Source organism: Nicotiana tomentosiformis, chromosome 6 (assembly GCF_000390325.3).
Source record: "Nicotiana tomentosiformis chromosome 6, ASM39032v3, whole genome shotgun sequence".
In the NCBI taxonomy this organism is placed as follows: Eukaryota; Viridiplantae; Streptophyta; class Magnoliopsida; order Solanales; family Solanaceae; genus Nicotiana; species Nicotiana tomentosiformis.
Window position 1 is genome coordinate 110895661 of NC_090817.1, and position 72089 is coordinate 110967749.

At 37.3% G+C, this 72089-nt stretch overlaps 3 protein-coding genes across 4 annotated transcripts in view; 2 read left to right on the forward strand and 1 right to left on the reverse strand.

Annotated features, from left to right (window-relative positions):
- Positions 1 to 11378, forward strand: part of LOC104095430 (uncharacterized) — a 14034-nt gene extending 2656 nt beyond the window's left edge. For both annotated transcript variants that reach the window (XM_009601570.4, XM_018770523.3), the window contains 13 exons: positions 27 to 350; positions 620 to 702; positions 1123 to 1207; positions 1355 to 1555; positions 4424 to 4483; positions 4723 to 4802; positions 6611 to 6891; positions 6974 to 7065; positions 7137 to 7266; positions 8375 to 9564; positions 9644 to 9933; positions 10685 to 10852; positions 10961 to 11378. In XM_009601570.4, coding sequence (XP_009599865.1) covers positions 27 to 350; positions 620 to 702; positions 1123 to 1207; positions 1355 to 1555; positions 4424 to 4483; positions 4723 to 4802; positions 6611 to 6891; positions 6974 to 7065; positions 7137 to 7266; positions 8375 to 9564; positions 9644 to 9933; positions 10685 to 10852; positions 10961 to 11078 — 3102 coding nt within the window. In that variant the 3' untranslated portion in view covers positions 11079 to 11378. The remainder of the gene's footprint in view (positions 1 to 26; positions 351 to 619; positions 703 to 1122; positions 1208 to 1354; positions 1556 to 4423; positions 4484 to 4722; positions 4803 to 6610; positions 6892 to 6973; positions 7066 to 7136; positions 7267 to 8374; positions 9565 to 9643; positions 9934 to 10684; positions 10853 to 10960) is intronic.
- A 22461-nt stretch (positions 11379 to 33839) lies between these two features.
- On the forward strand, positions 33840 to 35994 carry LOC104095429 (uncharacterized). Its single transcript, XM_009601569.4, has 3 exons — positions 33840 to 34403; positions 35426 to 35547; positions 35671 to 35994. The coding sequence occupies exons 1-3, from the start codon at positions 33990 to 33992 to the stop codon at positions 35819 to 35821; spliced, it is 687 nt and encodes a 228-aa protein (XP_009599864.1). The 5' UTR covers positions 33840 to 33989; the 3' UTR covers positions 35822 to 35994.
- A 431-nt stretch (positions 35995 to 36425) lies between these two features.
- Positions 36426 to 47637, reverse strand: LOC104095428 (UDP-galactose transporter 1). The gene is made up of 5 exons (XM_009601568.4): positions 47177 to 47637; positions 39361 to 39610; positions 38884 to 39091; positions 37550 to 37781; positions 36426 to 36869 (listed from the first exon to the last, which is right to left on the reverse strand). Exons 1-5 carry the CDS (start codon positions 47285 to 47287, stop codon positions 36648 to 36650), a joined length of 1023 nt encoding a protein of 340 aa, XP_009599863.1. The 5' UTR covers positions 47288 to 47637; the 3' UTR covers positions 36426 to 36647.
- Between the last annotated feature and the right edge of the window lie 24452 nt (positions 47638 to 72089).

Below are 72089 nucleotides of genomic sequence, written 5' to 3' on the forward strand. Positions count from 1 at the left end.
TGAAATATAAGAATTCCCTTTTGCAGGAGGAGGAAACTGCCTTTGATTGGGGTCACTGGATCTTTTCTGAAGATTCTTTTCTCGATACTGATGTTGTGCTAGAATGTGGAAGCTCTTCATTCTCTGAAGGTTCCTTCACCTCTCTGCAATTTGATAACTTCTCTTGCATCTCTTATCCGAAGAAAACATTGTCACAGCAAAACAAGATTGAATTGAATCAGCTTACTATTTCACAAGATGAAGTGGTTTCTGATCATTCTTCTAGAGAAACAAAATTATATCCTGCAGCATTATCCGTAGTTGCTGAGGAACAAGTCAGCCACTGTGATCAGCTGAAGAATGCAGAAGTGGTAAGTTCTGACATAGCCTTGTTTGAATTTATTGATTATGCCCCAAAGTGTGGACAATATACTTTTTTTAGTGAGGATTATAATTTTGAGTTGGTAATTATTTTCTAACTGAGTATTTTGGTTGACTTATTGCGGCATGTACAATCCTGCTTTCAGAGATACAGAAAGAAGTAAAAGGGTTGATATTCTAGTCAATTTATGATAGTCTTTACGCTTCATATCTTTTTTGTCTGATCATCCGATAATGCTTGTGGTTTTGATAATTGTAGGCAAATGTAGTGGACACAGTTGACTCCCCCCAAAATAACCTCAGTTCAGATACCAAGAAGCAAGGTAGATTTCTTCAAGAAAGGTGAGGATGTTTATGATCTTGATGGAGCAAACAGTTCTGAAGCTTGTTAAAATTATGCTACTCTGTGCAACCAGTCCTGTTAAACCTTACCAAAAGGTCCAAAACAATGAGAATTAATAAAACGAGCTTTCTTATATTGCAAGCTGATACATGGTGTGCAATCCAGGTTGTTCCCATCACATTATGAAATTATAAATGGGTGCACATCATAGTTCATGTTCATACCTAGAATACAGGATAAAAGAAACTTTTGCTTCTTGTTGACTTGAAATATATGTTGCTCCTTACAACAACTACGTCTCACCAAGTTGGGGTCGGTTATATGAATCATCAGTTCTCCATTAAGCTCAACTCATGTATTATGGGTGCTGCCTTTTTTATGTATTGCTGATTTACTTTTAACTATTTTTTCATGTTTAGGATAGTATCTGACTACCAGAACTGTCCCACTCAGCCCAAAAGTTGTCTATGGACAAACAAATATCAGCCTGAGAGAGCTTTTCAGGTGAATATCTCATTTTTGATACCACCACTGTTAATATTTATCTGTCTATGTTGGTGAAGACAAGTCTTAAAAGATGTTTATTCACTCATATGTTGACATTTCTTCCATATGCAGTATGATAAATGTTCTCCAACATCTTGTATGCAGGTATGTGGTAATAGCGAGCCAGTAAAACTTTTAAGTGATTGGCTGCATCTTTGGCATGAAAAAGCTTCTCGCACAAGCAAACCATGCATTCTTAGTGATAGAGTTACTCAAGACTCCTTTGACAGCCCTTATGAAAGTGAAGCCGACTCTACAAACGAAGAACAACTGAAGAATGTCCTCTTGATATCTGGACCAGTTGGGGTATGTAGCTAGTTTCTGCTCTCCTATTGCAAAAAGTCTTTGCATGTTCCTGGAGTTCCCAATCTCTCTCTCCATCTGTATGATCCCATTTCTGGTTGATATCTTAATCCCATGTGTTATATCTTACCGAGAATTTATATATCTATGTGCTTATGAAACAACAACCCATGGTTGTGAAGTATATTGTGAAACAAATCCATGGGTTCTTTCATAAGCAAGTAGAAATGCAATGCACTAGCTTGGGTTTACTTTAAGGGATTATTAGTTTCCTTCTTTCTTTTTCTTTTCTAATAAATAAACTAATTGCTAAGATTTGAAATATCATCTTCATCAAAAGGATTAGAATTATCAATTTGTCCAAAATCCATCAATCAGGCCAACCATTAGTCATTTTTTTTTAAAATTTTTTTTCTGGTTAGCGGAGCAATAGTTAAGGTTTCACCTTGATTGACTTTTAGCAATGCCCACTTTTCCTTACCAAGGAAGAAAGAAATGTCTACTTTTTCTTTCCCTGTCCATTTGGCATTTCAGTAGAAGTTCAACTAAAATGTCTGATTTATGAAAGAAAGAAAGTCTGATTTACGCAGACAATTGTTTTGTCATGTTTTAGAAAGCAATAATAATACTATTTAAAATTTATGCCGTTTTTATATCTGATTTTTACATTTACGAGTTCATATTCACGGCAATACATGTGTTAAGCATTATATATGTCAAAAAGTTGTACATCTGTTCATTTGATAAACACAGTGAACTGAAATTTTTATTGCTTTTCCGGTCCATTTAGTGAAAATATTTCCAGGGTTGCACTTTGTAGTATGTACCCTAGAGCGAAGAACTTATGTTCTCAATTCTTGCTACAACAGTGTTCTTTTATGCTAGAATGAAACTTGGCCTTGAATAAATGTGCTTCATATATTACGCATAATCAGCTCATGATCACAAATTTTAAAGTCCCCCAACCTTTTGGGTGGTGGGGGTTGAAAGAAAAAAGGTATCATGTTCGTTTTTTTTTACTTCTATCTATCTTCCTTAAAATGATTGCTCTGAGAAAAACATGAAGAATTTGTTGAAATGATGATTAACAATGTTACAAAATGGGCTCATTATATAGGAGAATAGGGTCTATGGGCTACTTACAGTGTTGTTCATAGTTATTCTGTATGCCTAATAAGATAGGTTATTATTCGATAACTAATACAAAATAAGTTGTGGTATCTTATAGGTTATTTTATAATATCCTATTTACTCAAATAAAAGAATCTAAACATGTTCTGAATTTAGACATAAAACTTTATAATTCTCCTGGAATTTCAGTGCCCTCTCAAACTCAAAAGTGATGAAGATACTTGAATTTGCAAATCAAACTTCAAAATCAAGTTGAATATAAAGGACTCTTAAGCTTATTTTCATTTCAATGTTCTCTTTTTGGAGCAATATGGCAGATGCACATGATACACAGGATGTAGAGGTCATGCTCAATTTTATTTGCTCTCTTCAGTCAGTAAGGACACTTGTTTTGGTTGTAACTGTCTCTATACACCAGCAATCACTTGATGCTGGTTTTCATTCGTAAAGTACCTTACTTATAAGAAAAGGTTGAATATAAAGGAACACCTTTACTGCCATGAGACAACCAATTGGGTATGGTGCTACCATGAATCTATGAGGCAGTGAATAAGAGAAGTTGTTTTTGAAATAATTACTGGAAATTATATAATCAAAGAAGAGTTTCAATTCTTAAATTTTGGTATCATGAAGAGAGAGTGGAAGATTTTTCTACCATAAAAAAGAAGAGAAGAATCTTTCAGAATAGTGACATGAAATTTAGTGTTAGTATAGGAATGCAATTCCCAGACTTTGGTACCATGAAAAAAAATAAAAAAGATGAAGTTTTAGAAAACATTTTGCTTGAAATGTCACTAAATAAAAGGACCAAAAGAGTAGTCGAAAGAGAGTGAATGATCTTTGAAAAAGAGATGCAATACCATCAAAGCGGTTACTGGGAAAGTGAGGCGGGGCTGCCAGACAGTCATAGGTGCCATTAAATGATTGCAAACAAGGCACATTGATTCCCAATATTCGCAGAAAAGACGCATGGTGTCACCGAAATGGTCATTGAAAATTAAAATGGTGCTGCTAGAATGGTTGTTGTGAAAGGAAAAAAAAGAAGTTTAGGCAGGCAGGCGTATGAGGGCTCGCCAGTAGGCGGAAAGTACTGAAGTCTAATAAAATTTTTAAAGCTATGATACCATGTGAAAAGAGAAGAGAGAATACATCTTGTGTACAAGAGAGTATCTTATATAGGAGTCTTTACTGTATAGACTATGGTAGATAATTAGTCTCTAAGCGATAAGGTTGGGTATTATTTTATAATTGAATATATTATTCTATAATCTTCTCCTTATTGAAGTGCAATAAAACTAAACATGTGAATTTGAACACAAACCTTTTAGAGGATTATGAAGAGAGGAAATACCGTAAATATTGTGATATTATTCTATAATCTTCTCCTTATTGAAGTGCAATAAAACTAAACATGTGAATTTGAACACAAACCTTTTAGAGGATTATGAAGAGAGGAAATACCGTAAATATTGTGAAATAGATCTTTGAGAGGTGTGTGACCCAACCATGCATCCTCCCAAAATCTGATTTTTCTGCCATTGTCGAAAACCAGAATTTTCCATGAATTTACAGCCATAAGAATGTACGCGGCTAATCCTGGAAGTTACACTCAAATCACTGCTGCAGTTTCTTCTGCCATAGTTCTATTAATATTGTTATGTTAGGCTTAATCAGACTTGCTTTAGTATGTTTTGAAGTAGCTTTTATTGGTGATTTTATGTGCTAACTAATATTATGCAGAGTGGGAAGTCGGCTGCAATTTATGCATGTGCTAAAGAACAGGGATTTCAAGTTATTGAGGTAATTCTGGTGAAAATTCACTATATTATGAACCTTAAATTGCGCTTTGCACTATGTAGATGCATGTTGTTCCTAGCTAGCTCCCACCGACATGTAGCATAAGCATTATATATCAAGGAGCATTTTAAAGATTAGATTTTTAGACGTGTTCAAACCAAACTCTTAAAAATGATAAATAAAACTTCTTAAAGTTATCAAGAATCTACTTAACTAATTTTTTTGGTCTATTGTCTTGCTAGGTCAATTCATCAGATTGGCGAAACGGTGCTCTTGTAAAACAGAAATTTGGGGAGGCTGTAGAATCCCACTGGCTTCAACGGTTCGTCTATGTCCGGATGCTAGTTTTCTTTTGTTTTTGGATTTATTTGTGATAAAATTTTATTAGATATATGATTGTTCCTTTTGTTTTATTTTGGACTTATTCATAGTAAAAAAAAGGGCAAAGGGCCAAATATACCCTTCTACTTTCGAAAATGGTCTAAGAATACCCCTCGTTATACTATTGGGTTATCTATACCCCTGCAGTCATACTTTGGGTTCAAATATACCCCTCATTTAAACGGAGGTACACGTGTCATCGTCATGTTGGTCAATTCTAAATATCTCCTAATTAATTAAAAAGACACATTACCCATACCCGAAAAATATTTTTTTTTTGTTGTAAAAACTGAAATTATTTTTACTATAAACTAAAAAAAACGAAAATATTTTTTTTCCCAGTTTTTACAAAAAAACTGCTTTAGAAAAAACTGAAAAATATTTTCTAAAACAATGTTTTTGTAAAAACTGAAAACAAAGAAGCTGAAAATTAATTTTCTAAAGCAATTGTTTTTGTAAAAACTGGAAAAAACTTAATTTTGTTTTACTAAAAACTGAAAAAAACGAAAATATTTTTTTTTTTCAGTTTTTACAAAAACACTGCTTTTAAAAAAGCTGAAAAATATTTTCTAAAATAATATTTTTGTAAAAACTGAAAAACAAAACTAAAAAGCAATTTTCTAAAGCAATATTTTTGTAAAAACTGAAAAAACAAATATTTTCTTCTTTTCATTTTTTAGTTAAAAATATTTCAGTTTTTTCCAGTTTTTAGTTGCTTTAGAAAATTGCTTTTCAGTTTTCTTCTTCTTGTTTTTACAAAAATATTGTTTTAGAAAATATTTTTCTGTTTCTTTAAAGCAGTTTTTTTGTTAAAAGTGGGAAACAAATATTTTCGTTTTTTTTCAGTTTTTAGTAAAAATTCTTTTTTAGTTTTTTCCAGTTTTTACAAACAAAAAAAAAAAAATCGGGTATGGGTAATGAGTCTTCTTAATTAATTAGGAGATATTTAGAATTGACCAACAGGACGATGACATGTGTCCCTCTGTTTAAATGAGGGGTATATTTGAACCTAAAGTATGACTGCAGGGTATAGATAACCCAATAGTATAGCGAGGGGTATTCTTAGACCATTTCGAAAGTAGAGGGGTATATTTGGCCCTTTGCCGTAAAAAAAATTAAGATATAAAATGTAAATAATTGGAACACTAACTGTATCCTTTTTCCTTTTGGGGGGTACTGTACGTTGTAGTTTGGTGTACTGTTCAAGTATTTGCATTTAAAGATAAAACATTTCTCTGTGATGGTTCATGTTTATTTCTTTTGGGTACTTTATTGTTTTACAGTTCACATTTAGTTCTGGCCATCTTAAATTTGTACAAGTAAAAGCATAATTTAACATTCATCTAGAATTCTTAAACAACCAAGTAATGCAAGCTGGCACAATTCTTAGATTGGTCTTCCTTTAGCAAAAACATATTATTAGTCACAGATTTGGGAGGGAAGAACTTGGGCCTTTTAGTAGCCCCTCAGCATGTTTGTTGACCATTTTCTTGATGTGCCATGCTTGTTCGTAGAAAAGTTAGTTGAATTATTCAATGAATGTTTATCTTCGTTACCTATTTTCATATAGAAATTTGCTGCTCACAGAAAAAATGGGTGAATATCTTGCAAAGTAGCCAATCTATTTGTTTCTTTTTTCCATGATGGGATTTCGTTTCATTTAAGCCAATGTATCTCTACAACGAATCTTGAATCTATAATGACTTGACATCCACTATTTCCATGTTGGCTGTTCGATTATTGTTTCAGAATTCAAAAAGATCCAGCGTATGTGGAGGACAAACTAGTGTCTGGTGGTGGAGTTATTGAAGTGATACCTTTGTCTGATGAGGAAAATGCTCCAACTGCCTGTGGAGTGCAAAGGAAACAAGTCTGCAGGGAGGAGATAACCGCTAATCATCAGGGTGAAACTAAGACTCTAATCCTTTTTGAGGACGTGGATACCGCTCTTTGTGAAGACCGTGGCTTTGTCTCTACCATTCAACAACTTGCGGAGACCGCAAAGCGGCCCATGATATTAACTAGCAATAGTAAGGGGGTTAAATGGTTGAAATACCATAATTTGTCAAGCTTATGTTTCACAAATTAAGTATTATTCTTTGATGTGAGTAGGTGACAATCCGGTGCTCCCAAACAATTTAGATAGGCTACAGGTGTGCTTTGCGCTGCCATCTTTGAAGGAGCTCCTTGAACTTGCACACATGGTACAGTTACTTTTTGCTAGTTTTGCTCTGATATCTATCTTTATTTGGCTAATCAAAGATATTCCCCGTAGGTTTGTGCTAGAGAACAAGTTAAAATTCACCCGATGCTGGTAGATGGGTTTGTCGATCATTGCCATGGAGATATTCGTAAAACTATCATGTATCTCCAGTTTTGGTGTCAAGGCCAAACTTTGAAGAAAGGTAATTCACCAAATATCAAGGAGTTAATGCATGCTTCAGGATAGTTGATTGCATGAATAATTCTTGTACCATGAAAAAAAAAGAGGATGCTAATTGAGAAAGTTCATCAAGCAAAAGTTCTGAAGCTTCATGTTATTTTGTAAAAGTGAATCCTCTAAAACCAGTGCATACATCTTACTGGTAATGACGAAATCATTGATAACCTCTATTTGCATATAGAGCAGGTTGACATAGAGATAATCATCTATGTTACGCAGACTCTCCAAAATGTTGCCGTACCCGTGTCGGATCCTCAAAAAATACACTACTTTTGGAGGATCCAACACACACCCGACGATATTTTCGGAGAGTCTGAGCAACATAGATTATCATGTCATTTATTTAGGACCTTGCTTAAGATTAAATTTTGACCAATCAAAGCTTCAAGCCTTTTATTATTCATGAAATGCTTAGATATCTTGAATGCAAATGACAAATGAGTAATGGCATTGGTGTAGATATGAGGGGGAAAAACAAGATAGAAATATAGAGATAAAATCTTGACGTAACTGGTAAAGTTGCTGCCATGTGACCAGGAGGTCACGGGTTCGAGCCGTGGAAACAACCTCTTGCAGAAATGCAGGGTAAGATTGCGTACAATAGACCCTTGGAGTCTGTCCCTTCCCTGGACCCCGCGCATAGCGGGAGCTTAGTGCACCAGACTGTCCTTTTTAATCTTGGAAAAAAAGTACCTTTCTTCTCAAACACAAACTTGAGTATAGGACCCAAATCTGTGCTTGAAGCTCAAATAACAAGCAAAATTATCAAACTAAGAATTAGGATTCAACCCATAAAGAAACTTATCTTAAAGACTAGCTAGAAGAGAAAAGTTAGTTTAAATCCTCTCATAGGATCAATTGCCAAAATCTAATGGTTCAGTACACATAAAAGTGATGGTAAAAAGAAATCAGGATGCAGGAACAAGCTCTATCCTTATCTGAACAGTTCTCATCCTTCATGGTGATGGTGAAATTATGACTAAATTGTATCTACACACTATGTTTTCTTCACAGTAAAGTTTTGTTTAACCCATTTAATCTGGTGCTGTTTTTTTTTATACTACGGCCAGATAATGACCTGCAGCTAAGATATAGTCCTCTTCAGTTTGATCTAGAAGCTAGTCATCTGCTACTACCGAAAATTATCCCTTGGGATTTCGCTTCTCCGCTATCGGAACTTGTGGATGAAGAGATAACTAAGTTGATGAGGGTAGAAGAAGAAAGATACTGTATAAATGAGGAAGCAGAAGAAGTCGAGCTAAACAATATTACAGAAGAGAACAATTCTAGGGATCTTGATATGGGTGCTAGCAATGTTGATGGAAAAAAGGACGCAATGTTGAGCTTGCTCTACTCATTTCAGGATCATAACGAATGTACTATGTTTGGTACTAACACAGAATTTTCTGATGCCTCTGAATCACCGATTGCATTCACTCGAAGAAATACACTGAGAAAACTTGATAGAGTTATGTCTTCAGATTCAGAGGAAGAATGCAGCAGAGTTCCCGTATCGTTAGATCAACCTGAGATCGTAAATGAAGAGATTGAAACAGCATGCAGTTCACCCTCCCATTTTTCAGCCACTGAAATCTCCTGCAGTTTACCAACAGAGAATCTTCATTTCAAAGCAAAGAGGTTGAAAAGAAATTATTTGGGGACAGCCGATTATTCTACTGTGAATGTTGTAAGCAAGTCCGTGAATGTTTCCTGTGTGCCAGAGTCATCATTCATCCCTGAGACTCAGCTTACTATTGATTCAGAATTAATTTCAAGTACAGAGTCATATAATGATGTTGATGTCAAAGTTGAGGCAAATTATTGTAGCAATCTGTCCCTTCCAAGTATGTATTCTCTCAAGGTTGAGAAACTTGATGAAAATGTTCTTTTATCTTCTGAGTATCAGGAATTACAGGGTTGTAGTTCTGATAGAATAACGAAATCAATTCCTGGAGAGGTCGTGGAACATTTTAATGGACAATGCATGGAGGATGTTCCAAGTGGATATCGGGTGTTGGATGAGTGTAGCCGCATGGACTTCGGTAAAAGTTCTACACCCTTTAAGACTACTGTGGAGTTTAACCTGAATACTTCTGTACAAGATACTTGGAAAAGACTTCGTGAAGGTTACCTGGATCTGAAACAGTATATTACCCCAGAGCAGAAAGAAGCTTCTCAAATTCTCAATGTTGCTCATGAAATGAGTGATTTAATTTCAGTGGCTGATTTATTACTTGCTGACTGCAAACACCTCCTATACGTAAGTAGTTTGTTAGATACATATATTACCTTTGTGTTACTGCATGTGCAGTTTTTGATGCTTGTATGTACTCATCCAGGATTCGTTGGAGCCTTCAATGATCCCTATCGAAGAATCACATTCGTATAACTGGCATGATGACCAGTTGCAGATGTCATCAATTTTCGCTCAACATGGAGTTTGCCTTTTTGCTAAAGAAATTGCTTCTCTCGGACCGAACACTGCATCTGTATATGAGGTGGATTTGGCCTGGGAGATGTTGTCATCCACAAACAGTACAATGGCTCTGGGAAAGATGGTTGGACAGAGTAGGGGAAAACATGAGGGTTTGCATTTAAGGCTACCAAAAATCTGCCATTCCTTCAGAAGGTATAGTACCATATGCTTCTGTAACACTTCTGCTTATAAATAACTTGTCCTCATAAGTAATTGTGTATCTTCCAAGTAAATTGCATATTAAATCAAGTTGGCTCTCTAACTTTAGATGTGTCTATTGCTTATCACTGCTTAGACATGTTCAGCTTGGGATTTATACTCACAGATATTCAATCTATTACCGTAGAGTGGTAAACTGTTTAGAAAGAGAGTACAGGATGAAACATGTACAAACCACTCAAAAAGGATGATAAGAATTAGAGAACTATATACTTGCAAGGACTTCTGCTTTCTCTGGTTGAGAATTGGTGAAAGATCATAGAAGATTAAACCTCAGAAAAGAATGGACGGGGTTTCTGTGAGGGAAATCTAAGCGAGTTGAGTGAAAGATCGTGGGCTGAAATTGTTGACTCCAGAGGTTCTGTATGGCAGCTTATTAAACTGCAAATCTTTTCTTTCACCGAAGAATGAACATTTTTATGAAATCTAAAGATTGGATATTCTGATAGCCGATAGACCATTGCATGTTTGTACCAGGAAAAATTTCCACGTCAGTAGTTTTTAAATGTTGGTTTTATACAACTACTAACTGTTCCCTGCCCATTCTTTGAATTTGATTTCTATGATTTGCCCAAAATCTCCAAGATTGGCCAATACATGTAATTGTTAGGACTTCGTTTTTAATTTAGCTCTTGATAATAACTGCAATATTGCTAAGTTGCCTTGTATTGTTCCTGTGTCTCAGCAAAGTGGATCCGAATGCTTACAACTTACTTCAATCTGTTGTTCCCTTGCGCTCACACATTGCACTGCAAGGTGATTCATTTCATGAATATCTGTCTTCATTGAGCCAAATTTCTAGATTTGGAACCACCGGGTTATCCGAAAGCATCGGCAGGAGAAAACAGAGAAGGTATGGCTCATGTCCCACCAAAATGCAGTTTGTGCATTTCCCAAAAGAGCTCTAAAAAAGATTGGCGCTAATGACATGTTTATTTTCTATCCAAATTGAGAATTGCAGGGCACGTGCTGCTCAACACTACCTGAGTTCTGGTAGATTAGCATTGTCTCAAGATGACGTCTCATTACTGGGTCAATACAATTGTTACCAGAAAGTTTCACCAGGGTCAGGGACTTAATGTACATATAATTTAATGGAGATGGCTTCCTCCACCCCCCATGAAATGGGAGAGGTAAGGCCATGTATAATCAATTGTTGTTTCTGGTAAGTGCCATGGCCAGGCAGTAGTTGAATTGCCTGAACGCATGGACAACAAAGATAGGTTAGGAATAGGCACACTAATTTAATTGCAGGATGTAGTGAAGTTCCTTCATATTAATTCAAATGGAGTTATGTACTGTCAAAAGACTCAAAACCATACAGTTTTACAGTTATTAAATTAGAAATAAATATGTTGGAAAAAAAATTCAAAAGTAAATCCATTTGTACACAAGTTTGATGTTCTTATTCTAGCTCCTGATGGATGTTCTTTTAATGCCGCTGGTAATTTGTAGTGATGTTTGATCCCTTATTTTATGGATCGATTTTGCTATCCAATTTCTATTCCTTTCATCTAAAGCGAAAGAGAAGTACAGAAGCCAGTGAGATAGGATACAAGAAGGAACATTAGCTGTTCCTTTTGTTTCAGCTTTCTTAAAGAACATACTTTAATTAAGTCCCAATAAATTGCACATTGAAATTGTTTAATGATTTATAGTGCCCGGGTAACTTCTATTACGTTATCTTAAGAGGTACAGTGTAGATGATAAATTCAATAGTCAATACTGTTATGAAATAGGTAAAATGTTATAGTAGTACAGTACCATTGATGGTGTAGGTGGTCTTGTCTTGTGCCCCTTCGTATTTGCAGATAGTTGATTACCTGGACTGGGTTTGTATTGACTTTTTGCAGCGTATTGTTGATTACATGGAGCGGGTTAATATCCAAAACAACATTAATGTGTGTGTGTATTATATGTATAAGGTTTTTGCAAAAATGAGGGGCTTTCATTTTGTTCTATCTAGGAAGAGGCTTTTAAGTGGAACAAACATGTTTACTAGTAAATCTGTACAGGTTATTCCCAAGTGTAGGAATTATTTCTTTCCTCCTAAAACTCTTTTAACTATTACACTAACTTTATGGACTACATCAACAGATCGAATCTAGCGTGTAAATTTTGGTTGGATGTGAACTTAACAACTCTTGTCCAAACTATATATGTATGCTAGAAATTTATAAGATATTTATAAAATGTGATAGTGAATCTAATTATTATTATTATTAGTCCATATATTAATTTAAGGTGGGTATAGAAATTCATAAACTCCAACTCCTTGATTTGGCTCGACTAGTCATAAAAGTAATCATTTTCTTTCATGTCAAACCTACCAACTACTGTTTGTCTGTTTGTGATTGAATGCAAAGTCTTTAATTACTTGACAATACGCTTACATGAGTCTCCTCTACGAAAAATAGTACTGCCTATTATCTACTCCTATTGTCAGCAGTTGTATACACTAATCAGTCGAATTATACTATATGCCAATGTGTTTATATCCTATTTGAGCGATATGACAAGGAGACATTGGATTGGAGAGAAGAGTCAACCCAAGAAACGAGGAGATTGGAAACTCTCTCACTTCTCAATCAAATTATAAATACATTTGACATTCAAAACACGAAAGCATCTTCTTCAAATGGGGGACCCAAAGAAATCTGAATGTGATTTTCCAACGTGGGGACTTGTGGCAAACAATAGGCAATAACCAATAGTAGTGGCAGCTTCCTAGAAATCAGTGTATTTTCACTGTAATACTAATACAGGTTCACGAGAAGCAAGATTACTGTTTCTGAACATTAATTTGTCTCTTTTCTGGCTCTTTTCAATTTTAAGGACTTTGCTTCCCTATCTTGAGAATTGTGACAGAAAACCCCCTATACTCTTCAGATATGCGCACAGCACACACACACCCGAGGATATGATTAACTATTGCGGAGAATTTACAAGGTCAAAATGTTATACTCTTATAAATTACATGATTGTTCAATATGATAAAATATGGGACGATATTATCCTTATGGAAAGTATTGTATGGGTCAAAATTCAACTTGGTCAAAAACGCTGTTAGTAAAGTATTCTTGGGATACCGCACGTTAGTTTTCGAGGTAGGATATTAGAGAAAATATTTTAGTAGATATTTTCTATACTTGTACTATTAGGATTTATTTTTTAGGAACATGTTCTCTATGAATAGAAAAATACATAATGATAGGGGACATGAGATATTCATTTTTGACAAAAACACACTTTGACTTGATAAAGAGAATCAAATCTCGTTGCTAAGATAAAAACAATATCTTTTTTCCTGAGATTCTTGTCAATACTTTTCTTCTAGATCCGAAAACAACTTAATTATTCAAGATATTGTCTATCATTCATCATTGTCAAAAAAAACATCCACTTATTCCATCATTTCTTGTGACTCATTCATTCTATTTACTTAAATGTTATTTATTGCTATTGAATGCTACACTGTTGTCTTTGATTTCTAGAATATTTATTGTATGCTACCGCCACTGTCCGACTATATCTACATAGCATTTGTTGCTTTTTTCAAGAATTTCATCTTAGGAATATTATTGTTAATTAAGATTAACCCTCATTTATATAAATTTAATTATTTGGACCAAAATCCGTATTTTTTTGGTCAGCTATATTCCACAAGCAGAAAATGCAAACAGGATAAACTGTAAGTTATTAGAGCTTAGACACTATAAATTTCTCTTTATTCTTATAACCAAGAGATTTCAGAAAGTCGTTACTCGGCAGCATAATTCAAAACTTGATGGATAATGAATTATCTTCTTTATCCTCTTAGCTTAAATATCATACTTTGTCTACAACCGGGTTTAAGTACATGATGAGCGCCTAACACATATCAACACTCATATATATATAACTGACTTAAGTTGTACGGATTCTCAAAAAATATATTACTTTTGAAGAATTCTACGATATTTTCTAAAAATCCCAGCCGATAACTATGGACCAAACTTTAGAAGTTTAAACTCTATATGTGCTCTCTCTTATAGAAGCTGAGATTCCAAGTAAACAGACTTCAAAGAAAATGTGGAAACAGAAACAGAGGATGTGTTAATATAGTAGTAATGAGTTTCGTGAGAATTTCGTGTAACGTGAAGTGAGTGTTTATGTATAACGTAAAGTGAGTGCGTTACAGAGTGGGAATATTTTCAAGAAACAGTTGTCTGCTCAGTCCGAGGAACCACACTTTTTTTTATTACTTATAATCTTAGCGGTCGTTTGGTTACCGTTTAGAGTTAGACATCTATTAATTACGAGGAATAAGTAATACATTGATTAGTTATTCAGTTATTAGTTATACATAAATTACTTCTGCATGGATTATTTTTTTGAATATTTAATTTGTTGTATTAGAAATTGATACACATTATATAAATTTTAAAGTTAAATATTTATTTACTGATTTTGTCTCTAATAGATTGAGAAGAGGAAGAGCCTAGCAGTGAGGCATCAGTGCTCTCCAAAGGGTTTGATACAGATCAATTAATCGAAGGAGGCCTTTATGTGTAAAGTGATAGGGTAAATTTGTCGTTTCAATATTTTATACATGTATTACTAATACATACATTAGTTATTCCATCTTCTACCCCGCACAAAATAATACTCATAACTTATACATGTATTATTTATATAGAATTGTAAAATGACAACCAAACATGGTATTAGTTATGCTGAATTTTGTAGAAAATAACTAAAGGCTACCAAACATTGTATACGTTACTGTGCCCCCAATACATGGATAGCTTTTCTCCTAACCAGCTACCGGACGACCCCTTAGTGTACGTTTGGACATAAGAATTGTAAAAATTCAAAAACAAAAAAATCAAGTGAAAATGGTATTTGATTGTATTTGGACATGAATATAATTTTTGGGAAAAAAACATAAATAGACAAAATCTAAGAAAAAAAATCAGAAACCTAACAGCAATAACTATTTTACATACATGGCAGCTAATTAATTTTATTCCCTAGCAATCTAGACCCATAATCACGTATTCAAAGCATTATTTCCTTAAAAAATGTTATCCAAGTACTATTTAAAAAGACTTGTACTTAATTATTGTTCACATTACATAATTTGTTTGTTCTCATTTACAAAAAAATAAATAAAGAAATTGAAATTAATAAATCTGAAATATAACATGTATAATAAATAATATACATATAGCATGCTGGAATATAACCTCGTAATTGCGATAATATAAGCTGAATAAATTATGTATAATGTGTAATGAACTATGTACAAATTACAATAGATAATTTATATACAATGTAAATGTCGTATAAGTTGCACCAGATAATATACCAAGTAAAAATCACGTATATATTAATGTTATATTTTATCATAAATTCTTCGGCCATTGTATATATTGATTATGTATTAATATTAATAATAGCGGATAATAATATATATGTAGAATACATATATACATAGTACTATTGTAATAGTAAATAATTATGTATAAGTGTGTATATACATGATATAATGATGGCATTTAGTAGCGTATAAATTACAAAAACAAATTCTAGTATGTTAATATACCCAATATAATGATGGTATTTTATTTTATAAAGCACATTGCTATTTTAAGTATATTAATGTTATATTTTATCATTTTAGTTCCTCTTTAGTGTGTGGTTGAAGAATAAATATCCTTCTAGAAGAAGATGGCATAAATAAGCAAAATAGAGGATATTGTTTTTGAGAATTTTCATAATTTTTAGTTTATGAAAAGAGAGGAAAATTGTTTTTTACCAGATGTAAGTAAGAATGGAAATGTTTTTCTTAAATATTGGGTCCTGGTATTTTGGCTTTTAAAATTGAAACAGATTGGGTGAGCCATTTATTGAAGCTATAAAAATGGAAACGATTTCCTTAAATATTCGGTGCGTCATTTAGGGGATTGCAGTTGCATAGATTTTTTATAATGCCCTATTTGCAATAAATCTGCTATTTTTGGAATAAACAAGAAATACAATTAGTTAAGAAAATAATTTTTAAAAAGAGATCATCCGTGTAAAAAACTCTTTGGGTTGTTTTTGAATTTTTGTGATCTAAGTAAAAATAACTTTTTGGAATTTCTCGAATTTTCGAAAAATTCCAAAAATCATCTTCAAGTGAAAATAGAAAATTTTATGGCCAAACATTGATTTCGGAAAAAACTAAAAACAATTCGATAAAAATCTTATGTCCAAACGGATTCTTAGTGGGCGTTTGGACATAAGAATCATAGAATTTCAAAAAACAATGAATTTTCTTTTTCATGTGCAAATTAAAGTTGTATATGGATATAAATATAATTTTGGGTTATTTTTGAATTTTTGTGAGTAAATTGAGTGAAAATTTTGAAAATAACTTTTTGGAGTTTTCAAATGTCACGACCCCAATTTTTCTCCATAGAATGTCGTGATGGCACCTAGTCTCTAAGACTAGGTAAACCTAACAATTGCGGAATAACTGAATATAAAACTGAACTCAAATCACAACACATGATATATAAATAGAGACTACGATTCAAATAATTACAACTCCCAAAATCCCGATAGAAATAAGTCACAACCTTCTAAGAAAAAATACTAAGTGTTCTTATACATCAGAGTCTAGAGAGAATAAGAAAAACAACATAAAAAGGATAGAGGGGGACTCTGAGGTCTGCGGACGATGACAGATATACCTTGAAGTCTCCACGTACGGTCCAGCTCACTAGTAACTGGCATGTTAGAAAAGAACCTAGATCTGCACATAAAAAATACATAAGTGTAGTACAAGTACACCACTACGGTACCCAGTAAGTGCCAAGCCTAACCTCGGTAGAGTAGTGACGAGGTCAGGTCAGGACCTTACTCGAATAAAAGGAAATGAGGCAGAAAATATAATAATACAATGAAAAGACTAAGAAATGAACAACGAGAAATTACAGAAAGATAACATCACAACAAATAGAGGTAAACAATACGGGCTCTCCCGAGGTATCGCCTCGTAGTCCCAAATGTAAATACACAACAGGGGGATCTCCGGAGGTACCGTCTCATAGTCCCAAAAGTAAATATGCAACACGGGGATCTCCCGAGGTACTGCCTCGTAGTCCCAAAAGTAAATATGCAACAGGGGGGATCTCTCGAGGTACTACCTCATAGTCTCAAAAGTAAATATGCAACACGGAGATCACCCGAGGTACCGCCTCGTAGCCCCAAAACTAAATACACAACTCACAACCAATGGGACAACTAATTTACAGCAATAAAACATACAGTTAAAGACTGAATACAAGATCACGAAGGCAAATAATTCAACTAAGTATGTTGCACAAAATTCAAGTAAACGTTATGACACGTAGACATGCGACACTAGGCTAAATATGACAGCTACACACGCTAAGGCAACTCGGTTAAGGAATTTAAAAGAAGACTACTCAGCAAGAAACGAAATTTCCACATTTAGCCCGTGTACACACTCGTCACCTCGCGTACACAATGCTCACATAACATAAACTGTTAACATAGTACCAAATCCTAAGGGGAGGTTTTTCACACAAGGTTAGACAAGTCACTTACCTCAAGTCTCGCTCAATCAGTCAATAGAATGCCTTTCCCTCGACTTTCCAACTCTAAACGGCCCAAATCTAGCCAAAAGTAATTACATACCATGAATACAACTACACGAAATTATTTTAAATAATAAATCTATGACTTTAGCAAATAAAAAAAAATTGTCCCAAAAGGTCGACCCGGACCCACGTCTCAGAATCGGGTAAAAATCACAAAATACGAATACACATTCGATATCGAGTTCACCCAAACCAAAATTACTCAAATCCGATATAAAATTCTCGATCAAAACCTCTAAATTCGGCCTAAGGATATTTTTCCAACTTTTTCACAAATTTCATAACCCAAATCCTTAATTAAATGAAGAATAAATGATAGATTAGTGGTCATTAATAAAAAAATCAGCCAAGAATCCTCACCCAAATATTTTCTCTAGAAAACCCTCAAAATTTTGCCTCAATCCGAGCTCTCTAGGTTCAAAGATGGAGAATAAAATTAAACCCTCGTAATTAGCCCTTTTCTACCAGCGAAGTCACACATGCGAACCCACGGCCGCAGGTGCGGTTCTAACTTAGTCCAAGCTCGTCTGCTTATGCGGAACCAAATGCGTTTGTGCGCTTCCGCTCCTGCAGCCAAGGAGCGCTTCTGTGTATGCGTTCATGCGGACCTCGTCCGCGTCTGCGATCAACAGGCCTCCCTGGCCTTTCCGATTCTGCGCTCATTCTTCCGCATAAGCGACTCCGCTTCTGCGGCCTTCATGTCGCACTTGCGGCCACATGCAACTCCCTCCAGCCCCGCAACTACGCCCAATGACTCGCTTCTGCGAGGTCACACCTGCGGTTAATCTTGCGCAGGTGCGATTGCACCAAAACTAGTATTTGATTAGTTGACCATCTGGAATCTACCTGAGGCCCCCAGGACCTTGACCAAATATACCAACCAGTCCTAAAACATCACATGAACTTAGTTTGGCCTTTAAATCACATCAAACAACGCTAAAAACACGAATTGCTCATCGATTCAAGCCTAATAAACTTTAAAAACTTCAAACCTCTACATTCGATGCCGATACATATCAAATCAAGTCTGATTGACCTCAAATTTTGCACACAAGTCATAATGGACATTACATACCTACTCCAGCTTTCGGAATCGGAAACCAACTCCGATATCAAAAGGTCCACTCCCGGTCAAACTTTCAAAAAATTATCCTATTTTCCAACGTTCGCCGATTGATGTTAAAATGACCTACAGGCCTCCAAATCAACATATGGGCACACTCCTAAGACCAAAATCACCCCACAGAACTATTGGAACCGCCGAAACCCTATTTCAGAGCCGTATTCACACAATTCAACCTACAGTCAATTCCTATGACTTAAACTTCCATTTTAGGGAATATGTGTCCCATTTCACTCCGAATCCAAAAACAAATCCTCCCGGCAAGTCACAAAAACCCAAAAAATGAAATAGTGGGAGCAATAAATAGGGGTTCGGGGCTAATACTCTCAAAGCGACTGGTCGGGTCGTTATATCCTCCCTATCTTAAAATAAACGTTCGTTCTCAACAAGTATAGAGACATACCTGAAGTGGTGAAAAGATGAGGATAACAAATGCGCATATCATGCTCGGTCTTCCAAGTCGCCTCCTCGACCGGATAACCCTTCCACTGAATCTTCACATAAGCGATGCCCTTTGACCTCAACTTCCTAACTTGCATGTCCAAAATGGCCACCGGATCCTCAACATAAGATAGATTCTTGTCCAACTGGACTGAGCTGAAGTCTAACACATGAGACAGATCGTTGTGATATTTCCGAAGCATGGAAACATGGAACACTGGATGAACTGCAGAGACACTAGGTGGTAGTGCAAGTCTGTAAGCCACCTCTCCAACCCCCTCAGGATTCTCAAAAGTCCTGATATACCGAGGGCTCAACTTGCCCTTCTTTTCGAACCTCATAACACCCTTCATGGGCAAAACCCGGAGCAAGACCCGCTCCCCGACAATGAATGCAACGTCGCGAACCTTCCGATCTGCATAACTCTTCTGCCTGGACTGGGATATACGAAGTTGATCCTGAATCAATTTAACCTTTTCCAAGGCATCCTGAATCAAGTATGTACCCAATAGCCTAGCCTCGCCTAGCTCGAACCAACCCACTGGAGACCGGCACCGTCTACCATACAAAGCCTCATACGGTTCCATCTAAATGCTCGACTGATAATTGTTGTTGTAGGAAAACTCCGCAAGTGGAAAGAATTGATCCCAAGCACCCCCAAAATCCATCACATACACACAAAACATATCCTCCAATATATGAATAGTGCGCTCGGATTGTTCGTCCGTATGAAGGTGAAATATTGTACTCAACTCCACTCGAGTGCCCAACTTATGTTGTATGGCACTCCAGAACTGTGATGTAAACTGCGTACCCCAATCAGAGATGATAAATATCGGTATGCCTTGAAGCCTGACAATCTCGAGAATGTAAACCTGAGCCAGCTGGTCCGAAGAGTAAGTAGTAACCACATGAATGAAATGAGCTAACTTGGTTAATCTATCCACAATCACCTAAACTGCATCGAACTTCCCCTGAGTCCGTAGGATCCCAACTATGAAATCCATAGTGATTCGCTCCCATTTCCACTCTCGAATCTATAACTTCTAAAGAAATCCACTCGATCGTTGATGCTCATACTTCACCTGCTGACAATTTAGGCATCGAGCTATATATTCCACTATATCCTTCTTCATTCGCCTTCACCAATAGAGCTGCCTCAAGTCCTGATACATCTTCGCAGCACCTGGATGAATGGATTACTGCGAACTGTGAGCCTCTTGGAGAATCAATTCACGCAAACCATCTACATTAGGCACATATAGCCTGCCCTGCATCCGTAATACATCGTCATCTCTAATAGTGACTTCCTTGGAATCACCGTGCTGAGCCGTGTCCTCAAGGACAAGAAGATGGGGGTCATCAAACTGACGCTCCCTGATACAATCATAAAGAGAAGATTGAGAAACACCACAAGCCAAAACTCTCCTCGGCTCGGAAATATCCCATTTGACAAACTGGTTGGCCAAGGCCCGAACATCCAACTCTAAAGGCCTCTCTACTACTGGTAGATATGCTAAACTGCCCAAACTCTCTGCCTTGCGACTCAAGGCATCGGCCACCACATTGGCCTTTTCGGGATGAGAGAGAATGGTGATGTCATAATCCTTAAGCATCTCCAACCATCTCCGCTGCCGCAAGTTAAGATCCTTTTGTTTAAACAGATGTTGTAAACTCCGGTGATCGGTGTAAACCTCACAAGTGACACTATACAAATAGTGCCGCCAGATCTTCAAAGCATGAACAATAGTTGCTAACTTGAGGTCGTGGACAAGATAGATCTTCTCATGCACCTTAAACTGTCTAGACGCATAGGCAATCACCCTACCATCCTATATCAACACTGCGCCGAAACCAATGCGTTACGCATCACAGTATACCATATAGGACCCCGAACCAATAGGCAACACTAAGACTGGAGCTGCAGTCAATGCAGTCTTGAGCTTTTGAAAGCTCTCCTCGCACTCCTATGTCCACCTAAACGGAGCACCCTTCTGGGTAAATCTGTTCATAGGTGCTGCGACGGTAATACCCCGCCAAGACAAGAAAACTCCATATATCTATAGCTGAGGACGGTTGGGCCAACTCTGCACTGCTTCAATCTTCTTCGGATCTACCTTGACCCCCTAACTCAACACTACATGACCCAAAAATGCCACTAACTCTAGCCAAATCCTAAGGGGAGGTTTTTCACACAAGGTTAGACAAGTCACTTACCTCAAGGCTCACTCAATCAGTCAATAGAATGCCTTCCCCTCGACTTTCCAACCCGAACGACCCAAATCTAGCCAAAACCAATTACATACCATGAATATAACTACAATAAATTACTTTAAATAATAAATCTATGACTTTATCAAAGAATCAAAAATTACCCCAAAAGGCCGACCCGGAACCATGTCTCAAAACTGGGTAAAAGTCACAAAATACGAACACTCATTCGATATGGAGTTCACCCATACCAAAATTACTCAATTCCGATACAAAATTCTCGATCAAAACCTCAAAATTCGGCCTAAGAAAGAATAAATGATAGACTAGTAGACATTAATCAAAAACAAGCCAAGAATCCTCATCCAAATGTTTTCTCTAGAAAACCCTAGAAAGTTTACCTCAATCCGAGCTCTCTAGGTTCAGAGATGGAGAATAAAATTAAACCCTCAAAATTAGCCCCTTTATGCCCAGCGATGTCGCACCTGCAAACCCACAGCTGCATTTGCGGCTCCGCACCTGCGGAATTTCCATCGCAGGTGCGGTTCTAACATAGTCCATTCTCGTTCGCTTCTGCGGACCCAAATTTGCCTCTACACTTTTGCGCATGCGCTCCTGCAGACCAAGTCCGCATTTGCGATCAACAGGCCTCCCTAAACTTTCAACTTCTGCGCTCATTCTTCCACAGAAGCGACTCCGCTTCTGCGGCCTTCACGTTGCACCTGCGACCACATGCCACTTCCTCCAGCCCGGAATCTGCGCCCAATGGCTTGCTTCTGTGAGTTCGCATATGTGCGATTGCACGAGAACTCGTGCCTTCAGTTATTCTCAAAAGTCCAAATTTTATCCGTTAACCATCCGAAATCCACCCGAGGCCCCCGGGACATCGACCAAGTATACCAACTAGTCCTAAAACATAACACGAACTTAGTCTGACTTTAAATCACATCAAATAACGCTAAAACATGAGTTGCGCATCGATTCAAGCCTAATAAACTTTAAAACATCAAACTTCTATATCCGATGCCGATACCTATCAAATCAAGTCCGATTGACCTCAAATTTTGCACACAAGTCATAATTGACATTACAGGCCTACTTCAACTTCCGAAATCAAAAACCGATCATGATATCAAAAGGTCCACTCCCGGTCAAACTTTCAAAAAATCATCCAATTTTTCAACTTTCGCCAATTGACGCTAAAATGACCTACAGACCTCCAAATCAACATCCGAGCTAGGGCTTTGCATGGATCGGATCGGATTTAGCACATTTTGGATTCGAATTTAGGATTTAGGATTATACAAAATACAATCCGAATCTGATCCGAATTAATATCGGATCAGATTTTAAAGTTTGGATCGGATCAATGTTTCGAATTTCGGATCGGATTATATATATTATTAAGGTTATTGCTAATCTAATCGGCTAATGCATCTGCCTTATCTACTTTTTCCGTGTTATGTGCTAATACAAATATCTCTTTACTTTTCATCCATTTTATCACCATTGTATCTCTAAGAAAATATTTCTTTGGAGGTTCAAGCTGTTATGCCTCAGAGTTGCAAACTCATATGTATATTTTCTTTGTAAAAGAAGCAATACAACAAGAAAAATTCATGTTTCTGTAATTATGAGGGTACTATGGTGCAAATATAGCTAAATCCAGCTATTGTAAAGGTAATAACTTAGAGGAAGATATAAAGAAGTACTAACTATCCGAAATTAAAGTTTAGTATTTATACATACCCTAATAATTACGAATTTCGGATCGGATGAGGTTAAAATTATACTAATCCGAATCCAAACCAAAATTTTAATAAACATAATCCGAAATCCGAAAATTGAGCGGATCGGTTCGGATTTCGGATATCCGATCCAAATGAAGAGACCTAATCTGGGCACATCCAAAATCACCCTATGGAGCTATTGGAACCACCGATACTCTATTCCGTAGTCGTTTTCACACAGTTCAACCTACGGTCAATTCCTACTGACTTAAACTTCCATTTTAGGGACTATGTATCCCATTTCACTCCGAATCCAAAAATAAATCCTCCCGGCAAGTCACAAAAACCCAAAAATAAAATAGTGGGAACAATAAATATGGGTTCGGGGCTAATACTCTCAAAATGACTGGTCGGGTTGTTACATCAAATTTTTGAAAAATTTCAAAATTTATTTTCAAGTGAAAATTGAAAATTTTATGACCAAACATTGATTTCGAAAAAAGAAAAAGAAAATCGTAAAAAGTGAAAAAATTCTTATGTCCAAACGGGCTCTTAGATTGTGTTCCATTTTTCCCTATTCTTTATTTTTCTATTCACCGTTATTACTTGATTGAAAACATAAATTTGACTCCTCGTTTAAGATACACACATATATATATATATATATTATATTACTTTCTATTAATAAGCGGCAATCTGAGCTGCATCCGAAAACAAATGAGCTACATCCGGTAACTATTCGGGTCATAAGAACAATTTTGTAATTATATCAATATCAACTGATTCCATTGGCTGATAAAACCAATTACTGTAGCTTCCTTGAAAGCTTATATCTTTGTCATAGTCTTGCAGTCCTTCTACCCTTTCAAAACATAGGATATTTATTTGCAATTAGTACCGAGTTTGTCCTAAGCTTAAGATATGGAATACTTTGATGTTGTCTTATATTCGTATCAAACATATAAATAAGATATCTTAGCAAATATACACTTAATGAAACTAAAGTATGTAAATAAAGAAATTTGTATCTAAAAGATGTCATTCTTTTTTATACAAAGTAAACATGAAAGAGTATAACATTAAAGGGAACAAGAATAAAAAATTTAAATTTTTGGTATTCAATTTTGTATAAAGTCCACAAACATTACAATATAACTTTTCAATATTTTATTTTGCATGATATGTTTAATTACGAGGAATTTTATTAGTTTCCTATTATAAAGTTTCTACCTTACAGATACATATTTTTGTCTCTTAAAAAATAATTACTGTATTTTGTACCTTATAGACATCGAGCCCAAGGGCCACCTCTGTACAAATCCAAGAGATAACCCCCACCCGGGGACTGTCGTCATAGACAAGCCCGGATGGCTCGAGATAAAAAGTTTGGAGGCACAAAACCTATTAGGAACTACCCGAACTTCAAAGGCTACGACCATCCTCATTCGGAGAATGTTGTCCCGGGCGAGCCCGGATGACTCGGGGTAATAAGCCCATTGGACAACACGCAAACTTAAGAGCCTACGGCTATCCTAGAACGGCTCGGATATGTCCGAGATCCGTAACCAAAACATAAGGCCTTCAAAATTTCTAAACCGGTTCAAAGGCTACCCCAGGCAAAATTATAATCTAAAAATTCTAAGTAAATACTTCGGGGAAAGCTTCCGGTCATACCGAGCACCCACGATTCTTAAGAAAAAAAGACCATTGTTCGAACCTTCAAACATGACCTAATCATTACGTGCTAAGGCATTTCAAAATCTCTGCGATCGTAAAGAAAGAAGCAAAAAGAAACAAACTTGAAATTTGTCGAAGGGAAAAAGCCTTGTATATATACATAAATTTTTACAAAGGCCAAATAGCCTCAACAAAATACAAAAGTACAAAAGGAAAAAAAATCTACAAGGCACCTAAGAAGCCCAATCTTCGCCGGAGCCCGCCTCGTCACCGGAACCATCGGGGTCTTCCCCGTCCTCGGATCCGCCTGAACCTTCGAAATCTTCCTCTTCCTCAGGGTACGCCAACTTCTTGTCCTCGGCCTCGAGCCTATTAATATTTTTAATCTCGGCCGATAAATCGAACCCTCGTGCTTGAACTTCCTCGAGAGCCTCCTTCCGGGACTGCCACCTCACATATTTGACGATGGCCTTTAGGCGTTCCTGAGCTTCCTCAACATCAATTTTATACTGGGCCACCATCTCTTCAGTGTCTCCCATGGTTATTTACGCCATTGACTTGGCCGCTTCAAGCTCCTTGGCAAGGGTATCTCGTGCGGCGACGGCCAACCCCAGCTGAGACTGGAGGTCTTCGATTTTATGGGATCGGGTTTCAGCCTTCTCCTTCATTGATCAAAGTTGGACCTCCGCCGAGGCTAGCTGCTCCCAGAAGGTCTCCTTTTCCGAAGCCAATCGGTCCATCTTGCCCTTCCACTCCTTGGCTATGGCCTTGACTTCATCCATCTGAGTCCGAAACTGAGTGACCCGTTCAACCTTCTGCTGGACATGTGGATTCCGACCATTAGACACTGTGCCTAGCTCATCATTACTAACTTCAAAGATTTTTACATGTTCCAACAGGTCGGGAAGTTCCTTCTGAACCGCGTCCAACTCGGCTCAGAGGCACTTGACTTATCCTTCACGTTGCTCGCTGAATAGCCTATACATGCCTCTATTCTCAACAAGCTCTTTGACTTGGGCCTCGATTTGGCTCAGCTCATCCCGGTACCGGAGGAAGGTCTCGTGGTGGAGCACCGAGGCCTGCAAATACAAGAAAAGATATTAGAATTATCAACAATTAGTTCAAGTATTAGAAGAGATATTAGAATCATCGAGAATTACCTGGTTCACCGCATGTTGTGCTTCATTGAACATGCATGGTGCGCCTACCTCGTTCATTTTGGTCTAGTCTTCTATGGTTACCAGACAACCGAAGTAACTGGCTATCCCTACGGGGGCGGAAAGGATCCGGGCATCCTCAGAAATGGTGATAACTACAGTCCGCTTCCAACCAGGATCCATACTCGGAGTGGGTAACCGATTTGTTAATCTCGGGTTCGAGCTTGACCCGCTAGAAACCGAAGGTGGAATTTCTTCATCACCTATAAGTCACCCAACCAGATAAAATCCTCCGGGGCTGTGAGTCTATACCGTCAAAAACGCCTCGGAGGGAATCATCCACTCCATGGACCTCCCCATAGGATCGCCCCTTCGTCGTTCGGGCTTCATCGAACATTGATTTTGTGAACGAAGGAGATCCCAAAATATCTATAATGTCGAGCGGGGCAGGACCGGCATCTCATAATTCCTTGGCCCTTACCTCGGCATCAGTCTCGCGAACTTGAAGGGGATTAGCTTAAGTCGTTTCCCCCTCGGTTGCCACCCGTCCCTCGGGGACAGATGGCTCATGGGCCATAAAGATGTTATCCTCTTCGGGCTCGTCTCTTAGCCGGAGGAGTGATTCCAAGTCAAGCACTCGGGTGCTAGAAGTTTCTTTTAGCTTACGAACCAGCCTTTTTTCATTTTCTTTTTCTCCAAGCTCGGTGAACTCGGGGCCCTTTATCTTTTTTTCTCCACTGCTGTGGCCCCGGGCTGTCCCGAAGCAGAAGAATCGGCAGGTATGTCCTCGTCTCTAACCGGGGGACTAAGCTCGATGGTCTTAGGAAAACCTGCAAAAGAGAAGTAAAGAAAAAAATAATAAGAACGTAATGAGAAGAAGCTTGACACAACTTACTCGGGAAAGAAATCTTACCATGGGAACGAGTCTCCCAACGACCCTTCGAGAGTTTGCGCCACGAGCGCTCGGAGTAGGGCATCTATGAGACAAAACCTTCGACCCACTCCTTGAGTCGAGGGACAACATTTGGGACTCGAGCGACAGCTGCACCACCATGAATACCAATGAGAAAAAGAGAGATGAACATGAAATAATATTCGAGAGAAAGATTTACTTACGTGATACATTTCACTTCTCGGGGAATGGTCTGAATTCTACCGGGATCAAATCCTAGGTCCTCACTAGGACAAAACAACCCTGCCAACCTCGATCCTCGTCCTCGTTGATGCTCGAAAATGGGGATTTGTTGGCCCGACGTACAAGTTTTATTAGTCCCCCCCCTCCTCGAAAGATTCAGAGACTGTATAAACGGAGCAGATGATTGATGGTGAAGGTGCACGAATCGATTTTATTCACAAAAAATTGGAAGAGGATCACGATCCTCCACAGCGAAGGGTGAATTCTGCCGAGGCATACGTTATAGCTCCTGCAAAAGTCCAAGATGACCGGATCCACCGAGTCCAATGTGAAGGGATAAGTGTAAACACTCAGATAACCCTCGACATGGGTGGTAATGGCCTCTTCAGAGTCGGGGACCACGATGTCTTTATCGGCCCAGTTGCATTCTTTTCGGACCGTGGGGAGGTCCTCTTCGGTGATTGAGCAAATGTATCTCGAGGCATCCTCACGCCGACCTTGTACCAAAGAAGGCTTCTCGACCTTGACGTCGTCAGCGATCGAACAACCTCCGGGAATGAATATCTTCAAGGGAGGTTCAGGAGTCGGTTCATCGATAGCCACGTTAGCAGCAGGTCTCTCAAGGTCGACCACATCAGAAGTAGTTTTGGCAGTCGTTTGGGAAGTAAAAATGACATTTTGGGGAACAGAATTTGAGGTTTTTGCCATTGTTATAGAGGAAAGCTTGAAAGAGATAGAGAAAGGTTAAAAGCTGGAAGCTCAGATGTGTTGGCTAGAATGGATGATGAGTAAAAACATCAAAGGAATCTCGAATAACGAAGGTAAAAATGCTAGAACGTGAAAAAAGTAGTGAAATCCTGAGGGTACAAGGGTAGATTCTTCAATGTAAGTAAAGAATGAACGAAAGAGGGGCTATTTATTATGGTTACGCGATGCTTCGCCTCCAGGGACAGCCGACCGGCGGCTGACGTGCATTTAATGCCACTATGACATGACTGACGAGATGTTTTGGGTTTTTGTAGTTTATGACATGATGTATTGGAGAAGGAATCAGGATGCTCATGTCATTTTTCGCCAGCTCGCTTTCCGAGAAACGAGGGAACTATTTGTATACGGGTAAAAACCAGGCTCATGATACACTCCGGCCTCCATTAGGGTAAAACGGGCTCAAGGATGATTGCGAATGATCGGGATAGAAGTAAAGGCCTCATCGAGTCATAATCCATGGACACGTTGTTTGCCTTCCAAAATATCGGGGTCATGAGTCGAGATCGATTAGGTAATCGAACACGACCAACAGAAGGCCGTAATATCCGCGACCGGCCGAATATCACAGCGTGGATCTCGGCACGTATCGATATAGAACCGATAATCAGTTAAACAATTTTTTTTTACCTTTTATAGAGTTATACTTAGAGTAGGATTCTCCTACTTTATAAAGTGGGATTTGATAATTCATTAGACACATTGTAACACGCAATCCAAAGCAGTATACTACTATTTTCACTATTATTGTAAGTTTTTTCTCTCGTTCATCAAAGTTGTCCACTGTGAGCCCGAATCGAGGGTGAATGCTTCAATGAGGCTGGAGTCATCCTACTCACGGGGTTTGAATTTATTGTATCTTTACTTGTCCATTCTAACCTAATTTATCATTTTGTATCAAATTAATCTGCATATTCTTAAAACCACTTACAAATTTAATTGTTATCCAATTTTTAGGGTAAACAATTTGATTTGTCTTATTTTATCAATTTAAATAAATATTGACATTTTCGTTGAATAAAATGTAGCGCGCCCAATCATAATTTGATCGTTAGATTTATATCTCTTCTTTCATCCCAAAAGAATGATCAAATAATTATACTACTATAAATTATCAACTTCTTAAATATTTTTAACTTTAAAGAATGCGATTTATAATATAATATATATACGTTTTAATTAATTTAATTTATCTGAAAAGATTAAAAATCAATGTTTAAATACTATACGCTATTCATGCTCCGATTTATATTTATAAATCAATGTTCAAATCCAAACGAACTAACAAAAAATTGAGTCTTGTATTCTTTTAACCCCTTCATTTTTTTACTTGACAAAGGGATTTATTTTTTTATATAATTTTAGGATCCAAATTATATTTCTAGAAGTACTATTAAAAAATAAGTTGACATTTGAATATTTTAACTTTTATGATAGGGTAATATTTTGTTCTTATTAATATTTATATTCGGAATTCTCATGTTAGTCAAAACAAATTACCTGAAGGAAAATTAAAAGGTGGTTGGATTGGAACTTTTTTTTATTTCCTGGTTGGATTGGAACAAGACAGATAAATATTAGAGAAAAAGGACAAAAATGGTAAATTTTCCAATGCCTAATAGAAACAGAAACAACAAAAAAGAGTAGAGCCCAGCGATTTCAGCGGGAGCAATTATTTGGAAACTGCTCCTTATTTGACTGACCGCTTACCTCCAACCAAATCCCAATTTTCGAGGGAAAAAGAAAACAATTATTAACTACAGTAAGTAGCTGCATTTAGTGCTAATTTGAGAAGTTCTTAAAGTAAAAATAAATTCCGTATTAATTTTATCACTCATTTTCAGTTGATTTATTTTAGTTCAACTGATGAGGGCCCACTTATGACACTTATAATGAAATTAATTAATTAGTTGCATTTACTAGAGATAAAAGTAAAATTCCGATTACTTTATTCTTAAATTCCTATATTAAGTTGCTCATTCATTTTTGGTTATTTATTAATTTTATTTTGTATAATTAGTAAAGTCTGCCATGCCAGCTTCCTCACTCAAATGTCTGACTCAATGAATGAACAAGTTAAAACCAAAATCATCAATGACGCATCAGAGCCTGCAACTTGTTGCTTGGTAATTTACAGAATTGCCCTTTATCAATTATTCTGTTAGCGTGATTTTCTTTATTTATTTTTTCTTATTTTAATTCCATTTTAAACATATGTTAGTAAAAATATTTCATCAAGATAAGATTTTATAGAATGTAATATCAATGTACATCTTTATTGTCTTTTCAGTAGATTAATCTTGGGACTCTGGCAACCTAAATTCATGGTAATTGAAGGAAATGATAATTTTTGGAGAAATTATAACTAGATATATGATTATTTAAAAGGTTAAAATAGATTAGGAAGGGATTAAAAATAAAAGATTACAGCGATTTTTGAAACACTCGTATATCATGTTTGGCCAAGATTTTAAAATCATTTTATGTTGAAAAGTATTTGTTCAAAAGTATTTTTCAGTACTTTTGGCGGGAAACAGTTTGTGTTTGGCTAATTAATTTGAAAAATATTTTTATGTATCAACTAATGTTTGGTCAAGCATTTAAAAAGTACTTATAAGTCTATTTTTCAAAAAAAAAAAATGCTTTTCAAAAAGAAATATTTTTGAGTTTTTTTTTTTCTGCTTCTCAATAACTGATTCTATTTCTATTCGAAAGTACGTTTTCCGTCTAAAAGCGTCGCAAAACACCTTAACTTTGAAAATAAAAAAAATTGGCCAAAAGTACGATAAATTCTTGCTCCATCAAATATTCATTACCTCACCTATATTTGCAAAATGGAATGTACCAACGGATGAAAATAGCTGTCAACTTGATGCACAAAAGATAAAACTTATAGTATTTGGTGTTTATATCAAATAATAAATACATGTCATTTATTATATTTACACTCGTACTACAAAATTATAGTTAATTAATATTTTTATCTTAAATTATAAGTGAACTATGATAAACTAGTATGATTTAATTTATAGTATAAAATTATGGATAAGGCTTTTACCATGTACAAATGGTCACCAATACCATTAATAAGTATCATAAGAAGCTGTTCAGTTTCTTGTCTTTTAGGGGTGGTTCATTTTCCCATTCTTCTTTTCTAATGTCTGAGTTATAAGTATGAAAATGCAGGGCAAATGATAGTGTAACACTAGCTTTAAAGATGTTTCGTAAGTTCCATCTATCCTTTTAACTTACACAAGTTTGAAAAATATATATTATACAAAATACTACACGAACTCGTTAAAACATACAAACAAGAAGATTTCTCATGCATCTGAACGCGGAGTAATAAAAATAAGATAATACGAATGTTAAAAATGACAAATACTTAGGCAAAGACAAAAACGAAACAGCGGAACAGGATTTACGCATATTATTTGACAATATGTTCTTAAAATGGTAATTTTGTCTTACGGGTTGATCAGTGCATAAAATGAGGTGCCTATCGTAGTAGAGGTATTAATAAAATACAATTAGCTAGCATTAGTTAAATTTGTTTACCGATAATCAAATTTGACACAATCTAAAGTTAAAATAGAAGGTAATATATAAACTGCAGTAGCAACTTTCAGTGAGATTTTCCTCTTGTTGAAATCATTACGTCTTGAGACTTGATGAAAAGTAAAGTACTTATTATTATTTGGTTAACCATTATTTATGCAGGAAAATGTGGTAATGACAACACTCAACAGGGCAAAGGCTGCAAACGACAATTCTATTGTTCAGAATTGAGAACACGGACAAAGATCTTCTTGATAAGGCTGAACAGAAATCAGAATATAGTCAAGATCAATTATGAACACAACACCAACAAAAAAAATGAAAAAAAGAAGTTTGAAAAATGATATTATATAATCGCTCTTAAAATGTACACTTTTTTATATATATATTTTTAAAATAATAATTGAAAATATATATATATATATATATATATATATATTTCTGTATGTTATATACAAAAAAATTAAAATTTTATACACCTTTGAGACTAAAATGTGTAAATAGTTTTGACGCGGGTTAAAAGTGATCATTACCCAAAACAATTCAACAAGGAAAAAAGATTTTCGATTCGTATATAAGCGTTTTTCCTTTTGTTTCCTTTTATCTTTTGAGATAACTTTTGAAGAGGAAGATTGGCTTTTCGCTGGGCGTAGAAGAATAGTGCGGAATAAGTTGTATTAGTAATGCATGGATTAGTAATATATGGGTTAGTAATGTAAGTATTAATTATACAAATATTATTTTTTATCTATTATTTGGTGTTGTGTATTAAAATTATAATGCATTGCATAATTTTTAAGAAAAATAGTTGTTTACAAAAATATTTTCCATATTCTCAAGCCTTAAGGGACTTTAAGGACAATTTTGTCTTTAACCATACTAATGCATGCATTAATAACCTTGGTATTACTAATGCCATGATTTTTTATGCATTACTTATATATAGTATAATACCAAATATGATGTATAACTAATACAAGTATTAATTATACACATATTGAAAAAATATAACAAACAAGGTATTAGTAATACATAAAGCTAATGCTTGAATTAGTTTTTCTAACACCTCCTGCCAAACCACGGCCACCCCTAATTCTTAATTCTTAAGATTGGACATAGCATAAAACTGAATTAAAGACACTGAATTTTGATTACTATTTGGAAAAGGAAAGGATTTGATAGCAAAGGATTATGATCTCGTATTTGATTTAGTTTATGACAGAGGAATGAGAATTTATCTTAATTATTGATTTTAAGTTTTTGTATTTTTTAGTAATTTGTTTTGGATAGGGAGGCCAGAGGGAAATGAGAAGAAACGATCCACTGAAAAATATTTACTTGCACATAAATGTTTATAGTAAGCGTGAGTTGGTAATATGAAGATAATGTAAATAACATGGTATATTTGATTAAATTATATTAGTAGTTCGAGATTTTATTCTATAGTATATAATTTAAATATTAATTTCAGTACCTAGTTGCAACTTGCAACTAAAAATACCTAGTATTAATTGCAATATAGTAGTATTTAGTTCCTTAACAATCTTAAAATAATATTAGTCTGGTTCCTTAACAATCTCTAGGAAGATGTTAATCCTTTGCTATATCAGATCGGATCATAATCCATTTAAATTATAGATCTGACTTCAACCACCTTAATTACATTGAGCAGTGCCACTAGCTCACAATTTGTAAAACTTCTTTAAAAATCATGGCTTAATTTCTTATTTTCAATTTTTTTTGTCCCTTTTCATTCTATTTCTTATTTGCGACAAATTATTTAACATATACAATACTTCATCAACTCCATTATATATTGCATATTTAATCTGTAAATTACATTCTTTTTTATGAAGATTTACTTTACACATAACATATTTATTTATTTTTACACATAAGAAACTTAAAAATAATACTTTTTAAATTTCAATATTATAAATGACGATGAAGACCCATTTCCTCCTTTATTTGAAACTCTTTAATGTAATACTTTTTATTCTACCTTAATGACATTATTTTAATAATCAAGTTACTATAATATATTTAAAATCAAAAAATAGTTTTTATGAAGTGTAAAACGTTTTCTTTGTTTTTTTCTCCTTAAATTCTACCTCTAATCAAATACTGCAGTACTACTGTATAAAAATGTAATGGAGTGTAGTCAGTGTACCAATACTAATTTGCCTCAAGGAAATTGTACAAAAGATTCGGGGTCAGGCCATAAAAGCAAAAAAAGGGTACGAAAAGAGAATCCACCATTTCATCATCAAAACTGTCAGCATATTAAATCCTTTCTTTAATAGTATATATATATATCTCCCCAGAGTAGTGTACTGCCATAACTAGCCACTGAGTAATACCCGTGAGTGACCCCCTCTTCCCCCCCCCCCAAACCCCCAAAACTAGCCAATAATAAATAAACATTAAAAACCATAGCTTTGCTTCACCAAATAGACCTCTTTCCATAAACCCCTCTCCACTTTCTTGTGCTGTGAAAAATACATGAACCTTGAAACAACAAAGTGGTAAAAGTGGAGGAAAATGACAATGAGTTCAAGTTCTTTTCTGAGGCAACTAAGTGGGAAAGAAAGCTGGAAATCAACTTCAAGAAGATGGGGTGGTGGGACTGGAAATGGTGGATTTCAGAGCTGTAATTGGAAGCAAATGGAGGAGCTGAACAATATGTGTGGAGGAGGGGGAAATGGCTATCAAAATAATGGTGGGGGTTTAGTAATGAGGAAAAGAGTAATGGTTGTTGTGGATCAGAGTTCACATAGTAAACATGCTATGATGTGGGCACTTACACATGTTACTAATAAAGGAGATATTCTAACTCTGCTTCACATTGTTCCACATTCTTCTAATAGTAAGGGCTCTTCTTCAGCTGATTCATCTTCATCTGCTGCTCATCTTGCTAGCTCTCTTGGATCCCTTTGTAAGGCTTGTAAACCTGAAGTAAGTCCCTTTTCTTGGAACTTGTTAAATACCTATATTTTTTTAAAAAAAAATGGCTTCTCGCTGGGTGTCCGATATCCCATGGGAGCCCGACTATATCCCGATTCACGCCGCGTAGGGCCTCATTCGGGAAATGCGCTCCCTACCAACAATCTTTTCATAGGAGACCTCTGATTGAGGGAAGCAGCCGTATCTGGTGCACCACATACTTTGGTGGTTTACCTATATTTTGTTTGGTAAATAGGTCTAAAGTGTTTTTTGTTTAATTAGTGAATAATAGTAGTAATAAAAGATTAGGTAACATTAATGTGCTCAAATTGCATTTTGTTCCTCTGCATGTTCTGTTTTGTTTGTCAAACAGTGTTCAAGTGCTAATTTTCTGCAAAAGATAATGTAACGTATTGTCGGTGTTTTTTTAGGTAAGTTTTAAATTATAATGTCTCTTGATATCAGGCTAAACCAAAGATTGGTGCTAATAAATTCAGTGAATTTGCTTATTCTTCTTTTTTTTGCGTATATTTTGGGGGGAGGCAGCATTATCTTTATTTTCTATAAAAAGATGAAGGCTTTTTCCTTCTTTATTTTTCCTTTGTCTGTTTGGTTGGGAGGGGCTTTGGTCTTTGATAGATAAATTTACTATCTTTTCTTTATTTTCCTTTCCCTTTTCCGGTGGTTGCTGAAGTAAGGAGGGGAGATTTCTCTATCTGTTTCCCTTTCTTTGGCTCTCTCTCTCTCTCTCTCTGGTGCTCACTGCTCAATGCATTTTTTCTGTCCTTACTTTTCCTTTCAAATGCACACAATAATAAAGGAGGGAAATCATTACTAGTGACAGTTTCTTCTTTTCCTTTTCAGAGGGTTTTCAGATCCTTTATTTCTCTTTCAACCAACCAAACAACACAGTACTAATAATTTCTTCCACTGGCTTTTGTATTTCCTCCTATTATTCCTTTCCCTAGTTACCAAACAAAGCTTGACATAATTCTTTGGAGTATTATGACCTATTGTCACTTTTTTTTTTAAAGGTTGAAGTGGAAGCACTAGTAATACAAGGACCAAAGATGGCAACTGTAATTAGCCAAGTGAAGAAGCTGGAGGTCTCTGTGTTAGTCTTGGGTCAGAAAAAGCCCTCTCATCTACTTACCTGGTATATATATCATCCCCCCTTCACATTTTTGAAGCAAAATTAAGTCAGAAAAATACTAATTTTCAAACTTTCATTTTTTACATGATGGATTTTTCCTTTAATTTTGCAACACTACTACTACAGTCTGTGTGGGCCAAGCAGTGAAGAGGAATTTGTGGAACAATGCATCAACACATTGGATTGCTTGACAATAGGAGTAAGGAAGCAAAGCAAAGGCATGGGAGGATACCTTATCAGCACTAGATGGCAGAAGAATTTCTGGCTCTTGGCCTAGTTTTAATTTCGGCTTAGTTTAGAAATTAATATCACTCACTACAATATGGAAAATAATTTGTGTAGAAAGCTTTCAGTAGTATTTCCAATGTAGCATTCCCTAAAAAAATTCTCTTCTGGTCTGTAATTTTATATATATCTAATGCTTACTGAAAACTTGTTATTTGTGCGAAATACAGTTCTTGTATCAGCTATATTTCCCTTCTCTCCGGGCTGAATATTTGCCTAGTTATAGAATTGCTTGACACAAAATGCAGGGATGGTTAAATTCAAGGGAAAAGAATACAACAATCCTTTTCATAAAAATTGGGTTCCAATATTTGGAGTGACAGAGTTAGCCCATCTCAACTCTACTAGGAACAAGCAGCAACAGGTTGACTCGAGCAGAGGAAAAGAATGATTGCAAAACCGATTTTCACTATTTTTCCATGGCATATCTTGAATTAAAAGAATTGCTTTACAAAAACTAAAAACAACAGAAAGTTGTGGGCAAACTATGAACCCAAATAATAGGCAACTTGGAGTGGACATAAAAGGTAAGGCAAATAAATGAGGTAATAAAAGATTTGGTACCGGAATTACCTAAATGGTACATTAGACAAAAGTGAAAGAATCATTTCTCTGTGCTTCTCTTCTATACGCAAAAACAAAAACCAAATCTAGCCAATTCGGACAGGGGATGAAGGTAAATAAATAAGTTAAATAAGAGATCCAGAATTCGATATACCTAAACGGTAAATTAGACAACAATGAACGATTTGTTTCTTCTTTATACTTCTCTTCTATATCAAAGTTTTACCTAGTTCCTGTTTCAAGCACACCTGGCATTAAACTTTATCCTCTAACTTCTCGTTTACTAGAGGGACAAACTCCATACTTTTTCTTGGGGTCCGAGGTGTCCGAGGAGTGCCTGGAGTTTGTTGTGAGAGCATGTGCCTCACGTACCCATAGAATGTGCATCCGATAAGCGTTATAGCACATCCAACGGCATTCATCATTGAGATTGGGTTTCGGAAGATAAGCCATGAACAAGTTACAGCAACTGCAACCTGCAAAGATATTCACAAGAAGTTTTCACTGAAAGACAATAACGTTGATAAATACAACAGTACATTTAGTTTTCCGATGAACTGGAAACTGTTATATATAAGACAATAACAGATCTAAATGCCGTGACTTCAGTAAGGAACGTAGTGACATCAAAAACATAACAGACAATTTAGGTGGACAGTGTTTGTAATGGTCAACTCATGAGATGTTTGTTTGTATTGTCTTATTTAACATGCAATCAAGGCTAGCTCAAGATTAGCTTGATTTGAAAAGTTCAATCTATATTTTCACTTTCATAGGTTGAAGTAATTAATCAAATTTCTACTTTGTCAGCATCTCATTAAGTGTTGATGAGATCAAGTGAAAGCAACGTCCTACAAGATATGCTCAAATTGGCCCCTGAGATAATTTTGGCACATGTATACATGCATATGTGTCATGATGAGATCTATAAATTCATGGTGCTTAGCAATGTTAATGCACCAAACCGCCAAAATGCAGTTGAACATGCCAAATCAAATGAGCTAACAGATAAAAGAATTATTAAAAGCGCAAATGCACGGGCAATAAAAATTGTTAGCTCTGGCTATGCATGAATCTGAAAATGTATATATGAATAACTTTCATACAATAAACTAACCAAAAGCATTAATAAAAAAAATAAGAGCATAGCTTGTACCTTAAGGTTTCCAGCGACATTAAAGGTGACTGCTGTGGTTGAGTGAATGACATAGAAGATAGAGAAATTGAGGCAAAAAGCCAACACACCAGAGCCAAAAATAATGCAGAAGGATGAAAGAAGTGGGGGGCCCGTCTGCAACCATGCCACTACTCCAGGGCCTTCCAGTAGTAAAGCTGGTACCGCCAAGATCATTGTGGCAAAAGGAGCCATGTAATATACCGTGTTTATGCTACAAAATAAAAAAGTAAATGAACATTACGTGTAAAAATGATGCTGCCAAAATTAAGAGCAGCGTCCAAAATCTTAAGAAAATTTTGTTGATTATGAACACATGTACAACTTTATCTGGGGAGCCAACTCTGTTCTTTTTCTTTTTTCTGTTGATAGGTAAATACAAATTTTGATTATGAAGTTGTACTCAAGAGGATTGCAGCCCTTTTACATGACAAAAGAAAGCATATGAAAATGAAATGACCCAAACTGATGAACAAACGGTTAACGTGTCATTGCAAGTTCCAATTCTGATAATGCCTTGTTATATTTTCTTGTAAGATTTTGTGTAAACAAGGATTTAGGTTTTAGAAGCCATAAGCCTATATTCTGAGTTGAAATACAATGTGAGTTTTGAAAATAAACTACTGAATAGAAATGGATAACATAAATTTGGCTCCAACTAGTCTTCGTGAATTATAATGAACCTGCTGATAATTCTAGAGATAAATGAAACACACATAATTTAAGAATAACTGCAGACTCCCTGACTTTTCCTCACAGTGTTAAATTATAATCTTAAATATTCTTTTCATTAGTACTTATATTTTCCTCTAAAAGGCTAGTAATAGACAAGGATTAGCAAACTGAGTGAATTTCCGAAAAAAGAAAAATAAAGAGGTTGAGTTCCTTCGTTATTCCTTTTTATGTGATATTCTTTTTCCTTGTAAAAAACAAAAGTAATTTTACTGATCGTGAGTTGCAACTTTTTATCTCGAGTTCAATTTCATTCTAAATTAAGGCCTAAAGTCATCATAGGACCTATATCTTTGGTTGGAATCCAGATAGGAGGGATTAAGATAGTCATCTCCTCCTTTTTAGCTTGTTCACTATTTTGTGATGATATGCCAAGGTAAAGCATCAACAAGGTGATGAAACCTGCAGAGGAACTTCTTTTCTGGTGACAAGTAAACTAGTAGGAACCACAGGATTCCCCACCTAGACTGCGGTTTCTCCCATGGAAAAGGAAATTAAACCCGGTCTCAGAACCTTCCTAACAAAGGGTGGAAAAGTAAGTATATATATATGAGAGAGAGAGAGAGAGAGAGAGAGGTCATTACCTGTCAAATTTGTAACCATGCAGTAGAGACTCTGCAAGAATCGTCTTTGTGGACGTAGCCAGACAACCAAATAAGGCAGCACAAAATCCAAACATGTTAAAACTTAGCTCTGTGATGGAGGTGAGGAGAATTCCTCCAACAATAGGTATCAAAGAAGCCCAAATCCGCATGTCAAAGTGCTTGCTCCAAACTAGCCACTGTAAAATAACTGTTCCAAAGACATGTCAGTCAGATGTCCTCCATTGTTTTAGAGGAAAGAAGCGGAAAATCAGCACAATGAGATGTAAAAGTTTGTAATATGACTTAAGGACTTAAAAAATTTACTAATCCATATCCCGAAACATATAAGCACACAGGTGAAGCAAAGGTTATAAAGAATTGCTAAATTGTTTTGTTGTGTGCTATTATATTTTTCACAACAAGCTTGTCTCGTAAATTATTTATTAATAAATAATAAATGTTCTACCCAAAAATCACCTGTAGTTGCAGGGGTGAATGACTTTATCGTTTGCATAAATGAAACAGGGATGTAGCGCAGGCTGACATTGCCCAGCACTATGTTGATACAAAACACAAATGACATGGGGAAAATCCTTCTCCAGCGATCCTCAGGGTCAACCACAATAAGAGGTTTAAGCTTTAGCACTTTAATCACCATGTATGCACCAATGGCTGAGCAAATAAAGTGTATGCAAGATACTGTCAAGGGAAACTTAAAATCCATTTTCTGCGAAGGACAAAAGATCAACATATTATTAGTTCTTTAAAACCATACCTCATACACTTGACAATGGAAGTGATAATAGAGATGACAATATCTCCAACAACACAAGATAATTAAGTACAAATTATTGAACATCTAGAACATGCACCATCTCCAACTAACTTGAGATGAAGATATTTGAATTTTATGTCACAACTTCAGCATGGCAATAAAAGTCTGGAGCTTAGAATTGAAACTGCTTTGGCATGTAGGAAATGTTCATGCAGGCTATACCTCTCTAAAAGTGAAATGCTTCTTTTCAAGTCCTCAGTAACCAATTAGGATTGCTTCACGACAAGCAACACTTTTAAAAGAAGGGGATAAACCAATGCAAACCAACAGATTACTGCCGTCAAATTGGTACACAGTGGAAGCCTTCACAGTTGATCAGGACTACAAGATAATCACAGCCTAAAACATAATCAGATGTAAATTCACCTTTGAGAAATTTGACATCGAATCTCCAACACCCTGCCATGAAACAGGCTCCAGGAGTGTCATGATTACGGCAAAGTACATTCTGGAAATATCAATACTACAACAACCTCAACTAAAACCTCAATACCAAGCTGACGGGGTTGGCCACTATCCATTTCACTCCATTCAGACTCATCCCATTCCAATATCTTATAATTTAAGTTCTCTAACCCTAGAAGTACTATATGTTATATACTTTCTACAAATCCCCAACCAGATTAATTCTCCTAGCAAATATTGCACTAATATACGCATGCCAACAAGACTAAGCCTTAAACTCAACTAGTTGATATCGCCTATATAGATCTCATTTTTTTCGTGGTTGTAGGCTGCCTACATAAGACCGAACCCTTTGATGTGCGGGCCCTTCCCAGGGGATGCTTCGTGCACCTAGCAATCCCTTTTCCCCCTAATTTTCGCCAAAGTCACCATGGATTCGAAGTGATAGTAAATACTATGATACAACCTCCTTCAAGGTGATTTTTGGTCTACTTCGTCCACCTTTTAAGATATTCAACCATCATGATTTCACATTTACGAACTGGTACATCTCGATATGTACGCCAGATAAGATCAAACCATCTAAACAACCATCTCTCATTTATACTCAACGTTTGTTATTTGCACCTTCTGTCGAATGTGATCATCTTTTATCTTGTCTGATCTTTTATTATCCGACATCCATCTTAACATTAACATTTCCGCGACGCCAAAAACACTAGGTTATTTCTTCATATATTTCTAAACCTTGGTAGAGAGTTACCAGTAACTATACTAGTAGGAGGTACCAGGTACCCAGTGAAATTAGTTGAGGTGCGTGCAAGCTAGCCTGATACCATGTTATAGAAAAAAGTGTTCGTCAATTTGAGGAGACGATGTTCATGGTTATGATGGCAGGAAATTCAATCCACGACTCTGTCGTGCTCATTGCTTGCGGAGGATCAGATGTTTATATTCCATTCCGTGGGGAAGGCGATATAATTGATGCATTTCTATGTACCTCTTTTGGTGCTAAGCTCGAAAGTGTAGCTAATATAAGGTTAAAACAATACTCTGAATCACCGGAAGAATGAGGACCGCATAACAAATGACAACCCTTAAGGACAGTAATCCTATCAGTCATTCTGGGATGGTTTATACGTTGTTCCTTCTTTTACTGTTTCAACACTCGTCATCGTAGAATTGTACACCGCATTCAAGCACGAATACCTAGCAGTTAAACATCACTATTTGAAATCTGGTCTTCCATTCATACTTTTTTAATTTATCCCACCACCACTTAATATTACTCCAGAAAGAAGGATATTTGCTTTAGCAAACAACGAATAGAAATTTGCAGATAAGGCGAACAGTAGGAGTACTTTCATTTCTTGCTACCACCCATCACAGTATCACAATTAAGAAAATTCATGAAAAAAAAATGTCAGATAGCCCAACACACAAAAACAAGAAACTCAATTCCACTAAGGAATGCTCATCACGTGAAAATTGGCACCACTTGAAATGAGGAAAGGAGATCATTCAGCAATACAAACGACAAAAGAAGAATAACTTTGTAGCTAAAAATAAGAAGAGATAAACTTCGAATATTGTCCTGAATTTTGTTCATCAAAGGAGATACAGACAAAACATAAGCTAGCTCCAGTTCAATCTCTACAGACAAAGACAAATTGCCAGCAAAGATCGAGCTACAATTTGTTTTGAACAACAAGCCTAAAAAACACTCTGTGAGTCCAAGTTTCGCGCACATGGTTTTTGCATTTACTGATATCAATACTGTTGAGATTTTATTTTTAGGATGAAATATTCTTAAAATGAGGGTGAATGGGAAATGGAGGGAAAATGAAATTTTGAGTAAAATTTTAAGTTTCCCCCTCTTGACAATGAGACATTGTCCCATATTGGAAGAGGAAGACATTTTTGGTCGGGTATATATATAATTGCTCTTCTTGTAACTCTTAAAGAGTTAAGAAGAAAGCAAGCCTCGCGCCGTCGTCGTCGTCGCTCGCTCGGCTCGGCTACGGCTACGGCTTCGGCTTCGGCTTCGGATTTGGTCAAATGATTGATTGATTAATTTTTTGGACCAAATTTATTTGTTAATAGTAAATATTAACGTAAGATTATCCGCATTTGTAACGGATATTTTTCAATCCGTGTATTGACCATTTGGCAGCCGGATAATGCTCTTCCCACCATGAATGTGCTTGCTCCACAAACAAGCTAATGCTTGCTCCACCATGGAGGGTGGACGTTTGGTCTTCTTCAATACTGGATGCTATATATATGAGCAGCAGATGTTGAAGAAAGACACTCAACACACAACACACAATTCGCTCAACAAATTGGCTATACATTGCACTCCTTCCTCTCAGCATTTCCATACGATTTTCTGAGTTTATACTCCTTCGTTCTACATTGTTTTTAACTTCAAACAAAGCAACTGTAAGTGTGATTTGCTACCGAACTTTGTGTTCGCTGAAACACTGGGGTTTGAAGTACCGCTACACCAGTGTGTTATTCGTTCTATCCTGGGAGGAAATAATCCATTACCTTGGGTACTAGGAGGGGATTAAATTCCTTAAGGAAACACTGTGAATTCAGTGGGCTCGAATTATTTACTGTTTCATTACGTTAACTTATATTTTGCAGAATTATTATTTACAAATACAGCAATATTGGCGGAAATAACAATCTTAAGGAATTTAATATTTATTTCTGTATTTGTGTTATTCTTATTATTTTGCAAACTAAAACCTTTGTGGTTTGTGTACTCCCGTTTTGGAGAGTTAAGCCTTCGTGGCGTTTTGTTGGATATTAAAATCTACGTGATTTTTATTCCAGTTTGAAAACGTGTATTAAACGTTTGTTTGTCATTTTTTTTCAGAAAAAAAAAATGATGACTGATAGCGAAAACCAAGTTGTTCCGATGGTGACTGCCAACGCATCGACAAGCCGAACACCGGCGTTGGCACCAGCAGAAAAACCCGAAAAATTTTCCAGGATTGATTTCAAGCGCTGGCAGCAGAAGATGTTCTTCTACTTAACTACGTTATGTCTACAGAAGGTCATCAAAGAAGATGTTCCTGATCTGCCGGATAAAACTCCAGAGAATGAACGCTTTCTCGTGATTGAAGCGTGGAAGCATTCTGATTTTTTATGCAAGAATTATATTCTTAGCGGACTGGATGATAATCTGTATAATGTATACAGTAGCACGGAGACCTCAAAAGAATTGTGGAATGCGCTTGAAAAGAAATATAAAACTGAAGATGCCGGGATGAAGAAATTCGTTGACGCAAAATTTCTGGACTACAAAATGGTAGATAGCAAGTCTGTTATTACTCAAGTCCAGGAATTGCAAGTGATTATTCATGATCTACTTGCTGAAGGTCTTGTAATCAACGAAGCATTCCAAGTAGCAGCAATGATTGAGAAGTTGCCTCCGTTGTGGAAGGACTTCAAAAATTATTTGAAACACAAACGAAAGGAAATGTCCCTTGAAGATCTCATTGTTCGGTTGAGAATCGAAGAGGACAATAAAGCTGCTGAAAGGAGAGGCCGTGGAAATTCAACAATAATGGGAGCAAATATTGTTGAAGCTAACAAAAAGAGGAAGAAGGCTTCTGGTCCGAAATACAACCCAAGCAAGAAGCGGTTCAGTGAAAACTGCTACAACTATGGGAAAACTGGACACAAGTCTACGGAGTGTCGTGCTCCGAAGAAAGACAAGAAAAGAGGTCAAGCAAACATGGTAGTAAACCATGATGATGTTGATAACTTGTGTGCCATGCTTTCTGAATGTAACTTGGTGGGAAATCCTAAACTTTGGTGGTTTGATTCAGGAGCCACTCGCCATGTTTGTGCAGTTAGAGAGGCTTTTGCTACTTATGCTCTTGCTGAACCCGGAGAGACAGTTTATATGGGAAATGCTTCAACAGCAAAAGTTGAAAGATATGGGAAGATATTTCTGATAGCCCAACACACAAAAACAAGAAACTCAATTCCACTAAGGAATGCTCATCACGTGAAAATTGGCACCACTTGAAATGAGGAAAGGAGATCATTCAGCAATACAAACGACAAAAGAAGAATAACTTTGTAGCTAAAAATAAGAAGAGATAAACTTCGAATCTTGTCCTGAATTTTGTTCATCAAAGGAGATACAGACAAAACATAAGCTAGCTCCAGTTCAATCTCTACAGACAAAGACAAATTGCCAGCAAAGATCGAGCTACAATTTGTTTTGAACAACAAGCCTAAAAAACACTCTGTGAGTCCAAGTTTCGCGCACATGGTTTTTGCATTTACTGATATCAATACTGTTGAGATTTTATTTTTAGGATGAAATATTCTTAAAATGAGGGTGAATGGGAAATGGAGGGAAAATGAAATTTTGAGTAAAATTTTAAGTTTCCCCTCTTGACAATGAGACATTGTCCCATATTGGAAGAGGAAGACATTTTTGGTGGGTATATATATAATTGCTCTTCTTGTAACTCTTAAAGAGTTAAGAAGAAAGCAAGCCTCGCGCCGTCGTCGTCGTCGCTCGCTCGGCTCGGCTACGGCTACGGCTTCGGCTTCGGCTTCGGATTTGGTCAAATGATTGATTGATTAATTTTTTGGACCAAATTTATTTGTTAATAGTAAATATTAACGTAAGATTATCCGCATTTGTAACGGATATTTTTCAATCCGTGTATTGACCATTTGGCAGCCGGATAATGCTCTTCCCACCATGAATGTGCTTGCTCCACAAACAAGCTAATGCTTGCTCCACCATGGAGGGTGGACGTTTGGTCTTCTTCAATACTGGATGCTATATATATGAGCAGCAGATGTTGAAGAAAGACACTCAACACACAACACACAATTCGCTCAACAAATTGGCTATACATTGCACTCCTTCCTCTCAGCATTTCCATACGATTTTCTGAGTTTATACTCCTTCGTTCTACATTGTTTTTAACTTCAAACAAAGCAACTGTAAGTGTGATTTGCTACCGAACTTTGTGTTCGCTGAAACACTGGGGTTTGAAGTACCGCTACACCAGTGTGTTATTCGTTCTATCCTGGGAGGAAATAATCCATTACCTTGGGTACTAGGAGGGGATTAAATTCCTTAAGGAAACACTGTGAATTCAGTGGGCTCGAATTATTTACTGTTTCATTACGTTAACTTATATTTTGCAGAATTATTATTTACAAATACAGCAATATTGGCGGAAATAACAATCTTAAGGAATTTAATATTTATTTCTGTATTTGTGTTATTCTTATTATTTTGCAAACTAAAACCTTTGTGGTTTGTGTACTCCCGTTTTGGAGAGTTAAGCCTTCGTGGCGTTTTGTTGGATATTAAAATCTACGTGATTTTTATTCCAGTTTGAAAACGTGTATTAAACGTTTGTTTGTCATTTTTTTTCAGAAAAAAAAAATGATGACTGATAGCGAAAACCAAGTTGTTCCGATGGTGACTGCCAACGCATCGACAAGCCGAACACCGGCGTTGGCACCAGCAGAAAAACCCGAAAAATTTTCCAGGATTGATTTCAAGCGCTGGCAGCAGAAGATGTTCTTCTACTTAACTACGTTATGTCTACAGAAGGTCATCAAAGAAGATGTTCCTGATCTGCCGGATAAAACTCCAGAGAATGAACGCTTTCTCGTGATTGAAGCGTGGAAGCATTCTGATTTTTTATGCAAGAATTATATTCTTAGCGGACTGGATGATAATCTGTATAATGTATACAGTAGCACGGAGACCTCAAAAGAATTGTGGAATGCGCTTGAAAAGAAATATAAAACTGAAGATGCCGGGATGAAGAAATTCGTTGACGCAAAATTTCTGGACTACAAAATGGTAGATAGCAAGTCTGTTATTACTCAAGTCCAGGAATTGCAAGTGATTATTCATGATCTACTTGCTGAAGGTCTTGTAATCAACGAAGCATTCCAAGTAGCAGCAATGATTGAGAAGTTGCCTCCGTTGTGGAAGGACTTCAAAAATTATTTGAAACACAAACGAAAGGAAATGTCCCTTGAAGATCTCATTGTTCGGTTGAGAATCGAAGAGGACAATAAAGCTGCTGAAAGGAGAGGCCGTGGAAATTCAACAATAATGGGAGCAAATATTGTTGAAGCTAACAAAAAGAGGAAGAAGGCTTCTGGTCCGAAATACAACCCAAGCAAGAAGCGGTTCAGTGAAAACTGCTACAACTATGGGAAAACTGGACACAAGTCTACGGAGTGTCGTGCTCCGAAGAAAGACAAGAAAAGAGGTCAAGCAAACATGGTAGTAAACCATGATGATGTTGATAACTTGTGTGCCATGCTTTCTGAATGTAACTTGGTGGGAAATCCTAAACTTTGGTGGTTTGATTCAGGAGCCACTCGCCATGTTTGTGCAGTTAGAGAGGCTTTTGCTACTTATGCTCTTGCTGAACCCGGAGAGACAGTTTATATGGGAAATGCTTCAACAGCAAAAGTTGAAAGATATGGGAAGATATTTCTGATAGCCCAACACACAAAAACAAGAAACTCAATTCCACTAAGGAATGCTCATCACGTGAAAATTGGCACCACTTGAAATGAGGAAAGGAGATCATTCAGCAATACAAACGACAAAAGAAGAATAACTTTGTAGCTAAAAATAAGAAGAGATAAACTTCGAATCTTGTCCTGAATTTTGTTCATCAAAGGAGATACAGACAAAACATAAGCTAGCTCCAGTTCAATCTCTACAGACAAAGACAAATTGCCAGCAAAGATCGAGCTACAATTTGTTTTGAACAACAAGCCTAAAAAACACTCTGTGAGTCCAAGTTTCGCGCACATGGTTTTTGCATTTACTGATATCAATACCCCAATGAGGTACTAACCAAATTGTAATTTGAAAAATCACTGCTACCATAAATCAATATGATTCAAATACAGAAATAAAAACGGGATCAGTAAATAAAGAAAAGTGAAAATCAGGAAAATTGAGAAGAAATCCTCACATGACAGAAATAAGGAATTGAAAAATCGAGATGTGAAGAGGGAAAAATCACTCACCTGAAAGATCCATTTATTCATGATAATAACAGTGACATTAAAACCCCACCATTGAAGAATGGCTAATACGGATCGAATCACAGTCCACTGACACAACCTACTTTCCTCCATTTTCTCACTTACGCTCTTTCACTAACTCGTTCTCCCTATATAATTAACAACGAAGATCTAGAAAAACAAACCTAAATCCAAATCTTGTACTATAATTTAAAAAGAGAAAGAGGGAAGAAGGAAATTGCGAAGCAAGCTAAGCTGAAAGCATAATTCCCTTGTGAGTTTCTGATTTCTCAAAAAAAAAAAGATTTTGAGAACTCGGACAGGAGAGGTAATAATAGTAATAGTACTAGTACTTCGCACGCACCCCCTCACCTTCATTCCCCGGTCCCCTCGCCCTCGCTCAAAAAGGACAATTCTCTATTGGAATAAGAATAATTACTGAATGGGGACTCAGATCTCAAGAAATATTAGTAAATGAAATTTGTCGTATTTTGCAAATAAGGGCACTAGTCTTTCTTTTTTTTCTATTTTTGTTTGGAAATAGTCGAATTTACACTCTACTAGTATATGCAATAATCATAATTTATCGTATTTATTCTTGACTATTCTAATTTCTAAGTTTGATTATGTGTTTAAAAATGTCCTATATTCTACCTTAGCTTGGAGCACTATTAAGGTCACTAAATGACTAAATATTAAGATAATTTGTAAGATGATATGAAATCTTAAAGCATAACAAATGTTAAATTGAAATATTTTTAAAATATTATGATGGAGGGCAATAGCGCATAGTTATAGAGGTAAATAATTATATGCTCATATATATTTTTATTTTTACTAGATATAACATGTCTCTGATCTTAAAAGTTCTAAATGAATACTATATTTGTATACTCATGGAGAATTCAGGAGCTGCTACACAGGAATTCTTTTCCTACCAAAATTTATGTTTCTTTTATATTTAAAAGATTTTGCCTCTCCAAATAAATCCCACTTTCAAATATTTAAACTTGACTTCACTTCATTTTTCTTGGTTTTAAAAGTTTTTCAGAATGAATACTTTTATACCACTTCACAATGCTTATAAAAAACAGTTCGTAAAACATAGTTTAGACTAGTTGGTTTTGAAAATTAAATATTATTATTTTCAGTCTGAGTATAAAAATCAACACAAATTCAGATTTTTTATATAAGAAAAACTCGGAATACTTTCTGAAATATTTTAAAATATATATATATTAGAAACTAAGCAAAAACCAAATTTAAACAGCATCAACTTTTAATTCTTTTCCCCACCCGTTGGTTCATACTCGTATTGGGATACCGACTAATCTGGATTTATGTCACCTAAAATTTATTAAAAGGGAGGTGTTTTCAATCAAGATTTTTCATATTGTCAAGGCTTTAACCCGAGACCTTTAATTTTGAGTGAAGAAATATTATCTATCCCACCATAATGCTCAGATGTGCACAACTTTTAATTATAATTTTTTGTAATAATTGTGAAATATTATCATTGAAAAAAATAAATTAATACGCTGAAAGAGCACCTAAATCCATAACTACCTTTGAGGAAGAGTAATATGACTTCTTAGGCCTTTGACAAACACAAAAACTAATTACATAATCCTTGGATAAAAAAAGTTGCAACTCCGAGCTTTTGGAGCCCTTCAAATAAGTCTCAAGGATTTCTACCCGTATGAGAATTTTAATTCCTTTCGTGTTAATTTTCTGTCTCTCTATTCCCATGTTGAAATAATCATTAAATTTGTGGCCCAAAATTTCTGTCCTAATTGAAGTCTAAACGTTTGGAAGGGAAAAAAAGATAAAAAATAATAGGGGCTAGCCAGTTTTCGGATTGTTAATTCAAAAACAGCCAGTATTTGTAAAGTAATTGAAAAATAGTCACTATTTTATTATAACAAGGACCAGTCCAGCATAATAGATTGGAGATTGATGCACTTATGTATGGATTTTCGGCATATTATGCTGGAACTCCAACACGCGGAAAGTTCCAGCCTAATATATTGAAAATTGGAACACATTTGTATGGACTTTCAGCATATTATGTTGGACCGATATATTATACTGGAACTCCAGTATATTATGCTGGAATGTTTTCCAAATTTTTGAACAGCATTTTCGTTCAAATTTATTTATACATGAAAAATGACTAAATTTCGATTACTTTTAAAACTGTGGCTATTTTCAATTACTACTTGTAAATATGGCTATTGAATTTCTCCCAATATATATATATATATATATATAAATATATATGTCGAAGTCCTAAACGTAATGTGGCAGTGTAAGTGTAACTACCTTCACGCTATCGGACCTCTTTATCGGCAGAGCCCCACCACACACAGGCACACACCATATTGCACGCAATAACGTGGAGAATTGGAAACACTCCCAATAGAAACAAACTTTTTGACTTCTTGTAACTTGTACTATTGGATTTTTTTTACTTTTTGGATTTCTTGGCCTCAAATTTAGGTAAAATGGCATGTTCAATTATCATTCCTATGACCGTTTTTAAAAATAGTACTCCACTCTTATTTGATTTTGTTCCTTGAAATTTAGTTTAAACGGCATGTTCATCCTGGGTTTTGGTTCGTTATTGTGTCAATAAATGATGAGTTTGAGATACTTTGGATTAAAATGATTTATCTTGAATAGAAATAGTTTTATTTTTTTTAATTAGGAAAGTTGTTTATAATCAGTTTGTTGAAGATTTCTTCTTTGTAGATTTACGTGATATGTCACTGTGCTTTATGAGTTGTAAGAGGAAAGAAATAATTATACTTATATTTGAGATTTGACTTATTCAGAATATTTGAAAATAAGGAGATGTTGGTTTGCTTCGATCATATTTACAAATTTAACTCCACCTCCTGTCCATCGTTAAAGCACCAATATATTTACCTATAATTTTTTCTCATCCTGCTTGTACCATACTAAAATTTATTATGTCTAAACTAATTAATATTATATATATATATATATATATATATATATATATATATGTATACGGTAGAAACCGAGCTCATCTATTGCATGACAGATCAGAAATGAAACATAATGGATTGAAGAAGATCCTGGGTTCCATCGAACCTAGGCACGAGGTTAGAACATGCATCTTCAAGATTATCGGGTCCGTAACTCCGGAACTGACTACGACTTCGAATTAGCTCGAGAAAACATTATCGAACCAAAATAACGGAAGGCCGAAATATCCGTAACCGGTCGGATATCACATCGAAAATCTCGACACATATCAATGAAACCGATTAATTAGCGAATCATGAGATTTTTTACCTTATATAGAATTGTACCTAAAGTAGAACTCCTCTACTAAATAAAGGGAGTCTGATTATTTATAAATGACACAGTAACACGCATCCCAAAGCAATAAACTGTTATTTCTAGTCATTATTATCTCATCACTCTGTTCCGGCACCGATTGCAGCATCTTTGACTCGAGGGTGACCAACCTTCAAGGCCAAGATTGTTCAACATGTGTAGTTTGCATTTACTTTTTTATCATAAATTTCAATTTGAATATGATTTCTCGTTTTTGCACCAAGTTAGATCATGTATCCTTAAAACCGCGTATAAATTCAATTGTTATCCGCTTTTAAGGGTAAATTGCAGGCCTTGAACTAGCCAAGAGGTTGGGTCCAGAGGTGATCGAAGCCAAGTGCGACTCCATCCTTGTGGTAAACCAAGTCAATGGAACATTCGAGGTAAGAGAGGAACGAATGCAAAGATACTTGGACAAATTACATGTGACATTATATCGGTTCAAAGAATGGACTTTGCAACACGTACCGCGGGATCAAAACAGCGAGGTTGATGCCCTCGCCAACTTGGGATCGTCGGTCGAAGACGACGAGTTCAACTCGGGAGAAGTCGTACAACTTATGAGATCAGTGGTGGAAAAAGGCCATGTCGAGATCAACTCGATGAGCCTAACTTGGGACTGGAGGAATAAATACGTGGAATATCTCAGATCCGGTAAACTGCCCTCGGATCCAAAAGAGTCGAGGGGCCTGCGTACAAAGGCGGCCTGATTTAGCATATCTGAAGACGGAACCTTATGCAGAAGAACATTTGATGGCCCACTTGCAATATGTTTAGGGCCGGGTGATACTGAGTATGTTTTTTAGGAAATTGTAACGACTCGACCGGTCGTTTTGAGCATTTACACTCCTTTCAACTTTTTGAAGTCTTGAATAACTTCTTACGAGATATTATGACTTGTGTGAATTGTCGATTTTGGTTTTAAGGTATTTCATAGGTAGCTTGGAAGAATAAATTTCATGTTGGAAGTTTAAGTTGAAATAGTTGACCAGCTATTGACATATGTGTAAACAACCTCGGATTCGAATTCTGATTATGTATGGTGATTTTGGACTTATGAGCGTGTCCGAAAAATTATTTAGAGGTCCGTAGTAGAATTAGGCTTGAAATGGCGAAAGCCGAATTTATGGAAAGTTTGACCGAGGGGTGACTTTTTGATATCGAGGTCGGAATCCAGTTCTGAAAATTTTCATAGCTCCGTTATGTCATTTATGACTTGTGTGCAAAATTTAAGGTCAATCAGAATTGATTTGATAGGTTTCGGCATCGAATGTAGAAGTTGGAAATTCTTAAGTTCCTTAAGCTTGAATTGGGGTATGATTCATGGTTTTAGCGTTATTTAATATGATTTGAGGTTTCGACTAAGTCCGTATGATGTTATATGACTTGTTGGTATGATTTGACAGGTCCCGAGGTCTTGGGTGTATTTCTTTTTGGATCATTGGTTGAGAGATTAGTAAGGTTAAACACAATTGGGAGTTTGACCATGGTCAATATCGGGTCAAGATGACTTATTTTCAGTATTTTGAGTGTGCGGGCTAGTCCGTAACGTGTTTTATTATTGAAACTCAAATATGGTTTGTGTCCGGGAGGTTTCGGGTGAGTTTCGGATGGTTAACGGATAAAAAATTGGACTTAAACAACTGCTAGAATTTTCTGCTGCTGGAAAAATTGAGGCCATGAAAAATCGAGGTCATAAAAATCGAAGACCGAAGGCCGAGGGCCTGGACAGAACTGTAAGTTATAAAGCAGGGAACTTTGTCCCATTTTCTATTTTTGTCAAATTAGAGCTTTGGGGAAAGCAATTTTTCGGAGATTTTCAGAGAAAATATCGGGGTAAGTGTTCTTAACTCAATTATGGTTAGATTACTCGAATCCATCATTTGTTTTCACCATTTAATTAGTGTTTTGAGGTTGAAATTTGGGAATTTTTTTGAAATCTTATAAAAACGGATTTTTGAGATTTCGGTGTCGACTCAGAGTCGTATTTGAGTGAAACGGGTATGGTTGGACTCGTAATTAAATGGGTCATCGAATTTTGTGAGTTTTGCCGGATTCTGAGACATGGGCCACGAGTGATTTTTGGAGTGTAATTTCGGATTTTTATGGAAATTAGTATTTTCTTATGGAATTGATTTCAATAAATTTTATTGAGTGAATCAACTTATTTATGGGTAGATTCGAGGCGTTTGGAGGACAATTCATGAGCCAAAGGCATACCGGAGTAAAGAATTATACGGGTTGAGGTAAGTAACACTTCTATACTTGGTTCTGAGGGTATGAATCCCCGAATTTGGTATGATATAAATTGTTTGGAGATGACACTCACGATAGGTGACGAACATGTGGACGTGCACCATATAAATTGTGTCTTGAATAAATCTTGTGCAGTTGTAAAATTAATGAATCATGTTATTACCTGCACATTCTCTACGTGTTAGAGAAATTGAGTTGAGGGTCCTATTAAAGATCATGTTTAGGCTACGTGCCAATATTTTGGGACCTATGGGGTCGTGTTGCTGTTGAATTAATTGTTCAAAAATATACATTTCACACTCAGTAATAATTGTCCATTGTGAAGATATTTATGGGATTGAGTTGGGCAACGCAGCAGGCCATAATGGCTTTATACATCATTATTATATGGATCGGGGCTGCCCGTCTGCAGCATGCCTTATTCGCTTTACTATTTTATGGATCGGGGCTGCCCTCCTGCAGCAGGCCTTTATTGGCTTTACTATTTTGTGGATTGGGGATGCCCACCTGCAGCAGGCCTTATAGGCTTTATTATTATACGGATCGGGACTGCTCGCCTGCAGTAGGCCATAAAGGCTTTGTATCACGTTTGAGCTGAAGGAGCCCCTCCGTAGTCTGTACACACCCCTAGTGAGCGTAGATGATTATGCATATTCGGGATGGATTTCCCAGGTCATAGACTTGCCTTACTTATTTGTATTGTAATGAGTTTACCGGGATATGGATCTTGTTTGTATCATTTATATTTGGGGATAAATTATCCCAGGGCTGGATTGGTCTTATACTGTACTGGGTGACTGACTGTCACTCTATGTGTATTTATATACGGATTGGAACACCCTGGGCTGGATTGGCCATAAACACTATCGAGTGATCGAATAATTTGTGACCAGTATTTACATGAGGTCTTTCTACTGAGATGTCATGTTCCTCATATCATACAATATTGATCTATTTTACTTGTACTGAGTTTAACTGTTGAACTTGAAAGCATGCCTATATTTTTGTACCATTATTTATACTAGAATGTACCTGCGGAGCTCGTCAATACTTTCAGCCCAGAGGTTAATTTTGTTACTTATTGAGTTAGTTGTACACATATTACACTCTGCACCTCGTGTGCAGATCCATGTACTTCCGGATACGGCGGTTGCCATATTTGAGGATTTATCTGTTGGAGACTATCAAGGTAGCTGTTTGGCGTCCGCAGACCTTGACTCTATTTCCTTTCAGTTATTGTGTTGTTCTATATTTTTAAACAGTATTCTTATCCACCAGACTTTGTATTATTTAGATGCCCATATACTCAGTGACACCGGATTTTGGGAGTGTTTATAACTGTATTGTGAGACTTCTTTCGTTGAATTTAAATATTATATTTTCAAACTTAAAAGAAATTATGGTTTATTGAGGTTATTGGCTTGCCTAGTATTGAGATAGGCGTCATCATGACAGGTTAGAATTTTGGGTCGTGACAGAAATCCACGAAGGTACCTATGGAAATCATTCGGGCATGGAATCGCTGGTTCGAAAATTAATCAGAGCCGGTTATTATTGGATCGACTTGGAAAAGGATGCAAAGAAGTTCGTTCGACACCGTGATGAATGCCAAAGACATGTTTCGATGATCCATCGACCTGGGGAGCTGTTGTATTCGATTTTGTCACCATAGACATTCATGAAGTGGGGAATGGACATCGTTGGCCCCTTTCCGTGGGCACCCGGTAAAGCTCAATTTATATTGTTTATGACTGACTATTTTTCTAAGTGGGTGGAAGCCCAGGTGTACGAGAAGGTCAGGGAGAATGAGGTTATCGATTTCATTTGGGACCACATCATATGCCGATTAGTAATGTTGGCCGAGATTGTATGCGATAATGGAAAACAGTTCATCGGAAGCAAAGTAACCAAATTCCTTAAAGACCACAAGATCAAATGGATCATATAGACACCCTATCACCCTAGTATGAATGGACAAGCTGAATCTACCAACAAAACCATACTCCAAAAACTTTTTAAAATGTTAACCGATGCCAAAGGAAGATGGAAGGAAATATTACCCGAAGTCCTGTAGACATGTCGTACAACCTCGAATTCCAGTACCGGGGCTACCCTATTTTCTTTGGTTTATGGCACCAAAACTTTGATATCGGTCGAGGTCAGGGAACCAAGTATTAGATTCCAATATGCAACAAAGGAATCGAACAACGAAGCTATGAGTACGAACCTAGAGCTATTAGATGAAAGGCGTGAAGTCGCCTTTATCCGGTTAGGCGCCCAAAAACAGCAGATCGAAAGATATTATAATCGAAGGGCCAATATTCGTCACTTCAATACCGGGGATTTGGTACTAAGAAAGGTCACTCTAAGCACCCGAAACCCGAACGAAGGAAAATTGGAGCCGAACTAGGAAGGACCGTACCAAATTATCGAGATCACCAGAAAAGATTCCAACAATCTCGGAATAATGAACGGCGAGCAACTACCGAACAATTGGAATATAGCTCACTTAAAGTGATATTACTGCTAAGGTATGGCCCCGTTCTTTCCTTTATTTACATCTTAAACTAACCCGTGCAGGTAACCAACAAGGGACGATACGAGGTTTTAAGTTTGAAAGCACGCGTTGCACTTTTTGTTTCTTGAGCCGGTTTTGTCCCAAATGGGTTTTCCGACAAGGTTTTTAACGAGGCAACAAGTAAATCGTGCTAACTTAGAATTGAAGGACGACAACGAACCGGTGACGATGATCATTACAATATTTGAGGCCCCTATTTGGTCAACCCCGAACACTAGGGGAATTACCCTCTGATATCGACTTTAGCATGAAAAGAGACTTCGGGATTGAAGGGTCTCGATCAATAAGATTCAATGTAAGGGGCAAATGATCAAATGAACCATGCCCACATAGACTTCTATAACCCTGACACAAAACATGTACACATACATTACTATTATGCACAAGAATAAAGAGAAGTCTCTTCCTTGCAAACATCTTGTCTTTTAAAAAAATTTCCTTTACATTTCTTAAGGAATTCTGTGCTTCCGATCCCCTAAAGGAAATGAGCCAAAGGGTCGCGTTAACCTGAGTTCAAATAATCACTCTCTCACTCGGGGACTGCCATCCAAAAAACAAACACGGACGGTCCAAGCTATTAGACCTCGGGGGTATAAGACCTATTAGGCAACCCCCGAATTTTATAGGCTAAGGCCACCCCACACATAGACTACCACCTTAGGCAAACCCGGATAACTCAGGATAATGATATTAACACGAGAAAACACCCAAACTATAAAAGGCTACGACCATATAAACACGGCTCAGAGACGTCCGCAGCCCGTAACAAAAACAAGAAGGCCTTGAAATTTATTAACTGGTTCCAAAGGCTACCCTAAGCAGACTATGATTTTTTTTAAAAAGGTCTAAGTACTTTGGGGAAAGAAAACTTTCGGTCACACCGACCCCCCATGACGCCTTAAAACAAAATAGTTGAAGGCAAGGTTTCTTCGAGTCTCTAAAAAAAACCAATTGTTTCATGCAAAGGCATTTAGATCTTTGCAAATAAAAATAAGGCAAAGTGAAAATTTGAAAGTTGTTGAACAGAAAAGGCCTTATATTCATAATCATAAAATTCTTTTTACAATGTCCGAATGGCCCCGATATAAAATTTTACAACGGCCAAAACGGCCTCAAAAAATGAAAGACAAAAAAATGTTTAAACGGGTCCTAAGTGGCCTAGTCTTCGCTAGGGGCCGCGTCATCACCTTTGGGGTCTCCGCTACCTTCGGGATCATCTGAATCTTCAGATCCCTCTAAATCCTCCTCCTCAAATAAGCCAGTTTCCTGGTCTTGGCTTCGGATACCTTGGCATTCTCGATTTCGGCCAACAAGTGAAAACCCTAAGCTCGAACTCCCTCGAGGGCCTCCCTTCAGGATTGCCATTTCATATGCTCCACCAAGTTTCTCACTTGATCTTGAGCCGCCTCGACATCGGCCTTATGCTGGGCCACCCTCTCATCAACCTCTACCTTAACCATAATAATCTCCGACTTGGCCACCTCAAGTTACTTGGCCAGATTTTCTTGGATGGAGATCGCCGAACTCAGTTGAGACTGGAGCTCCTCGATCTTTTTGGCTTGTACCAAGGCCTTTTCTTTTGCATCTAAGAGCTGGACTGTCATGCCCCGAACTTGAAAAGGCATGCCCGGCACCCGGTGCCATACTCAGCCAAGCGTACCACTCTGTAACTGTGAATTCTGGAGGGGTAACCCTCAACTTAGGCCTATGAGGCCATATTCTAAATCGTCTGGAAATAATGTCTCTCTTATCTGTGGGGTGAACATACCCAAAAGCTGATATATATATATAACTGTGCAGGTCGACGAAGCCGCAATGAACATCTACTGATATACCAAATATATAGGACTCATCTACAAGCCTCTAGAGATGACTGTATCATGGTCGGGACAGTGCCTCGACCTACTCATCAAACCTGTATTAAAAAATGGACTCCAAGGTCTAGACCTGGTAACTCCAGGGGAGTGGAGCTTACCAACCAAGCTGATGTTTGGCTCTGTCTACTAGGAAGGTCTATCCAGCTGTCTATCAGGACCTGCATGCATGAAAGGCAGCGTCCTTAACAAAAGGGACGTTAGTACAAAATAATATACCGAATATGTAAGGCAACAGAATAATTGAAAGTAACTGGGAGCCAAAGATAATCTGAAGATATGCTTACCTGCTGATACTGACTCATCTCTCTTAATATAGTGAGTAAAATATATGTCCAGCCCTATAAGGCTTGGTGTGTGTAACTGCTCTGCGTAGTAGGCTCGCTCATAGGCGCTCGGCCATACTAGGCTAGGTATCTAGGCCATTCTGGGCTCGCTCATAGGCGCTCGGCCATAGTAAGCTCGGTAAATAAATTACCATCTAATTAGAGGTTGCTCAATAGGGGCTTGCCCATCGATTATAACTTGATGGTGGTAAAAATACTGTAATATTGTATATATATATATATATATATATATATATATATATATATATAGAGAGAGAGAGAGAGAGACAGAGAGACCCTCTACTTTCTTGACTGGAAGAAGACAATACTTAACCGAATATAAAGTCCCTATAATGGAGAATACTATAACTTATGAGACTAGGATAATGTACATAAGTTCAGTAATATGAACTTCTCTTTATGGCTCGATATCAAACTCATGTAGTTACGGGATCATGCCAAAATGAAGAAAGGTTTAGCCTTAACATACATTATCACAATATTTCCAATCACCAAGTTGAACTTGCCTCTTCTCACCTTAATCTAAAACAACGATAATAATACTATCATTTAAGTTATGAAAGGTACAACTATCGCACAACGAACGACAAGCTTATTTTGTATTAAAACGGGCAGCATCTCCCCTATAATCCTTACTTCCTGCAAATCCAATATAACACCAACAACAAAATAACACAACAATATCAACATATATATATATATATATATATATATATATTATTTTCTAACCTTATATACACCACAAAATACTATAAAACAGCCCAACACACCCCAATCTCTTCATATACAAAACGACCATCGTAGTAGTGTCAAACAGTCTAAAAATATTACGGCGAACGACCAACCCATCACCCTGAATTTATGTGGTATTTATCCACACCCTTCCTCCTCCAAAACTCCATAAAACAGTAGTAAAACACGCAATCCAATATCAACACAAAATAGTCTACAAAACAGTCTGGTACAAGTGAATAACTCAAACTCACGGCTTCCTATCACCGTCACGTGAGTTCTTACACTTATAGAACGAATTTCCATACATCTCCAGCATAAAAAATGGATAAAATAGATCAGTAAACGTACCTTATTTGTTGAATAACTCAGCTCCTAGCTTGGTTTTTCAAACTCTAGGTTTTACCTCCAACTAGAACTTGAAAATGAGAGAAATTCAATTAGGGTTTGTGTGTAATTTTTGGGAGGATGTTTCCATGGGTTTATGTATGGTTATTGTGCCCTCTTATCAGTGTATTATATGAACTAAATAAGACTTTAAAAGTTCTCTTTGGACGGCTCGAACTGGCTCATTTTCGGACTCTCATTTAAGCAAGTAGGTGACACACTTACTTGTCACCTAGCAGCTTGCGCAATCTCGCAAAAACGCATATATATCTCTACTACAATGTCATATTGACAAATGATTTAATTCGTTAGATAATAGATTCATAGATATTTAATTTTATGGGTGGAACACCTCGTAACTCTAAGTATATTGGGAGAAAATTGCTGTTACATTTGGCCCAAATTGCAGTAAAACTTATGAACGTAACTTGTGATGACTTTCATCGACTTTTGTTTCACAACTTGCTTGACTTCAAACATAACACACGACTAACATAACTCATAACATAATCTCCTTATCATGTTAATCATCCTAATCTCACCCCAAAAGTACATGTTATAACATTCCCAACTTGTCGATTTTCGACGAAACATTATTTTCTTCAATCCATTTAGCTTCTGAACCTTCCAACCCTCTTTGTACTTGTTGTTCATGATCTTCAATATTTGTAACCTCCGAGGTAACATGATTAACTTACTTTATGTACTTTCAAATATGATCTCATTTTTTGTCCTAAATTATTTTGCTACTTTTACGTACGAAAATATAGGGTGTAACATCATTCCCCCATTGGGAACATTCGTCCTCGAATGTTTACTCTTAGAGACTTTGGAATTTTTTTGCCAGAGTCTCTTCTGTACACTAGACTAAAACCAACCTGCACGCAGCCAGAAAACATACTATATGCCCTGAACCTGGGGGCGAGACCTGGACCTCAGTCGAAGCTAGTTGTTCACGGACAGTCTCATTTTCCGAGGCCAGGCGGTCCATATTTTTCTTCCATTCTTCGGCCTCAGCTTTCACCGTGTCCACCTACGCCTGGAGCTGCTCGATCTGGTCAAGTTTTTTTGAACCTGTGGGTTCGGGTCATTAGCCATTGTGTCTGAATCATCGTCACTAACTTCAAATACTCGTCTTACCTGCTCGACCAGGTTGGCATGCTCTTTCCGAGCCGCTTCTAACTCAGCCCGGAGCTTCTCACTAATGAGCTTGCAAGCATCCATCTTCTCAGTAAGCTCCCGGGTTTTGGCCTCGTGTTAGTTTAACTCTTCCTGATATCGGAGAAAAGTTTTGTGATGAAGCACTGAGGCATGCGAACACAAAGAAGAATGTTACGATAGTTTGCAATTTAATTGAAGTACAAAATAAAATGGCATTCGAAGTTACCTGATCCAACGCCTATTGAGTTTCGTTAAAAAGACTGGGGGATTCCACCTCGCCTATTTTGGCCTGATCCTTTTCGGTCACCAGACATCGAAAATAGATGGCAACCCCCACGGGGGGCGAAGAGAACCCGGGCATCCTCCGGTATGGATATGATGATTGACCGCTTCCGGTCAGGATCTGCACTCGAGGCTGGGAACCGGTCTACTAATCTTGGACTCGAAGAAAATCCGCTGGCTCCAAAAGACGTCATATTTTTTGGTATCGGTAAGTCTCCTAACCCGGTGAACATCCTCCAAGGTGGTAGAATTTAAGCCATCGAATAAGTTGTTGAAGGAATCTGTCGCCCCTTGAGGCCCCTCATTTGGGCGTCCTTTCAGCATCTAGGCCTCGTTTATCACGGAGTCGGTGAATGATAGGGACCCGAAAAGATCTATCACCCCAAGCGCATCCTTCGGGGCATTTCCCCAGCCCGATGAGTATCGGTCATGGTCTCCTTATCGACCTTCCCAGCTCGGGGCAAAATGGCATTGTCCTTCCTTGGTTCTAAGGCCTCGGACACTGCCTCCTCATTGGCTACCCTGGTTTGAGGCAGCTCGGTACCGCTTCTCACGCGAGTCATCAGCTCGGAGGCTTCTTCTTCTTCTTCTTTTTCTTCTTCTTCTTCGGACTCGTCCCTCAGTCGACTCAGCGAATCCGATGGAACCTCTCGGGTGCTGGTAGTTTCCTTGGATTTGCGCACCAGCCTCTTTTTTGGTTTTTGCTTCTCCGAGTTCGGAGAACTCGGAGCCCCTTTTTCTTTTCTTCTCTTTATCATGCCTCGGAACAGATGGTTCGGGAAAGATGTCTTTATCACCGGACGGGGGCCTCATTTCAACATCTTTGGGAATACATACAAAGGAAGAAAAAGTCAGAATGAATGCAGCTAAGAAAATAAGTGTTAATTCACTTAGTAGAGAAATCCCACTGTGAGCACAGGCCTCCCACCAGCCCTTCGAAAGTTCGTGCCACGTGCGCTCGGAATAGGGTTTTTACGACATGATGCCCTCAACCCACTCCTTGAGTCGAGGAACTGCATCCGACATCTAAGCAACAGCTGCATCACAAAGAATCGATAAGAAGAAGGGCAAAAGAAAAATGATAAATAAAATCTTAAATGCAAGGTTATACTTATGCTTCATGTTCTATTTCTCAGTAAATGGAATATCCTCAGCCGGGATTAAGTTCAAGGTCTTCACTCGAATGAATCGACCCAACCAGTCTCGATCCCGATATTCATCGATGCTCGAGAATGGGACCTTACTGGCCTGACGGGTAAGTTTTATTACCCCTCATTGATAGAGCCGGGAACTATACATACGCATAAGGTGATCGATGGTGAAGGGACACCCATCGATCTTGATTACAAAGAAGCGGAGGAGGATGACTATCCTCTAGAAGGAGGGATAAATTTATCTTAGGGTCACCTCGTACCTCTTACAAAATGGATGATGACCGGGTCTAAAGGGCCCAACGTGAAGGTTAAGTGTAAACACTCAGGAAACCCTCCACGTGGGTAGTGATCGCCTCCTCGGGTGTAAGCACCACCACGTGCTTACCAACCCAGTTGCAATCCTCCTTGACCTTGGAGAGGAAGTTGTCGGTGACCGAGCATATACATATCGAGAATGGCTCGCGCCGACCCGGGACCGATGAAGTTTTCTCGACCTTAAAATCAACAACAGTCGGGCACCCCGCAGGAACGAACATCTTCAAGGGGGGCTCCGATGTCGTTTCCTCGGTAGCAGTAGAAACATTTTCCTCTTTAGACGGTCGCGATGCAGAGGGAGTTTCTTTTTGGGGAACAGACTTAGAAGTCTTCGCCATTTTTTGATAAAGATAAAAATAAGGAGTTAAAAGGGTACGCTTGAATAGTTCAGACAAAGGAGAAACCCTTACAAAGCTCACAAGAAATTGGGGAAAACACTAGAAAATGCAAAGTTTCTTTAAGAACAAGAGTAGGAAAAGATTGGATGTAAAGTTTGAATGAATGAAGGAGGAAGTATTTATAGTTTGAAAATGACGGTTCAAAACCTGTAGTGGCCGACCAGCAACCGACGAACATTTAATGTCATTTAGATGTGATTGACGAGACGTTTCACTCATTTTGTCATTTCTGGCGCAAAGTATCGAGACAAGGATCGAGGGCTCATATCGCTTCTCATCATTTACTCTCCGAAAAATGAGGGAACTATCTGTATATGGTAGAAACCAAGCTCATCTATTGCATGACAGATCGAGGATCAATTATAATGAATTAAACATCGACCCTGGGTTCCATCGAACCTAGGCACGAGGTTCGAACATGCGTCTTCAAGATTATCGGGTTCGTAACCCCTGAACTGACCACGACTCCGAATTAGTTCGAGAAAACATTATTGAACCAAAAAAATGGAAGGCCGAAATATCCGTAACCGGTCAGATATCACGGCGAAAATCTCTGCACGTATCAATGAAACTGATTAATTAGCGAATCATAAGATTTTTTACCTTATATATAATTGTACCTAAAGTAGGACTCCTATACTATATAAAGGGGGCCTAATTATTTGTAAAGGACATGTTAACACGCATCCCAAAGCAATAAACTTTTATTTCTAGTCATTATTATCTCATCACTCTGTTCCGGCACCAATTGCAGTATCTTTGACTCGAGGGTGACCAATCTTCAAGGCCAAGATTGTTCAACCTGTGTAGTTTGTATTTACTTTTTTATCATTAATTTCAATTTGAATCCGATTTCTCATTTTTTTTATCAAGTTAGATCACGTATCCTTAAAACCGTGTATATATTCAATTGTTATCCAATTTTGAGGGTAAAAATTATATGTTTACCCTTAAAATCAGATAACAATTAAATTTGTAAGTGGGTTTAAGGGCACGCAGATTAATTTGATGCAAAACGATAAATTCGATTAAAATAAAAAAGTAAAAATACAGTAAATTCAAATCACGCGGGGATGATGTCTTCAGCCTTAGTGAACTATTTGCCCTCGATCCGGGCTCACAATGGTCAATATTGATGAATGAAAGAAAAGCTTAGAATAAAAGTGAAAATAATAGTATATTGCTTTGGAATGCATGTTACAACGTGTCTAGTGAATTATCAAACCCCACTTTATATAGTAGGGGAATCATACTCTAAGTACAATTACATAAAAGGTAAAAAAAATCTTTTGTTTAACTGATTGCTAGTTCTTTATCGATACGTGTCGAGATCCATACTGTGATATTCGGCCGGTCGCGGATATTACGGCCTTCTGTTGGTCGTGTTCGATTACCCTAAGTCTTTCAGGATTTGGATCGATCTCGATACATGAACCTGATATTTTCAAAGGTAGACAACGTGTCCCTAGATTCTGACTCGATGAGACCTCTACTTCGATCCCGATCCTTCGCGATCATCTTTGAGCCCGTTTTACCCTAACGGAGACTGGAGTGTATCATGAACCCGGTTTTTACCCATATACAGTATAATCAGGGGCAGATCCAATAGTTGAGTTACAAGTCAATCGAATTCATAGTTTTTATCCTAGGTATGAATTTAAGTATAAAATTCATTAACATTGCTGATATAATTGAGCTATGAACCCACATCTCAAACAAGATGATGGGTTTCAATGATTGAAACCGAAATCTTAAACCTCTCGAATTAAAAATTTAATTCCGTCTGTATATATAATTATAAGTAAAATCAATATAAAAAAGAAAACTAATTAGGAACTATACTTTATGAATACATCAATTGCGAAAAGCAAAACAAACAGCAATCAATATAAACTCTAGAGAGAAATTACTAGAGCTTTATAGATTGTAATTCTTTGTTCAAACATGTTCATTGACTCCAGGCAAAATATTTTTGTTCGTTGTTTGGGCTAATTCTTTCACATCGCACTATTTAAAATACATCAAGTTTTGCTCATTTAACATCACTGCATCACTTGTCAATAAAGTAATTAGATAGGTTAAAGTACCAAATGTTGTTCGTTCGATAAAATATGTGAACAATTTAACAAGATAAGTAGAGAATATAAATAAAAATAAAAATTAAAATGAACACCAAAGTTATGCCCCTCTAATAAAAGTTGTGAATAATTTTTTATTTTTTTGTAAAGATCTCTTAAATGTAGACAAAATTTAAGTGACCTCAAATGTTTCTATTTGCCCAAATCTCCCCATATCTTCTAGTATTTTTATATACGAGTATTGTCTTCCCCTTCCACCCCCACCCCCCTCTTTTCATTTATACTTTTTTGGGCCACGACTTTCCTTCCAGATAGATAGATAGACGTATCTAGACATAGATTTAGATGAAACATAAAAAAATAAGTTTCTGAAGATGAGATGAATGAAAGTTACAATTGTGTTTTGACATATATTTTACTTAAAAAGAATTTGAAGTTGTGTGAGTAGAAAACTTCAAAAACTACTCTAGGGCTGTTTTTGGGATTTGAAGATTTTGTTTTCAAAATTTAGAAAAAAATAGTTAAAATTCATAAACAAATAGATATTTGAAAACAAAATTTTAAAGATGACTCCAAATTTTATGGCCAAACGAGAACTTAAAAAGTTCCAAATGTGGAACCCATTTTGGACTCTAAGGTTTGAGGGTCAAATAAGCATAAATTTTCTGCATCTTTAGTATAGTACTACTACACAACTTAAACAGACTGTTTTTTCTTGTTGTTCTGTTTTCCTTTTGCGGGCATGTTCATTTTGCAGTTCCTCGTTTAAAAAGGGACAAAAAATACAATAATAACAATAATAATAAGAACAAATTCAATATAATCTCATGACGTGGGGTCTGTGTGTATGGGTCAAAATATGTCTTTGGAATATTTAATCCAAGATAATACTAAGGGAATAGTTCCCAAGTCGTCGCTTGTCGAGATGGTCCAAAAAGCAGCAAAGTGTGTGGTCGAAGAGTCAACAAGAGCCGTAGTCGAGGTGTCAACAACGGTCGAGATCAAGGTCGAATACCATTAACAGAGTTGTAACAACTAAGTTTTCAATATAAGATATTAAAGAGAATATTCTAGTGGATATTCTCTGCACGTGTACTATTAGGTTTTTTTAGAAACATGTCTCGTCTAAATATAAAAAGAGACAATGATAGAGGACATATGAAATTCATCTATAAAGAACACATTTTGACTTAAAGATTCGGCTCTCACTTGCTAAGAAATAAACATCACCTTTTCACTGAGATTCTTGTCCATACTTTTTCATCAGATCCGAGAATAACTCGAATATTCAAGGATTTGTCTATCATTTATTGTTAGGAGGAAGACCCACTTATTCCATTCTTTATTGGGTGAATTATTTTTTCTAATTACTTAAATGTCACTTATTGTTATTCAATATTATTGAATGTTATATATTATTGCTTCTGATTTCCAGTACATTTATTATATGATATTGTCATTATCCGTCCAACGCCACTCGACATCTATTGCTCCTTTAAAAAAAACCATCTAAAGATATTACTATTAATTAAGATTAACCCTTATTTACATAAATCTAATTATTTAAACCAAGATTTATATTTTCTAGTCAAACAATTTGGCGTCATATGTGGGGATTTATTAGTTAATTTTTTAGTTTTCTATAGATCTACAATTTACGCAAGTCACTAACGTAAAAAAATCCCGAGATCTCCCTTCTTTGTATGTGCAAAACCCTACATGGCAGGTAACCGAGAGGAAAGGACGGGGATAACAGGTGGCTTCCCACCAAACCTCTTGAACGTCATCAACGAAAGTTGTGAAATGGTAGGTGAGGACACGACGTCCAGTGTGTCCCCTAGGCGAGAGCAGTCACCGCTCTCACACTGCAGCATAACAAAAACCGATGGGAAAGGGACCTTCACGTCTGCATAGGAAGGAACACCCTCATTTGTGAAAAAACTCCTCGAAGCATGGCTAACCTTCTCGCTGACAAGCTTTCTTAACAAATCCTCTTCAGGCACGACTGTAGAAGCCGCGCGGACTTGTGCGATAGAGCAAACAGAAGAGCAGTGCAACCAACCCCCCTCCAACAACATGTATAACTTACAATGTTACTGAAAGTGCAGGTGATAATGCCCTTGCTGCCATTCTAAAAAGAATGGAAGACATGGAGAATGAAAACAAGGCACTTTGAGACAAGAAGAAAGAATGCCAAGAACGGGTTGATAAGATACCAGGCGCTCCTAAGATGCTACCAAAAAGGGACACCGGTAGGTTCATAAAGCAGTCGTACAGCGATGATGCAGCCCCACATGCCATACCGAAGACCGTCAAAATACTACCCTACCTCAGGATATATGATGGAACGACCAATCTTAAAGATCATGTAACTCACTACGTCACCACCGTGAAAGGAAACAACCTCACTAAGGAACACATGTCCTTCATTTTGCTGAAGAAGTTTGGCAAAACCCTCACAGGAGGGGCATTAACATGGTATTCATAGCTACCGGCCCGCTCCATAGAAACTTTCGAAGAAATGGCCGATAAGTTCGTAACCGCCCATAACGTAGCCAAGAAGGTCGAGGCAAGAGTAAATAATATATTTGCTATTAGTCAATCCTTGGGCGAGGGACTAATGGACTTTCTCGCTCGGTTCAACCGAGTAAGGATGACTCTGCCAAACGTATCCGACGGGATGTTGATCGCAGCCTTCCAGAATGGGTTGAGTAGAGATGGTTTAAGAGCAACTAGAAAATTGTTGAGCCGATTGATGAAGTATCCTCTAACCACTTGGGACGAAATCAACAATGCTTATTGTGCCGAGGTCCGAGCAGATGAGGACGACCTCAACGGGTCGACTCACCGACTAACCTATGTACAAGCTAAATCCAGAAAACACCGAAGAGACATCACTAGAAGATATCATCCAACTCCGTGACCTAACAGGGAACAATATCAACCATATATCAGAACGATCGTTGCACACTCCCTCCGCTATGAATAAGGCCTGCCCAGGTAAAGGACAGAAACTCATCGGAACGAAAGAGGTATACCTCCCTTATTATTTACTCACAATTTTTGTGTGTCACCTACAAAGATCGTATACGCTCTGGAGAAACTCGGACATAAAGTAAAGCGGCCGCCAAAGATGAGATCAGACTAGAACACCAAAATATTCCATGCCCTCTGTGAGTTCCACTAGGAACGCGGGCACATAATTGAAGATTGCATCGCCCTCATATAGGAAGTCGTAAACATGTTACGGCAAGGGCATCTCAAAGAATTGTTAAGCGATAAGGGGAGGACCAACTTCGCTAGAGGGCGTGAACATCATGGCCCCCCAAAACCGCCATCACCAGCTCGTACCACTAATGGTAACAATGCTCACTATTTATAGCTACGTCTAGAAAAGGAGGTCTTAGGATCGTGCCCTTCTTTAATGTCAATTGTGAGGGCATTGATGAAGCTATAACTATGAGCATGAATGCCAAAATTCCTTGTAACGGGCAACATACTTAATATTGTAGAGTATTCTCTATTAAATGACACCTGGCAAAGAGTATTTATTTCAATTTTTATGAGCGTTATTCTTTCTGGTGACAGACGGGACCGTTGCCTTCGGTTATGGCTATCCCTCGTCTTAGGTTCCATGTGTCCCTCTTTTGAGCTACCACGTAACATAGCATATTTTACCCTATAAATATAGTCCACATGCTTTCCTATGACATAACTTTGTATCACCGGTAAGTTTGTAGGAATAATCTTTTGGCGGAAATTACTATGATCCCCTCTGAAGGCTTCTGACGGTTGATTAGACGCACGTCTCTCCGTATTTAATTCCCCGAACACGTGTCATCCTATGATTCAACGCAACTTTTACTGATAATCGAGGTAATCATGGCCATGAATTTAGCCGCCAAATTTTTTACTTATACGCATCAACCTTCTTTTCTTATACTCTATAATTTTCCAAGCTTACTAAAATCTTTCTTGCTATTAATAAACTTTTGTTTAACTCCTTTCAAACAAAAAAGCTTTTCTTTCATCCAAATGCCTTCTTCTTCAAAGAATGTTAGCTCTTCAAAGGGTAAGAACAAAGCCGAGGATGTTGCTCCTCCAATGGTGGATTCCATCATTCCTAGAAGTCTTGTTACAATAAAAGACTTCGAAGAGAAATTCCCTTCGGCTCTCCCTCGCACATGGGCTATTGACAGATATCCTTCTTCCATCTGCTCCTCCAATATTCCTGTTATGAAGGAAGATTGTCGCTGCCGTGATTTGGATATTGTTGCTCATGATCTATTGGAGAGAGTGACCCTATCCAAGGAGGGTTTTACATATTTTTACATGTATCCCTTTACTTTGGGTGTGTTCTCGTTGAGTGTAGAGTTTGACTCCATTATTGCGGAATTTTGCCTTCACAATCAGGTATGTGTGGCACATGTAAGTCCTTATGTGTGGAGGACGATTGCCTGTCTCCGGCGCTTGTGCCAAGAGACAGGAGAGTAGCGATCTTTAGCTCATGTGATGAATCTTTATTCCCCCAAAATCTTTCGCGGGGGAATGATAAATTTCATCAAACATAGCCACCATGCTCTGTTATATAACATGGATGACGACAACGCCCGTTAGTGGATGGAACGGTTCATTACGGTTGCCACCAACGACATCATTCCGGCAACGGCTTCATTCTTTCCGAAAGCATGGAACCGCACTCATAAATGCCTTGTTTAATATTTGTTTTATTAGGTATTCTTCTATACCCGTATTGATCCTCCATCTTTTGCCTGTTTCAGTGACTTGATAGGTCCCACCGATGGCCGAAGGCTTTGACCAGTGGGTCTAAGAGATCTTGGATGTCAATACGCCTAAAACCCGCACGTGGAAAGAACTAGCCCTTAAATACGGGTTGAAGGCCAAAAAATATTGGAACTCGGACTCACCTTGTTTCAATTTTTGTATGTGAAGAAATTGATTGATACTTTCTATCTTTTCTCTGAAATCAGGTCTACCCGCGGGCTTTGTTGTTGTCCTCGAGGAGGATATTTTGGTTGATCCTGCTGACGCGGCGAGGCTACTTTAGGATGCGCTTCTCAAACATGTGTATCTGGTCCTGCTTCGGACATAAGTATTTATTTACGGAGTCCCCGACCGGAGGACAAACAACCAAAAAAAGATGCTCCTTCACGACCGGGAAAAAGAATAAAAGGGCGAAGACTACTGCTCCGGAGTCGTCTCCGGTAGTTGTGGTGACTAGCCCTTATCCCGAGCCGGTCAAAGACAATGTGATGATTGACGATGATGGAGAAGCTAGTGATGGGGGAGCTTCTCTACATAGAAGGCAATGATCCTCATCAACTCAACAGAATGCTCAAACTGTCGAGTTAGTTACATCATCCGAAGATGATGTCACGATGTTCTGGGGGAATACAATATGGTGGAAAATGCCAACTCCCGCTTCCGTGTCCTAGTCCCTGTGCCCGGTATTTTAGGGTTGAGTACCGGGTCCCTTCCGTCCTCGACTAATGAGCAACCAACAACCAGCATTGAGTTTGTTGCAGCTGTTTCTCACTCTTCCAATCCATCAGCTTCATCTCCCTCTTCACCAATACCAACAATTGCTATATCATTTCTACCTTCATCCACTTTTCCACCAGCAACTACTACATCATCTCCACCTGTCGCACCTGACCATGAAGAAGGTGTTCCTCTTCCCCAGTCCCCAATTCCTACTTCATTGGAATTTGGGGCAAAATTATGTTGCCCCTTATGAAGATCCACAAAGAAGGAGGAATGTTACTCTTTCGGTCTATAATGGATGCAACTTGCTATCTGGACGGTGGAGCTTGCTAATTATCTTACGCCTTTGGCTTTAGAGAAAGATTGGGAAAAGATTCAGGCACTCTCGAGAGAGTGTGTTTGTTGAACAACTCCATGCACAACGTAGCAACGGTACATTCCTTTATTCATTTTTTATTTCTTCTATTTTTGCCTAAACATATCCTGAGTTTTGACATGCTTGTTTTGTAGGCCAACTTCTGTGCTTCTGAGGGCCTTCAGAGGTTGATTCGTGAGAAGGAAGAAATTACCTCGCCTCTCAGAATTAGAAGCCAAAGCCACTGAGGCCGCTATATTGGAGGCCCGTTTGCAGCAAAGCGAGTAAGAAGTAGAGACCCTTAGTCGAGATATTGCCCCGTTAAAGGTTCAATTTGAAGAGTCCAAGGCTAAATGGGTTGAAGTTTATAACGTTGTTCTTGCTGCACCCGATCGTGAGATTGCCTCTGCTAAAAGATTGACTAACTTAGAGGCAACCTTGAACTCTAAAACTGAAGAGCTTGCTGCTGTGTGGCGAAACATGCCCAACTCAAGGAGAAGTATAGGAAAACTATCGAGCATAATAGGCTCTTTAGTTCAACTGCCCGCGACCTTGATGTTAGCCTTAGATTCGTTAGATCCGCCCTGGAAAGCCTTTCTGCCAAAGTAACCCAACTCAAAGAAGAACTTACGCGTCGAGCGGCTTCCCTCGTTGATGAGAGAACTTACCCTATGTACAGCATAAGGAGAAAAATCGTGGAAGAGGCCAAAGTTGGTATCGTTGACTTTGATGCTGAAATTGCTAAGGCCCGCGAGCTTGAGTTAATGGCTAAAAATGGTCTGCCGGCAGAGCCTACTGTTTTCGGTTCTTCCGGTTCCGGTTCCAAAACTTCAGGAACTAAAGAGGAAGTAGAAGACCAAAATATTGAAGGCAAAACTGGTGAAGGCCAAAATATTGAGCCATCGACGGATCTATCCACTTCCCCTAGGGGCGCGAACACTTCTCTTCCTCCGGGTTCCGGAGATGCTACAGTTTAGCTATTTTTTTCTTTTTCCAATTCTTGTATCTAAGCCATTTTGGCATGTTATTGTAAATAAAAACATCTTTTTGCCAAGTATTTTTTAAGTATTTCCTTCGTTTGAACATTTATGCAAGTTTTAATCTTTGCACTCTCTTTTTTTGCTTAAGAATTTTGCACAAGTTTTATTGATTGCGTCTTATTATGTGAAGCCTTGGCTGTATTTTTCCATAAAGCACTTTGATTCCGGGCATGGGTTCTTCCGAAATCAACCCTTTAACGTGAGAGTTTTTATAAGAGAGGACCCTCTTATGTTTACGGTGATCTTGAAGAGGACGTATCATGTTCATTACGATATTAGCATTTGAAGTACTTGTTTAACTTTCAAATAATAAAGTTAATTCATCGTTCAGACAAAAAATAAGATAAAAACAAAAGGACTTCATTTTATTCTTTCTATTTTCAAAAAGTACATAAGCATTTGTTATGCTGAAAAAAGAAATTGCCATTACTTGTTCGTAATTTCTACAACTTATTTCTACGAGACTGGTCGCGCAGTCCCCGATCCCGACTCCTGATGATACAACTATGTTTCCGATTTTCGCTACCTAGTCGACGTGGTAGTCATTGTTTTCGTATCCTCATATCGTCCCCCCCAGTGTTCAAATGCGAAGAATGCGAATTGGAACACTGGAAGCCTTATACCTTCGAATATCCCACAAATGAATTACTAGATAATCCTTAACTCGATAACATACTTTACTTCCCTTTAGGAATTCATGTTATCGAGTGAAGGACTATCTAACAACCCTCTAGTGGTTTGTACTTGTGAACAGTTGGGTAACCTTTGCTCGATAGCAAACTTAGCTTTGCGATGGGAATTTTGCTATAGAGCAAAAGATTATCTAACCGTTTTAGAATGGATCTTTGCTTGTGTGCCTTGCTATTAAAGGTCTTATTGTTGTTATTGGAGCTTTCTTCGTAGTATGCTTTTTGTTGCTTCCTCGTTAAAAATCTTGCCAAAAAAACCCAATTGGGACAAAAACTAGATGAAGGGAAAAAGAGTGCAGCACATGCTTTCAGTTCAGGTGATGTTCAACAACAATAATATTTTTTGAGGTGTGCCACATTCCAGTTGTTGGGCAACTTTTCTCTATCTTGGTTCTCTAA

Bases quoted from the DNA above. Each gene is read 5' to 3' on its own strand.
- LOC104095428 (XM_009601568.4), bottom strand. From the start codon at position 47,287: ATGGAGGAAAGTAGGTTGTGTCAGTGGACTGTGATTCGATCCGTATTA. The intron at 39,611-47,176 runs GTGAGTGATTTT...TGTCCTTCGCAG, and splicing joins TGAATAAATGGATCTTTCAG to AAAATGGATTTTAAGTTTCC. The intron at 36,870-37,549 runs GTACAAGCTATG...ATATCTTTGCAG, and splicing joins ATGTCGCTGGAAACCTTAAG to GTTGCAGTTGCTGTAACTTG.
- LOC104095429 (XM_009601569.4), top strand. From the start codon at position 33,990: ATGACAATGAGTTCAAGTTCTTTTCTGAGGCAACTAAGTGGGAAAGAA. The intron at 34,404-35,425 runs GTAAGTCCCTTT...TTTTTTTTAAAG, and splicing joins GTAAGGCTTGTAAACCTGAA to GTTGAAGTGGAAGCACTAGT. The intron at 35,548-35,670 runs GTATATATATCA...CTACTACTACAG, and splicing joins CCCTCTCATCTACTTACCTG to TCTGTGTGGGCCAAGCAGTG.